The following is a 72089-nucleotide window of genomic DNA, read 5'->3' as shown; positions in this document are numbered from 1 at the left end:
TGGCAACATCAATCGTTAATTTTGTTCATGTGTTAAGTAGATCAACTAAAGCTGGCCCATTTATCAGTCAGCCAAAACTCAACACAAGTAAACGTTGAACGCTTTTGTTTTGATTCACACCTTTCGTACTAGAGAAAGACTGACCTCCAAGCAGTGCGCAAGCATGTATCTTCAGAAGCAATTTTCATTCACAACTGAAATTTGTACATAATGAGCGAACATCGGTTCCACAGACCATAATTAATTGTATAATTTACAATCACGGACTGGTCCCATGTAACTTGACTATCACGCATGTCATGACGGCGACACATTTTGTGGCTTAAAGAAAGACGGTAGAGTACAACACATGTATTTCATTGAGAGTATGAGAAGTAAGGACCCACAGAATCATAATTTGGCCACATGCATCTGCGTGAACAGAAACTAGCCTATAACTGCTCTCATTCTTTGAAGTACATGCCAAATGAGGAAGCATATTTCTATAGCGCTTACAAGCGCATATAATCTGGCTGTCGTCATACCTCGCGTCATATTCATACAGAAAAGCACCGCGAGTATTAGGACACTATATTGGCGCAATAGCAACCCAAGCAACCAACCATTCGTAAAAAAACAAACTTAATAGCACTTTTAATTGCAAGAAAGATTACCAGTTTGTACTTAATTAGCATTAAATAGTCTGTACTTGTATTGTGGTTATTAAATGCATTTTGCTGGCAAAACAAATGAGATTGTGTCTCGTCTGCAATAGAAGGGTTCAAGAACCTGCATACGTCGAAGCTGAGCTTAAAGCAAGGCAACTGAGCAATAAAAACGAATCGTACTCGAGTCGTTCAGTACAAGTATTTCCCCGATAGCACATGGGCTGCCGTCATGACGAATGGGTCGAGCGACACTGCTCCTATGTAAGTCCACTGAGGCTTGCACAGAATTGGTTTACTGATGCAAAATGAATACCTACTCACAAAATAAAGTGAAATGCTTGGGCTTACCTGCTGTCATTAGGAAAACTTGTGAAAAACTTCACAGAACTGGAATTTCCGTTGTTAGATAACTACAGAGCAGCGCAACACATATAATCCCCCCTTTAGCAATCTTCGTTTAATGCTTTTTTGACCCAGTTCCCTGCGTCTGCTGTTCGTTGCACGCCTTATTATGCTTATCTGTCTTATCTTTCCAATCTTCATACTTGGGATGACAACCGAAGGAGATGAGCAAACGTGATTCGGCTTGAGATATCGCTGAGCGAGTGGAAAAGGTGAGCGTAAGTAAGCTGGACGGATGCACGAAGAAACCCACTTCCCACGCTTCGCCCGATTGAGAACTCACCCCCCAAAAACAGAAATAAAAAAAAATAACCTAGGATGTCCGGCTACCGCTTGGAAGGCACATGTTCCTTGAAACCGAAACTAGCATTCGCCTTCCGGGGGTTGGTCAGGCGAAGCCAGTAATTCTTGTTTCTTCGATAGCGTACGGGAGAATCCGAAGTCCCAACTGTCGGGTCATTATGTAGGGCGTGCAGCGCACAACAAGACGGTAGTTGGCGCGGTCTGGTGAGAAGTTGTTTACGAGTGCATCGTTTTGTTGGGAAAACGATCATTCGTCACATAAGTGTCTGCGAGACACGTCGGATTTGCCTTCCAAATACTCGACTAGGCTTTTTAGCCGTGCGTGAGCTCGTTCCTGCTAAACGCAGTCTTCTGCGTTTATTCCCAGGAATGCAGTGTCATCCTTGTCGCCGTTGGTTGGCGCGTCGATGGGGGAGCATGATAGGCAGTTGGCAACACAGTGCTTCCGTCCCGACTTGTAGACGACGGTGATGTCTAATTCCTGGAATCTGGTGCTTCATCGTGCGACGCGTCCTGCAGGGTCCTTTAAGATAAGCATGCGGGTGGTCTCTTGTAACTTTCAAAGGCCTACCATATAGGACAAGGGTGAAATTTTGTGGTAGCCCAAATGATGGCCAGACATTCTTTTTCTGCCTAGAATTATTGGCTTTCGCTTTAGACAGCGACCGCCTACCGTAAGCAGTGGCACTTTAAAATCAGTCTTACCTTTGGACTAGGATGAAGTCGAGGCCTGGGCTACTTGGGTCTGTACGGAATTTGGTCTCGGCCTCTTCATCGAAGTGGGCGCATATTGGCAGTGACTGCCGGCTTCGTTTATGCTCTTCGAACGCTTTGATTTGCGGCACTTCCCATTTGAACTTGACGTCGTACTTTAAGGGATTTGTCCATGGCTAGTCAATGCGTGAAGTATTTGATGAAGCGCCCGTAAGACATCTGCGCACGCCTTTCTTGTCCGCGGGCTGTGGAAATTCAGTGATGGATGATGTCTTCTGTGGATCAGGAAGGACTCCAAATTTGCTAATGATGTGGTCCAGGAACAGAAGCTCACCGTATGCGAAGCGACACTTTTACGGCTTCTAAACGTAACCTGATGACATCATAGTCTCTAGCACTGCCCCAAGGCGCCTAAGGTAACCGTTGAAATTCTCGGCGAAGACAACGACGCCATCCACGTGAACGAGATAGGTTTGTCACTTCAAGCCTGCTAACATCGTATTCATCACGCTCTGGATTGTTGTAGGTGCCGAGCACGCTCATAATGATATGACGAACTCGTCGAAGCAGACCGGTGAGATGAAGGCATTTTTGTCGCGATCCCGGTCGTCGACTTCTATTTTTCAGTAGGCAGCCTTCAGACTCTGTAGAGCCGGTACTTCACATGTACTTACTGTACATACATCCCTGGGAGGGGGGTATACGTCCTTTTTTGTGATCATGTTCCGCCGAAGAAAATTAACGCAGAAACTCCGGGTTCTGATCATTTCCTTCACCAACACTACAGATGTCCGCAGGATTTTCGACGGTTCGACGATGTATTCGCGCAGAATTTCGTCGGCTTGTTCCCTTATACTTTCACATTCTCGTGTCGAAACTCGCTAAGTGCTGTGTAGAAGTGGTCGAGCGCATACTTCTGTTATCCTACGCTTAGCAACTGGTGTTTGTCGAGTCCTCGATGACTTTGAAAAACAGTCTTTGTATTGTCGGAGAAGCTGCTGCTGCTTATTCATGGGGAGGCTCGTATTGGATATCGAAGGCTGCTTGGATAACTATTGCCGTCGAGGTAGGTGTGGCAGAATCTGAAAGGAAAAACGCATTACTGCTTTCAAAAATTTTCTAGGTGCATGCATCGTCGTACACTTGTTGATGCGTTTGAACTCTTGGCTGAAGTGTGTCAGCATCACATTTGCTTTTCATCCGCGCCGTCGAGTGATCCCTCTGGCGACGCAAATTTCGTGGTTTAGCAATAGATGTTGGCCGCCCTCGGCGTCACTTTCTACGTTTGCCAGTGTTTCGGTGCCGACGAAAATAATGATACTTGAGAGAGGTGGGACGCTGCTTTGATCTCCGAGCATACGAAGGTATGATGAGTCAGAGAACTAACTCTCCGACAGTATCGCTTTGTGTTCGGACAGCGTTATCGACTTGGGCGTCAGGCCGGTGATCGTAGCGTGCTGGTTTAGAAAGTCCATGCGGAGAATTACGTCTTGCAAACACTGTTGGACGATAACGAAGGTCACAGCTTAAGTCCTGTCATGCACGGTGATATTTGCCGTGCTGATTGCAGTCAGTGTTATGAGGGGTGCTCCAACTGTCCGGATTCGAGGGCCGTCCCGTGCAGTCTTAGCTTTCTTCAACTGGGAGGCGAAGGGTCTACTTATGAGGGAGTGATCGGCCCCTGTGTCCACAAAAGTGATGACTGCGTGGCCGTAGAAAAGGTTGTCGCGGTCGATTGTTTTTGGTCTTTCATTACGGTTAGATCGCGGCATCAGATCACAGCTGCATCGCGCGGGCCCAGTGATGTTATATCGGGTCGTCGGGTTTTGAACTTGAACTTGAACTTTGAACTTTATTTGTATCTATACAACGTACAGATAGTAGGGGCACAGACAAAAAGCCATAAAATCGGCTTGACTAGGTCTGTGTCCCTTATTGGTTTCTTTGGCATCACGTAGCAATGCGTGCACAAGTACAAGATGAACAATAAAAAATATAAACAATATGTGGATAAATGGGACTATTTATACAAAGTTACTTCGCACTGCGGCGAAAAAATTGACATGAATGCAGATATAGTATTGTCATACAAGTTACGAAAAACACGAACAGGAAAAAAAAAATAAACAAAATGCAGACATTATGAATCCCTTTTCATTTACGGGTAACATTCACAGAAATACAAAACTGAATAGGTCACTGTGCAATTACAGCTTAGAACACGTATACATCAGAACAAAACACAAAGAAAAACACTAAGCATTCACGTGAATGCCAATATGAGTGGCAAGTTTGGCCACCCAATTGAAATGATAATAAGTAGGGTGATTAATGAAAAGAGTTAAGTAGAGATGGTAGTTCATGGCGCAGCATTTGATTCCCGTAGTTAGTTTCATTTAGGTTTCATTCCTTAGCGTCGAAGCTTCGTTCAGGGGCCCTTGTGTCACCTTTACGTCGTTGAGATGGTCTTTTCGGCGTGTTCGAACGTACCGCACTTCCATTGGTTGCTGCTTTTAGTTTTCCGGCGAATACATGTTTACGGACCGGCCACAGGCTGAGCCAGTGTAGGGTCGGCACGGCGGCGACATGTAGCGTCCTAGTGAACGCGATGGAGAAGGACGTCAGTTTATTCACTGAGTAGATTCGACGTAGTTCGCAACCTCACGGGGCCGATCGTGAAGCCGTCGACGCGGTGCGATCGGTACTGCAGACCCTTGCAGTCCCGTTCAGTGGTATGCGCAGCGGCGGTAGACGTGGCCCGCTTCTCCGCTGTGGCAGCAGATTGGGCAGTGGCCGCGGGCACTCCAATGGCCAGTCTTCCTTGGAATACTGCGCAGGGCAACGGGTGGGCATGCTGGCGGTGGCGGTGGTGGACAACGGAACTGTGCCGTTACCGGGCCGTGGTGCGGGCACGGAGGCGTGACGTGACGACAGGCGATGGCGGCGTGGTAGGTAGGTAGGCGGCGTGGCTCATTGCTCATGGCTAAGGATACGGCGGTTCGATAACTCGCACTGAATGCTACATCTCTTCGCGGACGATTTCGAATCTTGAATCCACCTGGGCCTGAGTTGCAGGGAAGTTCTATCGTATCTCTTCGCTCACAACTTGTCCTGTTGTCTCCCGCCAGTCGTCGGAGAAGGGGGCTAGTACTTCTGCAGAGTCTGCTATTGTGCGGAGATTGAATTATCTGGTGCGCATTTCCAGCGCCTTTTCGATCATCCTTGTCTCCGAGAAAAATTTTGCTAAGCTCTTGGGCGGTTTGCGCATCAGTCCTGCAAACAATTGTTTTATGCCCCGCTTGCGAAGACGCACTTTGCCTTTCTCAGATATTTCTGGGTCGACTTGATGGCAACCATGAGTCATCTCTTCAGTAAATACAGTGTCATTCCCGCTAACGAGCTGTACCCTAGCTTGCAATAGAACTTCGGCCCTTTCTGTTCTGACGATGCTTGTTAGTCTTTTGGCACTCGCAGCAGAACAGGTGTCATGTCGTTAACAAGGGCTGTCGATCGGAGAATCAAGGCCTAGCGGACTCTTCCAATTAAAGAGAGACGTGACGCAGTTTGTCTTCAGGGTTCCACTTGTGTGTTCACACTCTTTAGAACGCCTTGAGCCAGATCTCCGGGTCTTCCGAAGGAGTGCCATGTGATATAGACGGCTCCCTGGGTTGATGAAGCATGAGCTCTATTTGCGACAATTGTTTTGTCATCGTGGCTGCTGGGTGGTGCGACTCATTATGCTATGCTGGGTTAGAACTGCGTCCACAGGGGGCATGTTTTGTAGTGTACTTCTTTATGGATGGTCCGGAGTGGCGTTTCTGTTTCCTTCGTGGTTCGGGCGTGGATCACGGGGCTTTGCGGATGCATTAACGAACGAGCATCTTCACCAGATATCACGTTGCAGCGACAGTGAAGAAAACATTTGCAAAACCGGGAATAAAGAACTGAACTCTTTGTTCGACGAACATCTTTATTGCGTGAACTTTCATCTATGCGTTCGGGAAGAAATCGTCCACTTGCAAATCTTTCAAGATAAAACGTAATGAACCACGATTGAAACGTCTGAAGACACACTCACAATATTTAGATAAATGTACTACGCATAATTTCCACGGTGCTTCAATGGTGATCCAGCCAATGCTCCATCTAAAGGAATTTTGGAAAAACAATAAGCAACGATTCGAGGTGTTACGATGGAGTGCACGGCGGAAGGGATGAGTAAAGTGCGATGTTTATCCTATCTGTCCATTGGCACACTCAGTAACAAATGCTCTTATCATCTTTTTCTGTCCTTACAAAGTACAGCCGTTACCGAAAGTCAGAATGTTACCATAGTTTCATAGGAGTGGGCCTGTATACCTATTGGTTTGTCGTCATAAAAGTTGTTTTTTCGAGTTAGTGTTAAAACTATTGCCCTGCCGTAAACTGTCCTTAAAGTGGACCTATTGCGTATATCCAGAAATTCCAAGACGTTCAACCGACATTGCGGTGCGGATAACTGAAAAAAATTTGCTTCCCTGTCAGCGGCTTAAAACAAAGCTGCACACCAGCTGGAAACAATAGCATTCCTGACACAGGATATTTGGGGACATTTGAAAAATACAGCAATTTAAGTAGCCTAAATGACACTTACACACAGGTAGTTTGTTTACACACGGTACGGCGTGGTCTCCGTTATGAACTGTTAAGGGATACTGAAACGATGTTGATCATTTCGAAGAAACGTACGGAGTTCTTAGGGTAGGTCCTTCAGAATATTAGGTGGAAAACTTAAGCGCTCCGCTGAGAATGCGTAAATTGTTATGAGCACTTAAAATGTGCATTGCTACCAATAACAGCGGCACCGCTCTCCAGAGTTTCTAGCCACCCCATCGCTATTGACACGTTTGACAAAGCTGACGCCAATTAGGCCAGCAATTCAATTGGCGGCCCGGATTGCGTCATCGATGATTATTACAACTTTATGGTGAACAAATGTTGTTTGTAATAGTTAGAAGTTCGTTAATATGGCTACAGAACAGCCACCACAGTGAGGCTGCACTGAGGAGGAAGAAGACGACGTCGGCCCCGCTTCATATAGCGTCGCCATCTTGGCCTTTCGTTAGCTTCCCTGTAAATAAATTGTATATAGTATTGGCCTCCAGCTACTCGTAACATTAATTTGGTGGAGGTGGACGTTCCCCGTACCCGTCATGGAGCTTCGCAGCGGTCGCAACGGCAACAGTGCAACTTCGGCTCCGGCCGGCGGCACTTCGTCTACGCAACCGTCTCCGCGTGCAGCCCCGACCTACGTCGCCGTCTCTCCCCCTCGTGATCCTGGTGTTTTCAACGGAGTCGGCAGTCCTGATGTTGACGACTGGTTCCGCTTATACGAACGTGCCAGCATCAGTCACAGGTGGGATCCGACTATTATGCTTCCGAAATTTCATTTCTACCTCGACGGAGCTCCACTAGCATGGTTCAAGACTCACGAAGAGGAGATCTCAAGCTGGGATCTCTTCAAAAAGAACCTACGCGACCTCTTTGGCAATCGGTTCGGTCGCCAAGTCAATGCCAAGAAAGCCCTTGCCACACGTGTACAGACGTCGACCGAGTCCTACGTGTCGTACATTCTCGATGTCTTGGCGCTTCGTGCCAAAGCTGACCCGACCATGTCTGAGGACTATAAGGTTAATCACGTCCTCATAGGCATTGCTGACGACGGCTTTAATTTACTGGTGTTTATAAACGTCGCCAGCATCCATGCGATCTTCAAGGAGTGCCGCCGTCTCGAGCATGCTAAAAGCCGCCGGGTATCCCAGCACATCACGCGACTTCCCAACACAGCTGCTACGTCATCCTGTGACGACCTCTTCCACCAACCGTCACGATGTGACAACTTGACCCGCATCATTCGTCGTGAGGTCGAAGCGGCCCAACCGGCGGCCCCTTCACTCCCGTCACCTGTTCATTCTGCGGTGACAATCTCCTTGACCCAGGCCGTCGTCCGTCAAGAGTTGTCCAACGTCGGCCTGCAATCCATTCGTTCCATACGCTCGGAACCTCTTTCTCCACGCACGTCCCCACCGCGTTCTTCTTACTCCTCTTACGGACAGCGCAACCCCTCCAAATGGCGAACCGTGGACGACAAGCCGATCTGTTTTAACTGCCGACGCATTGGACATGTCGCTCGCCACTGCTCCAGCCGCTGGACTCCTCCGATACACTATTCTCCTGATTACCACCCTCGCCCCTTCTATGCCCGCTCCATCATCTGACCCTGCAACACCTTTGACACGACCCCGCTACTCCCGCTCGCCTTCTCCCTCCCGTCGTCAATCTCGTTCGCCCCCGTCACGTGTTCCTCCTTCTACGACCTACTCGCCGCACCCCCGACCGGAAAACTAGACAGTGCAGCTTCAGGAGGTGAAGCTGCAAAGACGACACTGGCTCAAAATCCTCGCTTCACCAGTCGACCGGCTATTACACCTGTGGGAAGCCGGTGAGGGCCTCCTCAAACGGTGGAAGCGACAGCGGTTAAACCGGAAACTACGTCTACGAATCGAGTATATAACAGAAGAAGCCAGAAATTACGCGAACGAGCTGACGCAGCAAAATTGGGTACAGTTTAGCACCTCGCTCAAGGGTACCCTGAGTACGGCCCAGACGTGGGCCATCCTACGTTGCCTGATAGAGCCCGTCAAAGCGAAATCGACAACAAGTCGGACGCTTCTAGAAATCACTCACAAGTTCTCCGGGAACGATCAGGATCTGATTGGCACCTTAAAAACCAGATACCTGGGTAGCGAACCCATATAACTTGCATTCTAAAATACGAAGGAGAACTAAGACCAGAACTGGACGCTCCAATCACGGAGGAAGAGGTGTATTACACGGCACGAGTCTCACAGCACAACACGGCTCCCGGGGTTGACAAAATCACCGATGCCATGATTAGAAACCTGAGCCTGATGCACATCCTGGACTTGACTGAATACCTAAACGAGGAACTCTGGAGCAAGGGCCACGTACCAAACGACCGTGACCATTCGCAAACCCGGCAAGAAGCCCGCAATCGACGCCCTACGTCCCATCTCGCTGACTTCGTGCCTCGGCAAGCTGTACGAGCGGGTCATCGAAACCTGCCTGCAACATTACATAGAGGAAGGTGGCCTCCTCCCACACACCATGCTTGGCTTCAGACCGGGAATTTCTGTGCAAGATGCTTTCCTAATCCTAAGGGAAGAAGTTCTCAAGGGCATCCCGAAGGAAGGAGAACACCTCCTTCTCGCACTCGACTTAAAAGGGGCCTTCGATAACCTCTCTCAAGAGACCATTCTCAAGGGTCTGAACGACATCAGCTGCGCGGAGCGCATCTGTAGGTACGTGAAATCGTTCCTGACGGGCCGAACGGCAACCGTCGCAATAGGCCAGACTCGATCGGATACGGTCGACGTCCCGAACAAAGGAACGATAGTCTCCCCGATTCTCTTCGACGTCGCAATGGGAGCGCTGACCAAAGACCCGCGGAAGATACCGGACCTAGGTTACACCCTGTACGCAGGCGACATACGCTCTGGGCCAATAAGGGCTCCCTCGCGCGAAAAGAGGCGACCCTTGAGGAGGCCATGGAGAGATTTGCGGCCACGAGCGGGATGCGTTGCGCGACCGAGAAGTCCGAGGTGATCCGTGTGCACGGAGGAGGAATCTACAAGTCCCCCGACCCTATCGACCTCTATGTAGAGGGCCAGAAGATCACAGAAAGCAATAAGACTAGCATTTCGGGTTTTTGGATCCATAAGGAACCTGAAAGCCTCCCACACCATCGAAACCCTAAAGTCTGCCACCAACCAGATCTCGCGGATTATCAAACGAATAACAAGAAGCCGCAAGGGCATGCGAGAAGAGGACACGTTTCGCCACGTCCAGGCTCTGGTGATCTGTAGAGTAACGTACAGCATGCCGTATCACTACCGCTCTTTAAACAAACGCTACCAAGAACATGTCGATGCCATCATCAGAGACGCGTACAAAACGGCCCTGGGTCTCCGTGTCACCACCTCAAACGAGAAGTTAGCGTCCCTCGGGATCCACAACACCTTCGCTGAGCGGTTATAGACCTCAGACTCTGCCCAGGCGGCGATGCGGAAAAACCCGTCACCAGCGGCCCCATCGGAGCCTTGGCGCGAACAGAGTAGTGCAAGGAGAGCTGTCCGCAAGCGAAGGTGCATAGGACATAATGGACCCTTCTCTTTCGTTTGTGTTGAGGCACGGTTTATTAAAAATCGAGGACCTGGAAAGCTTCTTCCGCCCATCCACGCTTCGGAAAGGAAGCTCAGCAGGGCGAAGTACGTGTACAATATAAAATAAAGTCACAGGTGTTATTTCGGCGTGCTGCAACTCGCAAGTACAGAGAGCATCAGGTTTGTCTATAGGCATATCAACATAAAAATCTAAGCATTTCAAAATGGTTCATATTGAATATGTCCTGAACACACATATCTCGTATATCTTTATGTATTTTATCGCAATGTTTTGTCTCGCAATTATTTACAGAGAGTAAATCCTTTCATAGCCTTTTCCAGGGCAGCAAACAGCGTGCGATCGTAGCGAAAGTAAGATTCCTACAGTACCTACGCGCTGCATCTTTCTCGCAGGAGCTACAGCATCGCTCGTAGCTTAATTTGAACTTTTCGCAGACGCTTCCAGCAACAAGCGGGCACAAAAAAATGTAAATAAACGCGACATTTCTTTTCTTTACACACGTGGGTTACTTCGCAATAACTCATCCAGTGCTCCTACACCAACTTTATTGCTCACATTTGCAAAACGCAGTCGAGCAAGCCAGTGTGCTGAGCCACTGGCTCAGCACACTCCGAAGCGTGCTTGTTGTATCGGAGCAGGACATACAAATTAACAAAAGTAGAAATGAGCTCGCGATACAACGATGCTCCAGAACAGGATTTTGAATTCATAAACGAACCAAAATATTTGGTTAAGCTGACCTGTCAAATCTCTCCGTTCCACTTGTTGAGTCAAACGGAGGCGGACGTCTGTTAAAAAGTGGAGGTATGGATGGCACATAAGCAGGATGGTTCGCAACGTTGTTTTTTCTGTTACCAACGAAGTGGCGGCTGCAGATTCTTGAGTTTTCCCTTGGTCACCACGGTCCTCCATCAGGGCTACGCAACACAATTACAGAAGAACAAAATTGTCGCACTTTCTCATGCGAGCCGCTGTGTTGTGGGGAATGCAAGTAATCCGATTACCCAACAGGTTGAACGGCCCGTATCCAGCGCTATCGCCTTTCCCCTTCATACGATCGCGATTGATATCGGCAAAACTGAACGTTGTTATTCCGTCGTTCACGTTCATGGCAATTTAGAACACAACAGTAGCGTCGATTGCGGCGTTTCTTCGTTGCGCGCTGAGCTATCGCGGTTGCCGTCGCTTCTATACCATCAGTCTAATGAATGAGCCAGCAAGCTCTTTATGGCAGTTTGGCGGCGCGTCCGACTAGCGTAGAAATTCATAGGTCTCTGCCTGGGTGTTATATGCGCAAAACACTCGCAATATGGACCAACATCTATCTAAATCGTTGTTTCGCAGTCGCTAGCTGCATAAGCAACTTAGCAAGGAAGTCGGGCGTCGCACTACTCAATTACTGCCTCTTCGCACCGGCAGATGGCGCTACGCGTCTTGCAAAACTCCAGAGTCTGACGTCCATGGACGCGGTTATGGCTTCGCAAAAACCCAGGCTACAGAACACGGTGGCGGGCAGAGCCATTCTCGACCGGACCGGAACGGCAACGGAGCTCTGTGCCTACGATGGGCAACGGCCACTCCCGTCTGAGGACAGAGGCAAGATCAAGGCGAACCCCATAGCAAAGCACATGAGTCATGAACTCCATGAAGGATGACGCAAGGCTCGCGTCGACTGACAGCGCCGACAATTCAAGGGTGAACCGTACGTAATGTACGTGGACTTGGCGGCGTGCCCTGTAGGGGACTTCTTCGCCGTAGTCGCCGTGAACGGGAGAGGCAACTTCTTCACCCTCGCGGCGTCCGTCAGGGCAGAGACCCCAGCTGCGGCTGAGACCATAGCCGCGGCGCTAGTAATAAAGCAACAAGACAGGGTAGGCAGGGACGTTCATGTCGTTGCCGCCTCACAACAGGCCTGCCGTAACTTTACCAATGGACGCAAACAGCTGCTGGCGACTCAGATGCTAGGCTCGAGGCTGCAAGAATACCATCAAATAACGTGGACGCCGGGCCACGCGGGACTGGAAGGGGACAAAAGGGCGATCGCCTTAGCTCGAGCGCTAATTAACCGAGCGGGGCAAAACCAATCGTCTCATCAATCCCCTCACTTTACCTTCGTGCCCGTGCCATCCAATTACTGTGTCCGACTCGATAGTCAGCGACTCAACCGCAGGATTTATCCTGCCTCTCACAGAAAGCTAAGCACTGAAGAGGCAGCTGCTGTCAGACTTATTCAGGCCAACACATTCAAAAACCTACACAGATACAGCAAAATGTACCCACATACATATCGCGTCATCTGCCCTGGTGCGGCGGCACACGCCCTACACTCTTTCACATCTCGTGCGTGTACGGGGCAAACGTCAACACTTAAAGACGCCTAGCACGTCATTTGAGTGGTGGGAGGTAGAGCTGACCGGCGATACACTGGCGGGACAAGAAGCTCTCGTCGAGCAAGCACGTCGAGCAGCCATGGTCAGTGGAGTCCTGGAATGAGGACACCACCCACTCGACCACAACAGCAACGACCTCGATTGTCCAAATAAATGTTTTCTCTCTTGGAACTTGAATGAAAACTGGCAACATTTTAATGAATTCGAAGGTAGGGAAGTTGCTTCAAGAATGTCCTTCAAGAACATAGTTTATTATTCAAGAACTACAAGTAAGCGGCCGTTGCTTGCTAGCTCCGTCTATGATGAAGCAACAGTTGCCTTCACTGCGATCATATTCACGTTCTTGTGCTTCACAACAAAGGGGTCATCACTTTCTTCGCATCGTGGTTACAAAATTGTTGTTTTCATTCTTGAGAAACCCGACTTGAATGGGTGTAAAGACAATGGATTCTGCGGTATTACTAAATCCAGTAGACTGGTTGATGTTCGCAGGCGCAGAAGTAAATTAATTGGCCCAAACCAATTGAAATAACTTGGGTGTTCATATTTAAAACACAGCAGGTAAGAAAGTTTGGCAGCATGCTACACTCCTTGAACACGTGAACACGAAAGCCTGCTGCATACTTTGTAATGCATTAAGTTATACCATCGTAGGGGTCACACTTCTTGCAAGACATAACGAGCCGCAGTGTGAAGTACATGTGTGACACTTTAGTTCAACCTCTCCAACGACGCATGCAATAACTTAATACCCTATCTACAGTTGCAGCATGCTTTTTGCCAGTAAGTGCCACGAATTTGTAACACAAGCTGAATACAGTTACTTTGCATCCTCTGAACTGGGCAAAGCAGCACTGCAGTCGAGCGCCTTGCTCCCGCGGCTTCACTCGTCACATCTCGTTTCTCAGTCGGCGAGCATGCGAGGCCGTAGCGCACTTCTGAGGCCTACCTTTCAATCCGTCAGGCCCGGGGCTAGCGTCCTCCATCGCCGGCAATGTCGCTTCGCATTTGACTGTCGCGACAATTACCAACGCCTCCGCGTGATGTCAGCGACGCAACGCCTATTTTAAGAGCGGAGCTGTTCTAAAGCCTATTCCACATGCAAGCGAAAATGCTCTGTTTCGAGCGGCGGCGGCGGCGGCACTAGCGGCGTGAGCGGCGAGGTTCGGACAAGTTGGAATTTCATCGCGGCGGCAAAGCGGCAGTACCGCTTCCGAACGGCCCGCTTCGCCACGTAACCAGAGGAGGACTGGTGCGGGAAAGTCTGCGCATAGGGCGATGTTTATTTACTTGCTACACGTGGTAGGGGCAACACGCCAAGAGAGCTTTTCAACGAACTGCTGATCACTGAAGTTTCAAAACGGCCACTGCTCTGGAATGTGAAAGACAATTTCCGCAATAGGACGTCTAAGGAGTCCCTTTGGGAAAAAGTAAGGGACGCTTGATGAAACACTTTGACACCGGTAAGCAAAAACAACAGTTGTATTGAACTGCGAAATTGTCAGTGTTGATAAATATTTTTTTAATGTTGCAGACTCTTGAATGGAATGATAGTGCTTGTTCCAAAGTATTTGTTCTCGCTTCTCTAGCGAAATGCTTTTGCTTTAATTATGCAGCCGCGAGAAAAAGAAAGCTGTCATTCCTTTAGATAAGAGGAAGCTTTAGCTCAGGTGCTCCTATCTAAATATATGTAAAAGACAACTCGTTTTTGGCAACCACTGCACCAAATTTGACGAGGTTTGTGACATCTAAAAGAAAAACTTAAAATCTATTGACTGTTTGTTTCGAATTTTTTATTTAAGCGGTCAATTTTTTTATTAAAAATTGGCAAAAAGCGCACATTTTCGGAAAACGAGACTATCAAGTTTACGACTCCGTAACTCAGCAATAAAAAAGGATGGCGCAATTATGTGAATTGCATTTAATAGTACATCTAACGCTGACAAAAGTGATATGTCACACATAATACTCAGAAAATTTAGTAATGTGGAAATACAATATTTGCAGAGTCCTTGTACATATCTTAAAGAAGTCACGTAAGATACAAATTAGCATACCGAATTTCTCCGCTTTCAATGGTCTAATACATGCCGTTTACAGAATCGCGGTATATGCTCTTGATGCAGAGTAATTAATTTGTAAACTTGGTGCCCCTATTCTTTCTTAACTTCCGAGTTTTTGGAAATTCTTGTAACAAAATTAAGGCCCTAAATAGAAATTCCGCTACCAACAGTGACTAGAATTTCTTTCTCTCTCAAATAGAACAAATTTCATTAAAATCGGCCCAGTGGTTATTTTATAAAAGTGTTTCTGCGTTTTAGACGTATTAGAGTAGGCCGCATAGGAGTTGCGCCCAAGCTAAAGCTTCTATGTCACGTTTGCAACTGCGAGTAGAACCGTTCATGTGGGTTTTATTTTATTAGTGTGCTCACAGATGGCAAAATCCGTATGTTCATGCCAAACTTTGACCTTGATATGGGCTCAAAATTATTTATCCCTTCTGTTGATTAACATCATGTGGTATACCGGTCCCCATTTCAATGACTGCATCAGAAATTAGAACAAGGTGGAAAAATCTCAAAGATACTTTTAGAAAGAAAAAGATGAAGCAGACACCAAGAAGAGTGGAGCAGCAGCTGCTATCAAATCAATTTGGCCATATATGCAGCAGCTAGAGTTCCTCAGGGATGCCGTTGAAACTAGACGGTAAGCAACGAGTAATATGCATGTGAAAACGAGTTCACATTTTGTGCACATTCTACGCAGGAGCTACTGCAACCTTGGACCAACTGATCTCTCAGTTGGTCGCACAGATATTCTCGTGGATAACTCAGCGGCTAATGGGAACTTGGCGCCCGACAGTGGTGCAGCTACATGCGGAAGCCCAGTGGGAAACAGTTAGGAGACAGATGCCTCTTTGGACACCCTCGAAGTACTGTTTCAAACCCCAGGCTGTGGAGATGGAAATGAAACGGGGCCTATGACGGCAACCCACATCACAAGCGGTGTCCCATCATCAAGGGTAAATAAACTACAAGAAAGGCGCCACGAACTGGAGAAGACAGATAGGCAGCTGCAATCCGTGCGGAATGCCATTGCTGCTCACAGGCCGATGGAGGCTTCAAGCCATTTTTTGCTGTCACTGAGACCATAAGTTGAAGCAACTTCTGCACACATGCTGATGCATTTAAAGATGGAGCTGCTGAACATTCGTGAGCAGTACAGTGAAGGGAAATACCCAGTGGGCCTTCTTGTGCACCCATTATGCGAAGAAGAATAAGGCATGTTCAGGGTACCTGTTTATTTCCCCATGCCAAACTTGCTTGCTGCACACGCACACACACACATACACACACACCCACACCCACACACGCGCACACACACGCACGCACAAACACACACACGCGCACACACACACACACACACACACACACACACACACACGCGCACACACACACACACACACACACACACACACACACACACACACACACACACACACACACACACACACACACACACACACACACACACACACACACACACACACACACGCGCACACACACACACGCACACACACACACACAGACAAAGAGAGAGAGGTGGCACGGAGCATTGCCTTCAGTGCCGCAGTCCAGCTGATACCCACTGCCATGGCACGGCTGCTTGCGTGCTATTAAAATAGTCCTTGAAAATCTCCCTCGTTGCAGCTACACTGCGACTGTAGTTATGGCCCACCGGAGGCGCCAATTCAAGCATGGCTTGGGTGTCCTTCCCGCCACTGGCCCTCAGTCACGTTACCGTAGCAGTTTTCTGAGTCCGCATAGTTTGGTGCCATGTAAGCTGTATCTTCACTCAGAAAATTGTGCAGCACACATGCAGCCATTACCACATAATCTGCATTCTCGGGGAGCAGGTTAATCACTCGGCGAAAAATGCGAAGCCTCGAGGCCATCACCCCGAATACGTTTTCAATACACCTCCTGAAATAAAAAGAATTTTGATACAAGTACATTGTACTTGTGATCTCGAGAGGTACATCAAATTAGGTGAACAATTTCTGCCGCCAGGCCAGTGATGACACCCACGCCGTGAATCAATGTAGCACTGCAACAAACCTTGCACGACTGAGCCGATAGTTGAATATCCGTTTGCCTTGGTCTAGGCCTCTACCTAGGCAAGGCCAAAGAAAGTCGGGGCGAAGCTGCAACGCTTCGCCCCCTATAAAAACGTGGGGTGCCACCGTTGAAGTCTCTCGTAAGCATTTTGGTGCCGGGAGACCGAGGAGGCCGCGCTCCAAGAATTTCCCTAGCCTTGAGGCTCCGAGTGTTCCGCCATCGCTCTGCCGCCCATAGGCCCCAGGATAAACTTCAGGATAAACTTCAGATTGCTGTAAGCTATAGCCATAAGTACTATAGAGTACGTGCCCTGGAATGAAGAATGGTTAATATTGAGAAAATGGTGATTTACAAACAAAAAAAGGGTCGATGTGTACATTACCTTATAGTTGAAGTATAGGCTGCCTGAATTTGGTGGGGCCTGGATCTGCACGTGTTTCCCATCCACGGCGCCTACACATTGCGGGAAGTTCCATTTTTCAAAATATGCTTCGGCTACCTTCTGCCAATCGGAAGTAGTTGGCACCTGTGCTGGGAACGAAGCAGACATAAAGGCATTTTTAGTGTAAGATGAGCAGCAGTGCAAACCAAAAAGCGGTATGTAAAGAGAAGTGCCATCCTGCAGTTATTTAACGTCCTTGTCTTTAGTTCGTCCTATTCATCTGTAGCATGAACAGACAAGCAGAGCAACCATATACACTTCAATAAAATCTTAATGCCTCAAGCAACAGATCACATACAGCTTATTCTTTCTTTTTGAAAGGGGGGAGGCATGTAAGCTTAGGAACCATTCACTAAACACTCCGAATCAAAGGGTGCATACCACACATATAATTCTGGTATCTTTACAGTATATAACTATATGCACGTTGGTGGGAAGACTGCATGAGCTTGCTCTTGAGCTCTTGTAGCATATGCGATACTTTTTGAGACTTCACACTCTCAACACTATCCGCATGCTTCCTATTTTGTCTTCAGTTTGTATTTAAACAGACGGGTGCCTTTGAATATATTACAATGGACATTCATGATATGCAGTTCTCTCTTTGCTCTCTTGCAATTTGCCCTTCCTCATTGTCATTTACAATGTGCACATAGAGTGGACAGTGTCTAATTTACACGATTCTCATTGCTAAACTGTTCTTAAAAACAAAGCTCTTAGAATATGCAGTGATGATGAATAAGAAATCATTATGTATACGAATTTATCCCTGTAGTGTTTTTGCAATATGTAGGCTACCTACATCACATATGGGGAGAAAAAGACTACTGTAATGTATGGGACCATTTAACATCCCAAAGCGACATTGGCTATGAGGGACGCCGTAGTGAAGGGCTCGGGATTAATTTCGACCGGTTTAATGCGCACTGCCATCGAACAGTACGCGGGCGCCTAGCGTTTCACCTCCATCTAAACGTTCTCTTCTTGCCAACAACATACCTTGAGACAAATGGGCTGAAGAATTTCCCACAACACCTTGCAAGTCTCGCGGATAATAATATCAGCTGTTGAGATGCGCACTCTGAATGCCAGGGCGACATCTTGAATTTGCATCCCCGATGCCATGTACCTGGAAGGAAGCTCAGAAGTAATGTCAGCTTGGCGTACTCGGATCACCGATTTATCAATGAAATGCGGCGACCTATCTGAAAAAAAAATTATAGGGTTTTACGTGCCAAAACACTTTCTGATTATGCGGCACGCCGTAGTGGAGGACTCCGGAAATTTCGACCACCTGGGGGTCTTTAACGTGCACCTAAATCTAAGTACACGGGTACTTGACAGTAACCTTCAGACTGACGCCATATTCCTGGATTTTGCAAAAGCATTTGACACAATTCCTCATAAACGTTTGCTGCTAAAATTGTCTCAGTTAAATTTACACCCCGACGTACTAAAATGGATAGAAGCATTCTTGACTAACCGCTCTCAGTTTGTTCGTGTTAATAACCATTATTCTAGCCGACTCCCCGTAATATCAGGCGTCCCCCAGGGATCCGTCTTGGGACCACTTCTTTTTTTAATTTACATTAACGATCTACCAACGCATGTATTATGTAACATTCGCATGTTTGCAGATGATTGTGTAATCTACCGCAAAGCTACTAACACATCTGACCACACACTCATCCAGAACGATCTCAATAATGTACAAGAATGGTGTAATCGCTGGCTAATGAACCGAAATCCTAACAAATGTAAACTCGTGTCTTTCACTCGCAGCCGTAACCCCCACACATTTACCTATTCCATTGCTGATGTTCCAATAGAATCAGTCCAATCATTCAAATACCTCGGTGTCATCCTATCTTGTGATCTGTCCTGGCGCTTGCACGCTACTAACATCATCTCAGCTGCTAATAGATCACTGGGATTTCTTAGACGACATCTGCGTCATACCCCACAACAAGTAAAAGCGTTAGCCTATAAATCATTTGTAAGATCGAAACTTGAATATGCATCTCCCATCTGGAATCCGCGTCAGATTTATATCATAAATGCACTTGAGGCTGTGCAAAATCGCGCTACTAGGTTCATTCAATCTTCATATTCATACGATATCAGCATTTCATCGATGAAAGCGCAATCTGGCTTGGAAACACTTTCTTTCCGTCGACAGGTTGCCACCCTCTCTCTCTTCCGTTCAATTTTTTTCAGCTCCCTAAATCACCCACCGTACATCACGCCCCCTTCATACATATCTCATCGCACCGGTCATCCGCTTCAAGTTGCACGCGCACGTGCCCGGACCACCACTTTTCAAGCATCATTTTTTATTCGAGCATCAAGGGACTGGAATGGCCTTCCACACGCCATCGCAGCCATTACAAGCCCATCTGCCTTTACTGAAGCTGTTGTCACCCATATATCAAAAATGAACACCTGTTTCTAATGTTTACTTTATTAACCACCCCTTATGTAATACCCCTCTAATGGGGTTTTTAAGGTAATAAAGTGAAGTGAAGTGAAGTGAAGTTTTCGCATTTCGCCCCCATCAAAATGCGGCTGCCGTGCCCAGGATTTGATCCCGCGACCTCGTGCTCAGCAGCCAAACACCATAGCCACTGAGCAACCATGGCGAGTCGACCTACCTGAGAGTCATGGCAAGTCGCGCGCGTGATGGTATAGGTTCCCGCACAACGAAGGGCTTCGTAAGCGGCCCTTCAACGAGCGCATGGAGCTCCTCAAACTTTTTTGCCGACATATTATAGTACTTCTGAAAATACTCCGTGTCGGCGTTCATGAGCAGCGGCATCTGCACGAAAATATTGCAAAGTACCAGCAACACGATAACTATTTCGGTGCAAACACAACTCACCGCGGTGTGGAACTCGGATTCCGCCTTCCGATTCTCCCAGATGGGTGTCACCCACCAACGCCGTGGAACCAGGAGTTCGAGCAAAGCCTTCCGTTTATTTAAAAGGCAGTACTCCTCGAGAAAAAGGAGATGTGTGTAGGTATTGTCATGCGGCGCACATAAATCCAACTCCATCTCAGTCTCCGTCCACACGCCAGCATCCATTATGGCAGAGTACTGAGCCACTCGCGAGGTTGTGCGCCGCATATGCGCATCTTTTTACTAAAACAACGCAAAAGATAAAAAGTAAGCATGATTTAGATACTTAAAGCGCAGGATATGTATGTATAAAATAAACATTCGAGAGGCAGGGACAAAGCAACGCTTATATTGGTAGTCGCGAACTACCGAAACTGGCTGAAGGTCCCGCTTTTTTTGCCAGCAACATTGCTATTCGCAGCGGCGGAAAACGCGCGGCGGCATTGCATGTGAAACAAAACCTCGCCAAAAGCTTCGCAGCGCCGCGCCGCTGCCCGCTCCATTCGCTCAATCGCCTGCATGTGAAACACGCTAAGGTCGAGCATCCGCCGTCTGTTCTCCAGTGTCACGTAGGGGGGCAGGAGGCAAAGCGCGCGCTGGGGGAGGGGAGAAGAGGGGTATATGCGCAGGTGTTTCGCCGGCGCGTGCCCCTTCGCCCCATGGATTCCGCTCGACGTGAGCACCAGCGAGAGCTTGCCCATGAGCGGCAGCGCCAACATCGCGCCAATCCCGAGCTTCGAGATAGATAAGCGCAAGCAAAGGGCCAGCGGAGGGAAGCTGCTAGCGCCGGTGGACGCAAGCCAAACCCCACTTTCAAGAAAAGACAACCGAAGCCAAGCGCAAGCATCGACAAGCTAACCCCCAGCTTCGAGTGTAAGAGGCCGAGCAGCGACGTCGAAGCAGCGAGACTCCTCGCATGGAGGCTGCCAATGGATGGTTCAAAAATGACTTCTTCGACCGTGAGTGCGCCCACAAGGGCATGGCTTGTGATAGACTGCGACGTGATCACGACCTCACGCTACTGTAGCGTGTGCGTAGTTGGGAGCCGAACCTCGAATCTAGCAAAACGACGACAACGAGACAAACGACTTTCACGAAAATCGTTCTAAACACGAGTTCCATCTTGAGAAAACGACCAACAGTTTCGCTGATTTGAGAGGTTTCACTGTGTAAAACTGGCTGTGATGGCGTGTTCCTCGGGTGTGAGTGACTAAACTGAGGCACAGCCTCATTTACTGGAAAGACGAAGTCATTTTTCCCTAAAACAAACCTAATATTCGTTGCAAGAAAAAGAAAAGTCAACACTAAACAGCACACAGAAAGTACATAAAAACAAAAGTACAACTAGCCACGCTAGTCCTCGCGAGAAGTTCAAACGACTCTCGGTCTAGAACAAATAAGGAAAAGCGCAATCATCGAGTCTTATTTACTCGCGCAGTGCATTACCTGCATGCACTGGTACTTGTGTTGACGGCGGTAGTGATGTGGCGGGTAGTAACACACGAGGTACGAGGCCGCACGGTATAGCCAGCCCCGGGCGTCAGAGTCCAAGGCTGTCGGAGCCGAAAGACGACCAAGTGTAACCGCTATAATTGAGCGGCGCGCGTACTGGTTCTTTGGCTCGCGGTTCCGCCGTCGCGCCTCTCACCAGCGTCGCTCCGGGCATCTAGTCACCCCAGGTGACGTCTGTGGTCACGCTAGTCCTGACCAGGAGCTCAGGATTAGCGCCAGGAGCAGGAACGCCGACAGCAGCATGTGCTGCAGATAAGCGCAAGCAAAGCCCTAGCCCTAAGCTCGGCGGATCTCTCCAGGGACAGCGTGCGTCATCCTGGTTCTGTTGAGGCTCTCGGGTTCGGGCCTGGACCCCGACGACCCCGACCTCGACACTAGCGATCTTGGAACCCCCGTCTGCGCGCGATCTCTTCCCCGATCGTTCCAGTCTGTGCCATTCTCTTTTCTCCTTCCTCGTAGCTGTGGTTTCGCGGCCACCACTGATTGGTGGATCCTCTTTCTCCGTCGTCCGGCCATTCATGCTATCGCCTACCAACATCGGCTTCCCTGTCGGCCACTCGATGGTGTTTGGTGCCGCTCCTCCGTAGTATTTTGTCGCTCTCTACTCCCTCATATGAAAGAGTCCCACCCGCGATAAGTCTTAAAACGGGGTACAGAGCGAGGGGTATAACGGGACATGTAAAATAAAGTGATAAAGCGACACCTGTACAATAAACACAGACAGTAAAAAGGGTAGACCAGTTACGCTTGTAGACTACTAAAAAAATCTGCGTCTACATTCTAAGAGCCTTTAATGTGTTCTACTTTAAAAGAGTGCTCTTGTAGGACTAGGCCCTACCGCAGGACCCTACTGTTTAGATCTTTAGAGTGGGATAAATACATCATGGGTTGGTGATCCGTTTGAATTATAAATGGAGTGCCATAAAGAAAAATATGAAATTTCTCGACTGCCCACACTAGTGCCAGGCATTCGCGCTCAATGGCGGAGTACCGAGTTTCACGAAGAACCAGCTGTATACTTGCACAGCTAATAGGGTGTAGTACCCCGTCGTGCGGTTGCATGATCACAGCTCCTATGCCTTTGTCAAACGCATCAGAGCGGAGTAGGAATTCCTTTGTGAGGTCCGCCGCCTTGACGCTAGGTTTAGAAGCCAGCACGCGCTTGACCTCTGCAAACGCGGCTTCTTGTTCCGGGTTCCAAATCGCGCGGTTACATTCTTGTTTCCTAGTCATTTCGACCAATGGCTGCGCCTTCTCGGCGTAGTGTGGGATCATATCTCGGTGGTATCCCGCTAGTCCTAAAAATGACCGTACTTGTTTCTTGGGTTCGCGTTAAGGAGATTTCAAAATCTTCTCTACCATACCTTCCACCGGTCGAATCACTCAACCTCCTAATGTGTGTCCTCAGAAGGTGATGGGCTGGGCTCTAATTTGACACTTTCGGGGCTTAACTGTGAAACCAGCAGCCCGTATTCTGTCGAACAGTTAGTTGTTCGAGCGTCGGAAGGTGTTCGTTCCAGGTAAGAGTGGCAATGAGTACATCGTCTATATAATGTACGACATTGCGAATACCTAATAACAGAGCCGTCATAAGCCATGTGAGAATGACCGTCTTGATACCGAACGGCATGCGGTGAAAATGGTAATGGGTCGACTTTGTCGAAAACGCGGTCTTATCTCGGGAACTTTCTTCCAGTGCCACTTGCCACTATCCTATTGTCAAATCAAGCTTGGAAAAGCACCTTTGTATTCCTACTTCGGCAAACATCATGTCTGTTCTCGGAATGGGTTCGGCGTCCGACACGAGAACGCTGTTTACGCGACGGAAATCGATGCAAGCCCGATAGCTGTTATCCGGTTTCTTAACAAGGATCAGAGTTGAATTGTAAGGGGACTGTGATCGTTCGATCACACCTAATTTGAGCATTTCATTCACCTTTTTTTCAACAACGCCTCGCATGGCGAAAGACAAGGGATATCCAGGTGTTTTGATTGGCTCTGATGTTGTCAGTTCGAGTCGAAATTATAACCACTTTGTTTTCGCAGAAACTTCTGAAAAGATATTCTTATAGAATTCCAGCAATTCTACCTGCAAGTTCTGTGTCTCATTCAATTCCTTTAACTTCTGGACAGCTTCAATATCGGGTCCCTTGGATTGCTGAGGCTGGGAATATGGTTACTCGTTTTCTCTTCTTCGACCACAATAGATATCGACGCTTGGACTCTCTCTAACGCTTTGCGTTCTTGGTAACGTTTCAACATATTGATGCGAAACAACTTCCTGCTGTTGCCAAGGTCCAACAAATAGTCGAAATCGTTCTTCTTTCCCGTGACAACGAAAGGAAACTTCCAGTACATCAACAATATTATGTTTTGTTAAGAGCAGTAGCAATGCTCGCTCCCCAACCTTCATCTGTCACCAGTACGTATCCGTGAGTGGTCTTGGCTTCCTCGTCGAGCTCATCCTTAATCCACATCTCCTTCAGCACGCTCAATGGTGCTCTTGCCTGATGACCATATATCAATTCAACGGATGAGAACCCGAGACTCGTCTGCGGCATCTCTCTGTATGCGAAGAGAAGGGGAGCAAGGTATACGCGCCGTGCACGCCGACGGACGCGCCACTGGTGGCGGCCTTGCGCAGAACACGCGGGAGAGGAGCCTGGCGCGCGCCGTAGTTTGTTGTGTCGTTGATCGTGCTTCTCTGTCTTATTCACGTTTTCAGAGCAAGATGGGCAGCACCATTCGCACGTGTGGGGTGGCCAAAGCTACAGGGAATGTCGAAGAAGAATTGTTCCAGGGTGGGGGGCTCAAATACCGGTGAAAACGTGCTGGCGATACAGTTCTAATCATTCCGGCGAAGCGTCATCAGCGGGAGCAACGGTAGCAAAAATGGATCGCCGCTTCGAAGGGAAATTTCTTGTTCTCATCCTTTCCTTTGCCTCGTCGGTGTTTTTTTCCCCTCGATCATAGTTAGACGCGTGAGCAACGAAGTTCGTCTGCAGTGCAGCATGAGGTTTAAAGGCATTTCGCTAAAGTTCGGAATGCTGTTCGCCGCTTATATTGTTTTCCGCTTATTTACCGCGTTGCGCTAGCTAGGCAGCACGACTGCACGAGCGCATTGCGTTGTATCTTAAACCTACTGAAGTTTGCAAGAACTGAAATTGTTGGTTTCATGTGGCGCGGTAAATCCTCGCATCAGCTGTCGCGCACTTCATGTTTTTACATCTATTTTATGCATGGCTTCGCACATGTTTAACTGTTGCTAGTTGCTCCATGCATAACTCTTGTTGATTCTTTCGAGCTGCGAAGTTTTCAGCCTGCCTTGTTCGTAAAGGGTAGAAATCACGCTGTGTCTTATCGGTATGATACCAAGGAAGTGCTTCTTTAACAGCTTTATTCTTTTCGCCCGAGGGCATCTTAGATATTGCTTGCGTTTTTGGAAATGTGTTTAGAAAATAGGTAGTTCAGGGCGAGAATTGCTAATAGCTGCTGCATATGGTATTTTTGTTCCATTTCTCGCTGAAAAGTTCGCGTCCCGTTTGGGAAGTCATCACACCTCGATGCTGCCTGAGCAAACTTAACACGCCGAGTGATTTGTTTGTTTCACAACGTAGTTTCTTCTTGCATGTGAGTTTTGTACTCAACTGAATTCTTTCTTATACTTACGCAGCAGACGACTAAACCGGGCCTTGCCGCCAGCGCTCATCTACTTTTACTGGCGCTGCTCTGCCTTTAAATAAATCATATGGCACCTCTCTCTAGTTATATAAAAAAGTACTGAAACGCTAGTGAGTCTTTAGCTTTGTACGTTTCCAAGCAGCTCCCTTGGGTAATTTAAAATTGCACAAACTGCAGCGGGAATGGTAGTTCATCGGCGTATGCAGCAGAATTGCATCGGCGGTGAAGCACTAACACGTGCTTTTATTAACCCGTGTGTTTGGTGACTTCGTTGGCTAGCGTACGCGTTTCCATCAATAAATTGGCAATTACTCTTCTTGAGGCGACTTCTACTGCACTTATTCGGCGATGTCGCATGCATTCATCGGCAGAAAAATCACAACGGCATATGCAGAGATTGCACCGTGGGGATTTGTTTGATATAAGTCTGCATAACGACAGGTGTTTATCGTTCAGGTACAGAAGCAGCATTGCGGCAAGGGTAGAATAAAAAGAAAGCCATCGAGAGATCGCATCACTAAATAAAATTTATCGGCTAGTGAACATGAGCTCTACCTCATGTAAATGGGTTTCATGGCGTTGGTCTGCGGGACACACCTTGCACGTATGTGGACCATGTTGTCCCAAACAACGGTAACATCGTGTTCATACCCGCTCGCACAGAGGTCAGCATCTTCCCTACAGCTATCACCACGGAAGAAGCAGCCTGGCACCCGAACAAAGGAGAAATCGCAGCTGCGAACTTCAGCCATCCTTGCTGCAAAGGGTTGTCGTCTGCTACTGCTCCCGCGTGTACTGTTGGAAGCGTCCGCTAGGTGGCTTTCAGTGGCGCCTCTACAGGCGGTGCACGAGGCGTATAGGTCCCACATCTTCGGCTGCTCTTGACTTAGCTTGCAGCATTCCCTTTAGTGTGCGGTTTAACCGTTTTACGAAACCGTTGCACATTAGATGGTAGGGAGCAGAATGGAGGTGTTTGATAGCAAGCATTCCATTCACTTCTTTCATTAAAGAAGACGAAAAACAAGAAGCCTTATCGTACAGGATTTCTCGTGGGAATCCGATCCAGAGAACATTTCCAGTAAACCTTCATATACTGTAGCTAAATCAATAGCCGGTAGTACTACAGCGTAAGGGTACCGCGTGGCGAAGTCAATCAATGTTAAGATATAACGGCTCGCTTTACTAGAAGTTGGCGACAAAGGACCTATGATGTCCACTGCCACTCGCTCGAACGGTGTATCGATGTGCGGCAAGCGACCGACGGGAGCTTTGACTAATTTACCTTTGGGAAACGTCCTTAGGCAGCAGTCGGAAGATCGAACATATCTTTTGATATCTACTTGAACGCCGGGCCAGAGAATCCACCAAGTACTTTCTCTGTAGTCTTCTTAATTTCTCCTTGTCCGGACAATGGATTTTCATGCGCGAGTACCAAAACTTAGGTACGGAGTTTCTTTGGGACCACCGTTTGTTGCACCGTATTCCCGGAACAAAACTGGTAACCACGACGCACGACCCTTTTATCCATGTAAAACGACTGTGCCGTTTATCCCACGCGAAGAAACGTTTTCCCACCTTCTTCCTACAGACTTCTAAACTAGCATCTTGTTCTTTTGGAACACCTGCCTTGATAGTTGAAGTAAGTCCGAGACACTCGTGCACTGCTCCGTCGCAACTTTCGCTCCCACCACAACTGGGTTATGGTGCTCTTATCTATAGACCCTCCTACTTCCAGAGAGCTTGCTGGTGTTGCTAGGAGGCTTCCAGGCTCGGTCGGGATCTTTCGGGTCCTGTTATCTGGTAACATTCCCGACTATTAGATCGTACAGTGGGGTTCTGTAATATTTCACGACGTCAAGACCTAAAAACTTTGGCGAAGAGATTTAAACCTTTGCTTCTGCACTTCAATGGAACTTCTACCAGCGAGCAGCAGTGTTGTCTTGGTGCCGATCACCGCATTATCTGGGAACAGAGACCAGCGTACGACGAGGCTATTGCTGTGCGTGTCACGTTGTACGGATACCGTTTTTACATGGACTTCCCCTGGTAAAACAGGCGACTCGTAGACTCCCGTCGGTTGATTCGGATACACTTCTGTCGCGTCTTCCTTGCGAAATTTCGACTTCATTTCTTGCGTTGAACTTCGACAGGTGAGGAAAGACAAGCCGATGCTTCTTTTGCATTGCCACCTTTCCATTTTCCACACTGTACGTCATGTCCCGTATTTCGACAGTATCCGCAATAGGGCTGGTTGATCCTTACGCGGCAATCTGGTGCTTTGGGTCCTGATTTGCCGCAAAGTATTTGATGCTGGACCTCACCGTTTGACCACCGTCTTTTCCTTTGCTTTCATCTTGTTTCTACCGGAAAACAAGCAGGTTTTATTGTCGCTGGGCTTCCATGAAGCGGTCAGCCGCTTCTCTGATTCTCTCAACCGTCTAGCAGTTCCGCTCCCGAAGAAACAGTGAAAGACGACTATGGCAGTTATTCAAAAGCTGTTCGGCGACTTAGGTCCCGAACCACGTCAAAACATGTACCTCGGACGCTAATCTATACCCATCTATCGAAAAAAAACTGAAAATACTAGTAGCGTACTGCTTGGCTGTCTCATTGTCGTAGGGCTTGCTGCGACGAAAATTTTCTCTATAGACTTCGGCAGTACAACGAAAGTGCTGGAGCAATGCCATTATTACCTTATCGCAGTCCATCGACTCCTCAGGCGACAAGCGGCCAAACACCTTCAACGCTTCCCCATCCATATTCCTGACCTGTGGCGACAGGCTCGAATCTCTTTAGAAAAGCGTCTAAGTCGTCTCGATTCTAATTAAACACTGGAATTAAGTTGTGAGGGTTTACAAAAAATGTACCACTTTCTTTTCCGATTCGCGCGTAGGAGTTGCCAATTCTTTGCAACCTCCTGCCTCGGGTAACTTAAGGCGTAGCTCTAAGCTCTAAGCCTTGCTTGGTTGCCTCGCGCTGCGCGAGCCGTTCTTCACGTGCTTTGGTAGCCTCCTCCTGCGCCCTGTAAACTTTCTCATCTACCCACTTTCTCGATTCCGCGCCCTGCAAATCTATGCGCTCGCCCAACACCGCCAGCTCTGACAAACTGATCGCGGTGACTACACGGTGACGCAAACTGGAACAAGTGGCCTTGTCTTGGCCTGTCACGGACGACAGTTTTGTGATGGCAGGTTCCTGGGGCGTAAGTTTTCAAACTGAGGCACACCCTAAGTTCAGCAAAGACTAAGCCATATTTCCCCCCCCCCCAAAAAAAACTTAATATTTATTGCAAGAAAACGAAAAAGAAGAGAACACTAAAGAGCACAGGGAAAGTACATACAAAACAAAAGTTCAAATAGTCACGCTAGTCCTCGCGAGAATTTCAAGTGACTCTCGGCCTAGAACAAACAAAGAGAAACTCAATAATCGAAAGGCTTATTTACTCGGGCAGTGCGTTGCCAGCATGCACTCATAGTTGCGTTGACAGCGGTAGTGATGTAGCGGGCAGTTGTTCCGCAGTGGCACCTCTCGCCAGCGTCGCTCGGGGCCTCGGGTCACACCCAGGTGTCCTCTACTCTCCGCGCGTCGGCTGAGGACCAACACCAGTAACTCACAATTAGCGCCAGGAGCCGGAACGCCGACAGTAGCAGGTGCAGCAGAAATAGCCGAGCCGTACGCTCGGCAGAACTCTTCAGGGACAGCCACAGTCATCCTGGTTATGTTGAGGCTCTCGAGTTCAAGCCTGGACACCAACGACCGGGACCTAGACACTAGCGATCTTCGAACCCCTGTCTCCAAGCGATCTCTTCCCCGAGCGTTCCAGTCTGTCTCCTTCTGTCTTCTTCTTCCTGGTACCCGTGGTTTCACGCCTACCATTGATTGGCTGATCCCCTTTCTCCCTCGTCCGACCGCTCGTGCTTCCCTGTGATCGTCTTCCTTGTGGGCCACTCGATGGTGTTTGGAGCTGCCGCTCCTCCGCAGTGTTTTGTCGATCTCCACTCACTCATTACACTGACTTTACTTCTTTTTCTGTTTGGTCTTGCCGCTTATTCCACTCTCCACCCGTCGATCACTAAAGTCACGTGGTTGTTTTGCACCACTCGACTAGATGCTGTGTGTTTTTCAAGGCCACTGTGCAACAATTCACTTAGCCTAGGGCTTTAGCCTGAATAACACCGTTCTCCATCGCTATGTTTTTGGGCTGCGAAGCACGAACTCGCGGGATCGAATTCCGCGCGCGGTGGCCGCATTTTGATAGGATCGAAATGCTTAAATACCGGTATACTAAGATTCAGGTGCACGTTAAAGAACCCCTCGTGGTCCAAATTTCCGGCGTGCCTCATTATCAGATCGTCCTTTTAGCACGTAAAACTCCGTTATTTTAATAAAGCCGAGCGTCTGAATAGAAAGGCGTAGATATCGGAGCGGCTGAGTTTGTTTGCGTTAATGTGAACAAATTGCTTCCGTTTCTTGCGGCTTCCCGGCCAATAAATACTTCAAGGTGGCTTTGAGGTAGATCAAGGGCGGAAGTGATGTATTTACTCTGCATGGATCTCGGTTAATCGCCATCGCCGTGATAACAAGCGGTCAAGCGTGTTCCGCAGAATTCAGTTCTGCCACGAATGCTCACGAAGTAGAAAATTTAGCGATAACGTAGAGTAAGCGTTTTTTTTTTCTGTGGTGGAAAAGCTATGCTATTTGTGTTCTCTTGAATCGTGTGTTATTTGGAAGCTTACAATCTGAAGGAATGCGCAGAATTGGGCTGTCATCATCCATAATCAAAATATATTAGCGAGGTAGGTGCCCTCTACACCCTGCTCTTACTTTCAGTGTTTTATTGCCACTTACACACGTCTACAAACGCGCAACTGCTCGGTGAATAATTCAGGTCACGTAGCCTATAATGTAGTGTTCCGAAACGCGTACGTTTTCTAAAATCTACTTGACAGTCATACCGAGAATTTTAGGAAACGTTTTTGTCTCGCTTTTAGAGCGTAGTTCTTAATGGTCCGTCCCTGCGGCGCGCATTGATGGCGGCGGCGTAACCGAGCTACACGTTCACAACAGCGAAAGATAAACGAGCAATCGTGAAGCGTCAGAGTGGAAACGCGAGCAGCGAACAGCGCAGACGAGTGAGAGAGGCCCCTTCAGTGATGTGCGTGCAGGAAATTGATTTCATGCAGACACGCCAGACCGCTAGTTTCGTACTATCCTCTGCTCCCGTCAGCTCTCGCTCGCGTTTGTTTGGTTTGGTCTCGTTCGCGCTTGTTTCAGTTGTCATGGTTTGCGATTGTGTTGTAATCTGATTGTATGTACGATGCGAATTGTGTAGTACTTTCTGGAAGCCAAGCACAACCAGCGATTACACTGGAGCCCCTGCATCATTGGTAGTTTTGCAGATATTTGATACATTCCCCAGGACGGGTGTCAAACTGACAGGAGGTGACAGGGGTAAAAGAATTTTCTTAGAACTCTCACGCCCTGACACCTTCGCACCTCTCCTGGGGAGTGTGGCAAATATGTGAACACTACCAAAGATAATGGGAGTGACCCGGCGAATGCGCCATGAGTAACATCGTTACCAACGAGTAAGCTCTTTATGTTACACCCCTTTTAGGTTTTTTTTCACATTCTACTCAATTTGATAAAAACACCACAAGATTGCTTACGTTTACATCGATCAAGTAAAAGCAGGCGTAACGGGGACCGTGTCAATGACCTGTGCACTGCTACTTATGAGGGGGTGACGAATGCGCCGGGAATAACCTCGTTGCCAACGAGTAAGCTATTTGACCCTTGGCTCTCTCTCTCATGTCTTTTACTTACTTTTTCTCCTCCTTTTTTGAACTGCCTGCTAGGGGGCCAAGCATTGATGGCACGCTTCGCATGGGCTCCTGCATAGTTAAGGAAATTTTCCGAATACTTGCATTTACTCATCGAAACTGTGGCATCTGCGGAACCAGCAAGGGAAGTGGAACCGGAGGATATCACGTTTGTGAGTGGTGCGTGGAACTACCGTCATTTCTTTCCATTTGAAGGTTTCAAGCCACGTAATCCTACACGAGTAAGCGCACGGCCGAGCTCGCGTGATCCGTAGCGCGTGATCCGTGGCCCTTGAGCACCGGTGAGCCACCGCTCGCTCACCTTGAAGGCGACTCGGCGCTGTCAATGATAATCGATGACTAACGTATCCGACATAGCAATAACTGCACGATAACTGAGCCAGGAAATCAGCGTCATTGAGATGCATGTCGAGCCGCCACAAGAGCGGCAACAACTGGAAGCAGAGGGAACGTATGACGACAGCAGCGCAAAGGCGATAAACATCTAGGAAAAATGGCACACATCGGAGGCGGAAAGACGGAGACGACTCAGGAAAGACGACTCAGGCGCCTCTAAAATCCACAGCCGAGGAAGGAGACCAACAATGTGCGCAGCACGCCGAAACAAGAAAACCTACTGCGGGAAACACGTCACAAATAGAAAAGCGAGATTTCCGCCTTTGCCAATGGACGACACGAAGAACATCTGCCAACGGGAGGCAGGATTACAACTCTACAAGTGGGCAATGGTGGCAGTGACGAATGCCAATGGCGAAGCTAGCAATTTTTCCCAAGAAGACTTCTATGACAACATCCGGATTCAAGTGCAACATGTTGAGAATATAATAATTACAAGTGCACCAAAGTTATAGTGTACAAAATGCTCCTCAAGGTCACGAGCATCAAACTCGGACAGTGCGTTTACGAAGTTGAAGCAAATGTCAGAACACCAGACAGCATCAGCAACGGCATGATCTGCAAGAACTCGCCCTGCACGAGCGAAGAACTACTACAAAGGCCACGAGTATCCGCAAGATACACGGTTCTCGCAGCGCGCAGGCTGGGAAGATCTTCAACAACGCTTATCTATTACGATAGACCGCACTCCCATACAACACCATTTATAAATTCTGTGACTACCGCAGGAGACCATACAGAAAATCCGTGCAATACTGCAGAGCCTGCGGACAGGTAGGACACCATCACGATGCCTGCCCGGAACCCCTTACAACTTTTGCTATATATGCGGGATGAAAAATTAACCAGAAGGCCATGACTGTGAACTCCGGTGTAAAATCTGTCAAGAACCCCATGAGAGAGCAGGAAAGGAGTGCCGACATAAACTCAAACCAAATACACCGCCGTACAAGACCGGAGTCCAATGGGAAAAAGATATCCAAGAGCAGCAATGCAGATGCAACTCGAATTCAGGATCTGACTTCCCGGAACTAATCGAATGAAGCAGTAGCTCACTAAACAGTACACGAAGGTTCAGAAGGAACTCCAAATGACGAGGTCGCAAAGCTAACGCCAGATGCCGGTCAACGTCGCGGTCTGGATCACGTACGCCCAACCCACAAAAACGAGTCACGTATGCACTGCAAACATCACTTACATCGCGTACTTAGAGACCCTGCAGGAAAAAACACGAGTACAAGAACCAACGGAAGCCAGCTTGAACTGCGATCAGAACTCCAAAACCAGCAAGCCCTCACTGATATGGTCATACAAAGGTGCAAAGAACAAGTGGAGCCTCATAACCTAAAGCAATGAGAAGCATACCACCTCCCCTTACGGAAGAGCCAATAAAGAAATTTGCTATTGTGGAATTCGAAAGCAGATACAGGAGGCCTTGATCACTTTTGCAAAGGTGATAACATAACAGCTTCAGCAACACATCATCGCGCAGCTGGCCTCTATCCATGGTAACCTCCAAGAGCTCAGCCACTCCATGTCCTATGCCAACCAGAACAACGTAACGAAAGCCACAGCTCAAAAGCTACTCTACAACACCGACACGGCTCGCAAGAAAGCATGTAAACATCTCCACAACGTGGCCAGACCAGAATTCATCACCCGGGCGAAAACAGCGATATCGAACAAGATGGCGAGTAGCACCGAGAAGAGATTTCCAAAACTTACAATGAAGCTGTGGCAATAGAAGTGTGGAACAAACCTCCAGAAACTGGCCAAACAGGAACAACAAGATATCATTGCTATCCAAGAAACTTGTCACAGGACTCTCCGCGTACAGGGTTGTGATACACGCACGGATCACAACGAACAGCTATTTTGACGAAGTAAAATCTCGCCACGCAAGATCACGCAATCCAGGGCACAACCGTAGAACACACTTTAGTGGAAGTGCAACCTGAGAAAAGGATGCACCAAAGTCTGTACGTCCTTCGCTTATGTAGTCCACCCGGAGGTCGAATATGCGACCTTGGAAACTTCATCATGGAAGGCAGCAGCCTCTCTAAAGGCCACTTACTCGTAATAATGGGGGATTTTAATGCCCCATACACACAGCATAGGGTTACCAGAACACGACCAAGAAAGGAGCGTGAGTGAAGAATACGGCATAACAGAATATCCTCACCCTCTGGAATAATCCTAAACTAACGACTCGAATATGCAACAGTGTATCCAGGGACACAAATCGTGATCTTAACTTTACGACAAAAATCTCCATGACTGAATAGACACGACTCGAAGGAAACCTCGGTAGCAATCACCATATCCTGCAGCTTGAAATCCGCCGCCATGAGAACCCGAGCAGAATTGAAACAGAAAGGCTGACGGACTGCAAAACCTTTTAAGAAAATCACACTGAAGAAGAAGCAGACTGAAGAGATCCAACTACAAGGGACACGCCGGCAGTCGACTCTCACCTCCTACATCTTTGGGATGCCAGAAGAGGACTACTGAGGCGGTGGAAGAAGTTGAAAGCATGTCCGCAAATGGAAGAAACGGATCGCCCACATAACAAAGCAAGCAGAAGAATACGGGGATCAACTCAGTAGTCAGAACTGGTATAAGCTGTGCGACCAACGTCAAGGCATGCTCAGTACAAAAATGACCTGGCATATACTGCGTGCCTTTCCAGCTACCACCAAAACCAAGTCCCAACAAATGCGTGACCCCAGGAAAATCATTCACTCCCATCCAGGAAATGAGAAAGAAACTTTGGAAGAAACCAAGCGTAAACATGCAGGGGACAGCGCCCCCAAGGGGACCGATTCCTGACCGTACAAAGGTGAATCAAACCTCACCCTCGACAGACCTTTCACGCTTCCTGAACTCCTTGCCACCCTTGCCAAATAGAACAGTAACACATTGATAGAAAACGACAAGGTGACCAGCAGGATCCTACGAAATCTCCCAGACAAGGTCATAAATCGACTCCTCGACTACACGAATAACTGCTGGAGAAAAGGAAAGCTCCGGGCAGTATGAAAGCACGCAAAAGCCACTATGATGTCATAACCCAACAAGCCACTATAAATCAGCAACCTACGGCCCATCTACCTTACTTCCTGCGCCTGAAAGCTTCTCGAGCACATAGTTCACGGTCGTCTCACTACATATCTCGTAGGCTCGGGACTCATGCCTGACACTATGCTTGGCTTCCGACAGTTCCTCTCAGCACTATATATACTCCTACAGCTAAAGGAATGCCTCTGGGACTACCTTGAACGCCACAAAAACTGATCTGTTGACAATAGATGTAAAAGGAACTTTCGATAATCTGAAGCACTGAAGCTGCGGAATCCGGACCTACCAAGAGGTACCGACTTTCTCAAAGATCGCACGAATTCGGTGGGTTTCGACAACATTCGAAGCGACAAATTCGAAAAGTCCAACAAAGGCAGTTCCCAGCGCTCAGTCATTTCTCGTTTGCTGTTCAATATCGCCATGATTAAGCTCCCGCAACAACTCGATGACATCGAAGGCTCAAACCGTGCAATATACGCGGACGATATAACGTTGCGGGCAAAAGCATCCACAAGCGCCAAACAAACTACCGTCCAAGACACAATTGATCAGATAATACCTCTAAAAATGCGGTCTCCAGTGTGCCTTCGCAAAATCAGAGCTACTCACACTCAAGGCAAGCACCCGGGGAAGACTACCAGCCCACGTCGCCGTAGATCCCAACATCCCACTCAATGGAACTGATACCCCTTAGGTTGGTTCCCATCGCGTCCTTGGCCTCACAATACATAAAGGCGGTTTAGCCAGAGCTGCACTTGCCAAGCTTCAGAAGACCCTAACACAAGTCATTCATCTCGTTAGGCGCATAACCGCCCAAAGAAGAGTACTTCAAAAGCAAGAGACCATTCAAATAACCCAAGCCCTCTTTATAAGCCGCATCACATGTGGCAGTCCGTGTCTACTCCTCAAGAAAGCTGAGAATGAAAAACCCCACATCATCATCAGACAAGCAATCAAGAGCGCAGTTGGACTTCCGAGTACGAACTCAGCCACAACACTCCTCAAACCTGGCTTCTATAACACCTGGGAAGAAATGAGCGAAGCGCACAGAGCCCACCAACTAGAACGCCTTAAGCTGACTCAAACACGCAGAGCAGTAATTTGCATACAGCGAAAAATTCATAGCGGGCTCAGACGCGAAAGCCCCATTACTGTAACTTCCCAGAAACCGTATGTCAGTTGCTCCAATACCTCGCAACATGCATGAAACATACCACAAAGACAGATGACAAGCAAGAGTTTGATCGCTAAGCAAGAAGTGCTTGAATAACCCCAAAATGAGGTATACAGATGCGGTAAAGTACCCAGGTAAAAGAGCCTAAGCGATTAGCGTGACGAAGACTCAAGGAAATGAGGTAGTCATTGTCACCATACCGGCCAGAACTCCCAAAACAGTGGAGGAAATGGCCATTGTCCTTGGCGTCCCCACATGCAAGGACACAGCAATCATCTTGAGCAACTCACAAACCACTCGTAGAAACCTACAAAAAGGCTGAATCTCTGCCGCAGCAGTGAAGATTCGAGAAGATAACAAGACGTCAACAACTCCCCGAAACCTACGTCGCATTGACTCCAGGCCACGGACACCTGGCAGGAAACGAAGCACGACATGATGCCATCCGAGTGCATACCAGCCGGGATTTCCTGCTGCACAGGCTCCGGAAAGCGACGAGAATGGATGACATTCCCATCAACTACGCCATAATATTGCAACACTATCGACCGGAAAGAAGACAATATCCACTACCACATTCAAAATTAAACGAGTAAGAAGCAACCGCCCTCCTCGGACTACAAACGAATACGTATGCCCATGAAATTATCATGGAGTGCACCTCACCAAAATCTCCTGCCTATGCGGATATCGTGATGTACCAAACAACCTACAACACATGCTGCTCGTGTGCACGCACCGCGCGAAAAAGAACCAGTGGGAAGCTTGAGAACCAGTACAAGCTATCGAGGAAACGTGGGAGGCAATGTTAACGGCACGGAGCCTGGAGGATAAGCGAAACCTGGTGGACCGCGCCAAGGCCGCGAGATTAGTCAACGGCTTTCTGGACTGAGAGAACTGCGAACGTAGGGGGAGCAATACTTTCTCATTTTTTCACACAATGAACGTTTATTCCTCCTAATCCTTTACCCCCTTTTCCCCTCCCTTTCTCACCCTGCTTTTTTGTCTTTTCATTCTTGTTGGGTCTTTTTCTCTAACTGCCTAAGTATATAAAGAATTTAGTGGATGGAATGATAGCCTCGCTGTAGTACAATTGGTAGTGCAACGCTCGACGCAGCTTGTGGGTTCGGCTCCCCACGGCAGCGTAACGTTTTGTCCACTTTCATTGTCCTTCATTATTTCCTCATTTCAATTTGAACAACAGCTAATTTTTCCCGTGCTTCCATGGCTTTATTGTCAATGGGCTGTATATGGTCCGAATGACCCAAAATCAAGCTTCTCGTTTTTCCTTGTTCTCTTGTATATATACCGTAACAGGCGCGTTCGTCTCAGTAAAGGGGGTACGGCGTCTGGAAGAGGGCCACTAACACAACAAGGCCGCCACAGCCCGAAAAACCGACAGAGCGAGACACACACGAACGTCAACTTCTTTCTCTGTGCTGGCACAGAACTGGTGCCGAAGGGCTCCGGTACAACACTCCCCGGGTAGAAAAGAGCCAACCTGGCGACCTAGGCAGAAGACAGCACAGGCGGTTCGTACACGCTTCAAGCCATGCGACATGAACTGTTACGTGCCCTCCGAAACGACTGTCGGGAGCTGGCTCAACCGGCTCGATGGCATAGTTTACGGGCGGCGTTTGCTCTAGGACTTTGTAAGGACCGTTATATTTCGACAAGAGCTTGGTAGAAAGGCCGCGAGTGGTGTATGGAACTCATAGCCAAACCAGCATTCCGGGGGAATAGTGGGCAGTAGATGCAGAGGCGTCATGGCGAGATTTTTGACGACACTGGTCTTGCGTGGTAAACGAACGCGTCAGTTGACGGCATTCTTCTGCATAAGCAGCCGCTTCAGAAATAGTTTTCGCTTCAGAAACGTCAGGTCGGTATGGCAGAATTGTTTCAATGCAGTATGGTGGTTCACGTCCATAGAGAAGAAAGGTGAGAAACCAGTGGTAGCTTGGGTGGCAGAGTTATAAGCGTAGGTATAAATGGAAGTACCCAGTGCCATTTAGTGGTATCGTCGGATACGCACATCGCGAGCATGTCGGCAAGGGTACGATTGAAGCGTTCCGTCATGCCGTTAGTTTGAGGACGGTAGGCTGAGGCTGTGCGTAGTACAATCTGACATTCCTTTAGGAGGGCTTTGATGACGTATGAGAGAAACACGCGGCGACGGTCGCTTAGCAATTCACGTGGTGGACCATGTCGCAGAATGACATGATGAAGAAGGAAGTGCGCAACGTCTTTCGCGGTGGCGGTTTGCAGCGCCGGTGTTTCAGCATACCGTGTGAGGTGGTCAAGGGCGACAATGACCCACTGGTGGCCGTCAGGAGTGTTCGGAAGGGGACCGAAAAGATCGACTTAAACGCGGTGAAACGGTGGGGTAGGGCAAGGCAATGGCTGTAGAGGACCGGCGGTGCTGGGTGTCTTGCGGCACTGCCACGTAGGGCATAACCGAACATACGGGTGAACGCAGCGATACGTACCGCGCCAGTAGTACCTTAGGCGAAGACGGGAGTACGTCCTGAATGTGCCAGCGTGGCCACATTGGGGGTCATCGCGCTAAACGCTGCAAATGTCCGACGCAGATGACGAGGAATAAGAAGGAACCAGCTGCGGCCGTCCGTTAATTGCGACTCTACAACAAGCCTTCGCGAACGACAAAGTGTGGAGCTTGACGACGAAGGGTGTGTGAGGGCGAGTCAAGCGAAGATTGAGATATATGGTTAAGCCGCGAAGCGATCCAAGGGTCTTTGCGCTGTTCCGTCGTCATGTCAGTGATGATAAGGGGTGCTGAAACACAGGTGGAAGTGTTTGAGCAGACAGGTTCTAAAGGTAGAGGCAAACCGGAGACGGTGTCAGCGTCCGAGTGTTTTCTTGCAGGGCGATAAATGACACGAATATCACATTCTTGAAGGCGTAAAGTCCAGCGAGCGAGGAGTCCAGTGGGATCTTTCAACAACGATAACCAACACGGGGCATGGTGGTCGGTGACAACGTCAAACTGACGACTGTAAAAGTAAGTACAAAATAACCGATTGCCCAAACATTGGTCAAGCATACCTTTTCAGTTACGGAGTAATTGGACTATGCCTTTGTTAGTGTACGGCTGGCATATGCCACAATATGCTCGTCACAGCCAGGCTTGCGTTGGGCGAGTACGGCACCAAGTCCGATACCACTAGCGTCCATGTGGATTTCAATAGGTGCGGTAGGATCAAAGTGACGCACTATTGGAGGGGATGTGAGGAGTCGGCGAAGCGTTGTAAATGACTCATCACACTCGGGATTCCAAGTCGAGAGGTCAGTGCCGCAGGCAAGAAGCTGCGTCAAGGGGGCGATAATGGAGGCGAAATTGCAGATGAAACGCCGGAAATACGAGCACAAGCCGATGAAGCTACGGAGCTCCTTTAGAGTGGAGGGTTTGGGTTAATTGGCAACCGCACGAAGCTTCGCAGGATCCGGTGAGATGCTTTATTTAGGGACTACGTGGCGCAAGATTGTAAGTTTACGGTGACCAGAATGACATTCTTTCAAGTTTAGCTGTAATCCTGCGGCAGTGAGGCACTCGAGAACTTGTTCAAGACGAGTGATGCGAGAGGAAATAGCTGCAGAAAATACTACTATATCGTCTAGGTAGCACAGACAGGTCTGCCATTTGAATCCTCTGAGAATAGAGCCCATCATCCTCTCGAAAGTTGAAGGTGTGCTGCAAAGGCCGATAGGTATCACAATAAATTCTTATAAACCGTCAGGGGAGACAAAAGCCGTCCTTGGGCGGTTGGATTCAGCCATGGACACTTGCCAGTAGCCCGAGGCAGATCCGGCGGCCAAAAATATTCGGCTCCTTGAAGGCAAACCAGGGCGTCGTCAGTACGCGGTAGCAGGTAGACATCCTTGCGCGTAATCTTTAGTCGGCGGTAGTCGATGCAAAACCTGATCGAACCATCTTTTTTTACGCACCAACACGGCTGGAGAAGCACAGGGAGTGTGGGATTCTTGTGTCACACCAAGTTTCAGCATATCGTAGACAGGTCGCTGATAACGTGGCGTTCGGTCGGTGATACCCGGCAGGGACGCTGGCGCGGTAGAGCATGTTCACCAGTGTCAATACGGTGAACAACAGACGTGCGCCTCAAGGGAGGTTGGTTGACGTCAAAAGACGCACGAAAACGTTTCAAAGCAAACAAGGGCGTCGTCAATACGCGGTAGCAGGTAGACATCCTTACGCGTAATCTTTAGTCGGCGGTAATCGACGCAAACGCTGATTGAACCATCTTTTTTACGCACCAACACGACTGGGGAAGCACAGGGGCTGTGGGATTCTTGAACCATGCCACGTTTCAGGATATCGCCGACGTGGTCGCTGATAACGTGGCGTTCGATCAGTGATACCCGGTCGGTAGCGCATTTCCAATGGCTAGTAGGTATAACGGGGCCTGGTACTTGCGGCGACGACAGACGTTTGCGCGCATGCGCGAGTAAGAACGCGTGTGAGAGAGGAAATTTGGGACTTTTGCACCTTGAATATACGCCTCTGCCTAGGCACTACGAAGGAGTTTCCTAGCACTTGTTATATGCGTATTGTCCGTAGGCGTGCCCGCAGAAGTCGCGGGGCGTGGTAGCGCAGAACTTAGCATCGGAAGTTGGCGGCTCGACGCAATTATATTTATTCAGTCGTGTTTTTTACTAAGTAAAATAACGTGTCATTATTTCGCATTATTGGCGCGACCTCCAGGACACCAAAACGGTAGCGGGGACATAAACGCTCGAACCCAGACTGGTCCATGGGTTGGGGCCGCGGAGGCCAAATCGTGCCAGGGGCTGGTCGCATAAAAAATTGGCTGTCCGCGACAGCGGACAGCCGATCTTATACTTTTCCTTATACTCCCCTCCGTAGCCCTAACCCATGGGCCGCCCTGCTTCCAGCTTTGATCCCCCCGCTACCACTTGGGTGCCCTGGAGATCCTGCATCGCCTGCTTTAATATAAACTCAGGTGCTCACCTGAGGCCTTCGTTTGCCGGTTACATGTGCCCTCCTGGAGCAGTGCTTGTAAAAATGCAATCTATCGTCGCTACTGAAAAAGCGACCCACGACTTATATAACACCATCAGACCCTTGCCCCTTCAGGCACAGCGATCACCAAATGGGGCGTCCGTGCCCACTGCCTCATCACGCGGGCAGCCAGCGGCGGAGCGTGAAACAAACCGGACCGCATTCCACAATGCCGGCATGCCTAGGGGACAAACGCATACAGCACGCGTCAAGAAACCTCCTCCGTCGTGCCTAGGCAGACTCATATATTCAAAGAGCAAAGGCCCCCAGATTTTCTCTCTCTGGCACCCGCTCTTACTCAAGCCTGCGCAGAAACATCTAGCGCCGTGAAAGCGCCACGCCCCACTGTACCTACTAGCAATTGTAAAAACGCTACCCGGTAGGGTCGCTGGGGCGCAGTGGAAGTTGGTCACCAGTGTCAATATGGTGAACAAGCGCAGACGTGCGTCCCAAGGGAGGTTGGTCGGCGTCAAAAGACGCACGAAAACGTTCAAGTAGTTGAACGACTAGGTTGCGCTGGGCTTGAGTGAGGGCGTTATCTCTGCTGCTCGACAAGATGTTTTGGTCAAGTTCGGTGGGTGCAGTGGCAGAAGTGGCTGCATCAAGAGGCAGTAGTGCCACATCAGAAGATGCCTGGCATGGCAAAATGGCATGAAGAGTGTCCACATGGCCGAGGCATTCACCTTGTAATAAAGTTGAAGGCCAAGAAAAGTGGTGGCACGCGTAAACTACTCCGCAACCATCAGCACGTTCGACGACGGCAAACGGAAGTACGGGGTTCCGGTGACGGGCACGATCTCCAGACGGCGTAAAAAAGGCACTTGAATCAGTGATAAAGGCAGAGCGGATGGACACTAAGGCTGCCTAGAACAGAGAAATGACCACTTCGGCATTGACAACCATCTTTAGGAGACGGGCACGTAGGGTCTGCGATTATCGTACTGAGCGGATACAGGGCCAGTTGTGCGCTAGCGCAGTCGACTACAGCCTGATGTTTGGAAAGTGCCAACCTAGGATAGCAATGCGACGCACGCGAGAGGACGACAAATTCGATGACATACGGCACGTCTTCAATCAAAACACGAGCGATGCACGTGGCCAAAGGCTTAACGTGTTGCGAGTTCGCCGTTCGTAATGACAGGTAACGAACCAGTATCGTCACTTTTTGTAGTTTGTGGCACTGTAGTTCACTTGACACAGAAATGGCAGCTCCTGTGTCGACAAGAGCTTTGGTCGCAACACCATCTATAAACACTGCGATTTCATTAGGGGTAAAGTATGAGGCCGTGAAAATTTCGACGATAGCGCAGTTCTAGCCTCAAGAGCTGCGGCTGTTTTCCTTCGGCGGAGAATTGGACCGCCGAAGCACGGGGGAAATGGAGCGGCGGCGAGGTGAAGGGGACCGACGTGAGCTGAAGGTGGCACGACGTGAATAAGAGTCCGAAGCGTCAGCGTGAACATGGCGTTCTGGTCGCTGAGGTGTGCATTCAAAGCGGTGCTCAACGTGACGAAAACACTCTACACGGCGGCTACAGTGCCGTGCAACATGCCCAGCGATAATGCAGGCGCAGTAGACGGGGCGGTTATCCGGAGTACGTCATGGGTTTTTAGCAGGCACGTACCCAAGGGGGGGGGGCCGGGGGGGGGCGGCGCCCCCTCCCGAAATACAGCGGCGTACCCCCCGGCCGTCTCCGCCCATGCCACTAATTATCACACACATTCTTAAAGCGCCGCCAAATCAATCTTGAGACGTGGCAGCTATTCGGTGGTCAAGATTTTGCTGCCTTTTTCAATCCTTTACGAGGGCGGTAGTTATCGGCATCTCCTTGGGTGCATAGGCCAGTCATCTCACCGATTCGGTGCCCGCGCGATTAATTCTCGATGCGTTGAATTGTCACGATCTATTCAACGATCATGCACACCGATCTTGCCTCGTAAGTTCAACCTTCTTTGTTTAGACTGATCCAGGGATGAAGAGGGGATTTGGTTCGTAGTCAGCTGGTCTGTACCCACGAAACACACAAGCAGCTATTTGATGTCTAAAAGATGTCTTGAACGGCTAATTCAAAAGCCTAGTAGCTGTCTTGATCAAGACATTTTGTAGCCATGGAGGTCTAGAGTACATCAGTAAGCCCTGCTAACGTGACGCTAAAAGTTGGCTAATGGACAGCTTGACAAGAACTGAAGACTTTTATTAGACATTCCCTCAAATTTTTGTGGGCAAGCACGAAGTTTGCCCACAGTTACAATTTATTTTAACCGAGGCATGGACATCAGAAAAAAAGTTTATATTGTCGGATAGAGTGATACACAGGTATTTTTTCCAGATGTGAACCATGGGAATAGTGTAGTACAGCCTCATTGGTCAATTAGTGCTTTTTAACTAGACCAATCTATTGAATGCCACCTGTCATAATTACATTGCAAATTAAACAACATCTGTATTGTATGCTGATATCATTTCAATGTTCGCCCACTGACCTAAACAAGAATATCTCTGCATGAAACATGTCATTATTCACAAAACTTCGCCCTGCTCGGTCTTCACCAAATTGGAAGTTTCTAGCAAAGAAAAATTTTGTCAGTGATGCTGCAGTCCTGACAAAAATTACATCCTGGTTTTAGCTTCAGGGGTCACAATAGCCTTACACCAGTATACGAAACAGAACACTGTGCTGCAATGAACTGTTAAGAAATAAAGGATAGTACACATCTGGAAAAACACTCTGCGAACCACTCTAACTAGCAATACAAATATTTTTTCTGATGTCCATGCTTCATTTAAAAGTAAATTAACTTACTCTGTGGGTGCCTCTTGTAAGGTAACGCCACATGCTTGGACAGCATCATGCAGAAATAATGGTGCGTTCTTCGGCATACCATCCATTAGTGAATTCCTTGTACGTTGCATGTTACAGGAACTGAAAGATAAATCATATTATGCTGTTATTTTTTTTCATAAACTGTATGATGAGCTTTTCATGCATAAAAGGTGATTGCAAGCGAAAATGCAGCAAGGCATCAACTTCACACCATGTCGCATACTCATACTTTATTACCTAATAAATTAGAAAAGATGCAGAAAGTGCAATTAACAAGAGGGACAAATAGCAGCAAAGGTGATCATGGATAAATCTTGAAGATGATTGCCGCCGCTGCCAGAGTAGGCCAGCCTTCGTAGGAAAGCACTGGCTGCCCACAAAAGCTTGCTGTCACAGGCCACGCGTGACGGTTCTTGTAAACATAGGCAAGAAATACCTGCACAAAAGAGGACAAAAAGGCGAGGCAGAAAACGGGAATATTGAAACAGGAACTTCAATTAGCAATATGTGCTAAGTAAGAAATATGGCTCACATTAAAAATAAATTTAGGCACTCCTTTCTCCTAAAATATGGGTATCTCAAGGTATATATGTGATGATGTCTAAGGTGACTAGTATATTTCCTGGCATATAGTCATTAAATTGCGTAGCAGAGTCAAAGTTGGCCTTTAAATTATTATAGAGTGTTTTGTGGCTAAAAAGCCACTTATCAACCTGTCAAACAAGTCTGAGAAGCTTCCTGCAAAATATAATCCGTTTAAAACAGTAATCCACACTGCAGCTAAATCATGTACTAACTTCAAAGGTAAACAGCGTGTTATATTGTTGAACTAAAAGCAAGTTTGGCATTTTGCACTGCCTAGCTGTTGCCTTTCTTTCAAACTTAAACATGACACAGTACAGAGTAAGCAGGTAGCATGCAAAGGAGGACTGGTGATAAAGTAGTGCTCCAAAGCAACACTCCTAGCTGGATCAATCAATTTTGTTGATATATTTTCATGTGACCCGAATTGGCTTAGGGCAATACCTCACAAAAATGATGCATCACCTTGGATGATGCATCACACAAAATTGAAAGTATCTAATGATGTGGTCGAACGTTAACATTGCCCACTGTCTTGGAAGTGTTAACATGCTGCTTGCACGAGAAAGTGCAAAGTGATTCGTATAGGTAGCAAATTCATCAGTGCATCTATAGCCTCAGGTAATTCTGAGCGTCTATGTTGACTCGCAATTGAGAAGCCACTGCACACAAAAAGGTGTATTCAAGTAATGGTCCATGCTGAATAGTTGCCCACCTAGTGAAAAGGCAAATGTGGCAGGCTAACGGGCTAGGGCAAATAGATTGCTAAATTTTGATAATACCTCCAATGATACTGTTGAAATAGGTGATAAAAAACAGCACAGTTAAAATTACAGTTATGACAAAATTTTAAAAGTACCTCTGCAAACTGCTGGAACCCTCAGAATCATGCCTGTTCTACACGCACATTTGTTGCAGCGCAATCTATATCTCAGACGCAGGCACCTCCACACATCACTTTGTGATCTGCGAAAAACAGGTGAGGCGTGCAGACAGGACACAAGAGTAGAGAAGCGGACAACACAAACGATACGAACGGCGTTCGTGTCGTCCACTTCTCTACTCTTGTGTCCTGTCTGCACACCTCACCTCTTTTTTTGCATAATGAATCCTTACCAACTAGCTCAGCTTTCTGTCGTTCTAAACTTTGTGATCTCCTTACAATAAGGTTAAAAAACTGTCTGGCACAAGCTACCTGATGTGATTCATTTTGCAAGCGCCAGCCAAGCGCTGACGGTGGTAGAGCGAAATTTAAGTTTGTCCTTGTATGGAAGCCTCGGCCCATGTTTTATCAATTCTAGCGGCAAAGCACACCTTTTACAGCACACATAAATCTTAAATTAGACTGCTTGCTGATGCTGTACAGTAAATTTCTGTAAAGAAATGAAATCACACAAAAGCATTTAGAATACTGAACTAATGAAATACTGGCTTGAATACATTTGCGCAATAGGGAAGCAAAGTGTAATGTACACTGTTGTAGCAAATTTTTACTCATGTATGTAAAACTTGAATGACACAACAGAGTTAATGTTTGAGTTCATACACAGCAATGACTACCTACAGGTAAATTCTGTAAGTCTTAGGGAAACTAATTATTAGTAGAACTGTGTATGTACGCTGGTACTGAGAAAGTGGTTGTAATAGTGGCAGCTTATAATAGGCCAGTGCGAAAAAATGCCCGCTTGTGAGACACCAACTAGCTATTTTAACACGACGCGCTCCCTGGCCCTAACCCATATATAAGGCGCTGGGAGGACCAGAGAGGGTACAGTACATTGGGTTACACTGATCACGATGACGTCCCGTCATCCAGCTAGCGCCAAGGTACAAGAAGGATGTCCAGCCTGTATAGAGTGAAAGGAACAAAATAAGAGAGCAACAAGTCAGTTCAAAGGCAGATTTGCAATTACAAATAAGGTGACCCCAGTCACAGTCATTCATTAATAAATGCCAAGCTGTCGTGATTTCTCTCCCAGATGGAGCACCTACTAGGCTAAAGGATTTGCTGCTTATTTAGAACAAAAAAAGTGAAATTTTTACAACAGCAGACGATTTAATTTGGAGTTGTATAGATGAAGTAAACATTGCTGTTATATTCTTGTTTTGCTATAAAGTGAGAAAGCTACAAACTGCACAGTCACTGACACACACGCGCCCACACGCAACGCTGTAACCCATTCAAGAACAAAATGACACATAGGGCGCGTTCAATCTGGTTCAGGATCATAGCCAGCGCGTCGTCTTCGGATACACTCCCTTTGGTTTATTCGTGCTACGTTAACCACAAAGACTAACAAGCAGCGCAAAGTTGTGACAGGTGTGGCGGAAGTCGTGAAGCGCGGTAGTGCTGAACTGCTGAACACAAGCAGAACCCTCGTATAAAAGTAAAGATGACGAAAACCCGCAGGGAAGAAGAGCCTGTCCATCAAGAATTGTCGCGGGTAACACCTAAACATGTTAACATTGTTGACGAAAAACGAAGTGGATTGTATTTCACTTACCGAAAAAAGTGTTACCGAACGTGCGACGTACAAAGACGCACCGTGACACGAACGCTGATCCTGCCATTGTGGTAGTAAGCCTTCGGCGAAAACACGATACAGCCAATGTCAGAAAGCACTGATGCAATACTAACGGCAAACAGCATGATCACAGCTAAATGACTCTAGTTAATATCCAGTATAAATGTACAGAACGGCTTCGAATGGCGCACAACTGGCATACCGAACCCACGACCGAATTATTGCGGGCGGCATTGGCCATTTTTCTCAAACTTCCTGCCGCCCAGTGTTTCCAGCACAGAATGAGCTGTCTGAAAAATTTGGAGCTTGCCTACTTGACGGCCGCCGAAGTGATCGCAGCGCGGTGGCTCTGTGACACCGCTGTGCAACACCGGCGTTTCGCTCCTGCTGCTGTCATACTTGCTGCGCGAGCAAATCTTGGATTCCAGGCGTCGTGTGCGTGCCCGATATGGAAAACAATAACACGCCCTTGATTGTTGAAGTTCTGGTGTGAAATTATGTAACATTAAAGCCAATTAACTTATGTTGCTTCCAGTGATCGAGTTCGATTTGTCTGTGGCGTCTTTTATTCGCTAACGCCGACGGCCGACGGTAACCGCACTTTTAACACGTCGTTTGGCATTTTATGCACTTTTAGACGAAAAGATTTAGAAAAGTTCTTGAGTTAGACATTCTGAATGTGTTTACAAAAATAGAATCTAGTGACACCAGTAGTGGGTTTTGCCGCAGCTAGAATATAAACTAGCATATTGCAAGCGCTGAGGTTGTGTTTAGAAGAAATTCAATTTTCAGTCTTATCGTAGATCAAGATGTCTATAGCTGTTTGCAGTCGTTGCAAGAAGTTTTTAAAAGGTTCTGTGTTTCGTGGGTATGCTTGTAGAACGTGTTGCGGCCGTAGAAAACGCCAATTGCGTTTAATTTTTTATTTTGCTTCATTATTTCCTTGAGTGACGGCTCACGGCAATGGTTGCAGATCCCCTGAAACCATATACCCTCATCTGTACACATTATATGACGTAATCAACATACGATCTAATAATAATAATAAACTGACTTGAGTTGATATGGTTTAGATAAGGTGGGAAATAAAATAATGCGAAACAGCAGTGCGAAACTCTGCAATAACGGTTAAACCCATAACCATTATGACTGCCACCCATTACGCCTGGTTTTTCCTTAATTGTACAACACTTTTCGTGCAACATTGGCAACTGGAAACAAGACTCGCAAGATGAGAAATTAAGCAAGCTACTGAGGGAGAGAGCCAGGGCAACAGCCAAACAGGAAGGAAAAGCGAAAGCAACAAATTTAACCATTGTCCGTGAAAATATTTATGGATCAATAATTGAAAAATTATAGGTCCATTAGCTTACTCCCAGTATAAAAAATATTCACCAAGATAATTTGCATTAGAATAAAGGCAACACTCGACTTCAGCCAACTAAAGGAACAGGCTGGCTTCACGAAGGGATACGCTACAATGGATTACATCCAGGTCATTAAGCAGGTAATCGAGAAATCTGCAGAGTACAATCAGCCTCTCTATATGGCTTTCATAGATCACGAAAAGGCATTTGATTCAGTAGAGGTACCTGCTGCCATAGAGGCGTTAAGTAATCAAGAAGTACAGACCGGTTACGTAAATATATTGGAAAATATCTAGATATTCCACGGTGACCTTAATTCTACACAAGAAAAGTAGGAAGATACCTATAAAGAAAGGGCTCAGACAAGGGGACACAATCTCTCCTATGCTATTCGCTGCGTGTTTGGAAGAAGTATTCAAGCTATTAAACTGAGAACGCTTAGTAGTAAGGATCGACGGCGAATACCTCAGCAACCTTCGGTTTGCGGATGACATTGTCCCGTTCAACAACACTTCACAACAACAAATGATTGAGGACCTTAACAAAGGGAGTGTACGAGTCGGGTTGAAGATTAATATGCAGAAGACAAAGATAACGATGAATAGCCCAGCAAGAGAAGAATTCAGGATCGCCAGTCAACCTCTATAGTCTGTGAAGGAGCACGCTTACCTAGGTCAATTAATCACAGGCAACCGTGATCATGAGAAGCAAATACATAGAATGAATATGGGTTGGATCGCACACGGCAGACATTGTCACCTTCTGACTGGAAGCTTACCATTATCGTGGAAAAGGAAGATGTACAATCACTGCATTTTACCCGTGCTAACATATGGGGCAGAGATTTGGCGACTGACAAAGAAGCTCGAGAACAAGTTAAGGACTGCGTAAAGAGCAATGAAACGAATAATGCTAGGCATAACGTTGAGACAAAGATGGCGGTTTGGATCGGCGAGTAAACGGGTATAGCCGATATTCTAGTTCACATTAAGAGAAAAAAATGGAGCTGGGCAGGTCATGTAATGCGCACGTTAGATAACTGTTGGACCATTAGGGTGACAGAATGCCAAGAGAACGAAGCGCAGTAGAGGACGGGAGTAGACTAGGTGGGGCGATGAAATTAGGATATTCGCGGGCACTAGTTGGAATCCGTTGGCGCAGGACAGGGGTAATTGGAGATCGGAGGGAAATGCCTTCGTCATGCAGTGATCATAAAAATCGGTTGATGATGATGATGATATTTTTATTTAAGAAGGAAGCAGAGAAGATGCCACTGGAAGGGTAGAATAATTCCGTGTGTTTTGAATGACGCTTACATAGTTATCAGTCGAGCCGTCCGATGTAGCCACTTCTCTGCTGTGCAAATGTGGGTGTTTTTATAACTTTTCACGGTGGCCGCACTACATCTAGAACCGCAGCGTCCTGAGCTCTACGAGGTTGTACGGGACTGGCGGCCACGCAACCGTGACGCAGCTTCCCATATAGCTGCGCGAGTCGGTTTTGGCATTGAACTTGGTAGAGCAGTAAACGAGGGATCCAAAAGAACTGTGATTGTTCCGCAATATTTCTCTATAAATCTTCCTAAGCTAATGAAAAAAAAACGCTACTAGAAATCTTTTCTTTTACGCTTTCGCTTCTGTACTTGCTCTTGGCAGTGTTCTTCCTGTGCTTCTTTTATTCGTGAGTCCATTTGATGTTCGTTGTTTTCCAAGTAAAGGATAGGTGTATCTCACAGGCTTACCTATGATATACATCTTATTTCATTTAACTTTTGCGGGTTTATGCGTCTTTATGGCGAATGGTGGGCATTATTCACAGTTTTAGTGGTAAAGGTACACCCTCCCTCATTTGCGTAGAAAAGTAACATTGGGTAGCCCCTCCCCCCTCCGAAAAGAAATCCTGGGTACGTGCCTGGTATTTAGCATGGGTACGCCATGGGTTCTTCCTGCGCTTCTTTCATTCGTGAGTCCATTTGATGTAGTTCGTTGTTTTCCAAGTAAAGGAGAGGTGTATCTCACAGGCTTACCTATCATATTCATCTTATTTCATTTAACTTTTGCGGGTTTATGCGTCTTTATGGCGAATGGTGGGAATTATTCACAGTTTTAGTGGCAAAGGTACCCCCTCCCTCATTTGCGTAGAAAAGTAACATTGGGTAGGCCCCGCCCCCTTCCGAAAAAAAATCCTGGGTACGTGGCTGGTTTTTAGCATGGGCACGCCATGGGTTTTTAGTTTGAGGGCAGCGCGTAAGACGATACGCGAATCTGGTTTTACTCTGAACAAAGAAAATTGCATCTTTGGTGCCCAAGAAGTCGAGTTTCTTAGAGACATAATCACAAGGGAAGGACTTAAACCACACCGCATAGCATGCTACACATTGATACAATGGCCTGCCCAGCTGCATTTTTTTTCTCTTAATGTCAGTTAGAATATCGGCTGTCTCCGTTTGCGGTCTCATCCACACGGCCCTCTTCTTTTCACTTAAAGTGACGCCTATTATTTTCACTCCCTCTCTCTTTTCGTGGTCCTTAACTTGTTCTATAGCTTGTTTGTCAACCTCCAAGTTTCTGCCCCTTATGTTAGCACCGGTAGAATGCGCTGATTGTACACCTTTCTCTGCAATGACAGTGGTAAACTCCCAGTCTGGATCTGGCAATGGCGACCGTAACCATCCCGACTGATTTTTATTCTTCTGTAAATTTCGCTTTCTAAGTACTATCGATACATATTAAGATGAATAAGTTTCGAAATGAATGAGCCTTGTCAGGCAGTGTCAAGAGCCTTAGCATTATCATGAAAAATACAGTTAGTTTCAATTCCAGGTTCGGAATTAGAAAAGAGGTCATTGGTAAATGATAGCAGCTGTGCTTCACAAAAAGCATTTGCCGAAAGCCATGCTGACAACTGCTAAAGAAACTAATGGATTCAAGAAAATCTTTGAGATATGAACATAATATATGATCCCACACTTTAACAGAAATGCAGGTTAAAGAGAAAGAAAAGACAGCTGCTTCTTCATTAAACGCTCCATAACCGCGTTTTAGCAGAAATACCTGCGCGACATCGCTAGGGACGGAGTAGGGCCGGCACCTGTATCGTGTGGACGAATCAGAGGTGAGGACTAGATGCAGCATCGAAATTGTGAACTTTCACGACTGCCACCTCTTTCGACAAGTGTTCACGCGAAGCCGAACAGCGCGTTGTCACTATAAGAAACGGCTATTGCTTTGAACGTCGTTCTACAAGCTACGACATAATCGGATACGTTTCGCCAGACATTGGCAGACCCACTTGCGCATGTTAGGCACTCGTGTACAGAGCGTGAGACGAGCATTTCATACATCGGTTCAGCGCTACTAACGCGACCGGCTCTATTGACTAGAACATATTTGCGGGCCAGTGGGCGCGCTGCGAATACCCTGAATATCCACTCATATAAGCACACGCCTCACCAAAACTCAGGAACCGGACATGCGCCATACTCGACCAACTTCGCGCATCCACTTCGTATTCTCCCCACTTGGTGTGCTTACATGCCCAGTCAATCGCGGTAATGCGTTCTGTTGATCATTTGTTTACCGCTTCGTACCCACTCAAACCACTCTCTTAGACCTACCGCACTACACATATCCAGAAAGGTCACCACAATTTGCGTGTTGTCATCTGCAAGCACTGAAGGTGGTGAAAAATCTTCATATCAGTGCGATGGTTCAGCACATTCGTCGGACGCGAATGATGAGCACGATGAGATTTCGTGAGTACAATGGTTCTCAAGTGAATATGTACGGACGATCCCAGCGATGCAAGGGAGACACGTGCCGTGCGGCAACTTGGCAGTGTCGGAATGACAGGCGAAAACACTCCTAGCAAGCTCATAGGTTTCAACAACGTACAACGTACGTTTCAACAACTGTACAAAGGAACGTGCACAGTCGCCGCTAACGACGCCATATATAATTTTCCCAATGGTTGTCCTCCGTCACGTAAGGAAAATGAGCAAATTGGCTGTGGCAATTATGCAACTTGGATGGTGGTAAAAATGCCTTTTATCGTTAAATTGTGACCGAGTATAAGTTCGAGCAAACTTGCAATGCTCTGTTTAAAGAGGGGATTTCTAAGGAATGCGACGAACACGGCTCACACATTATTGGCATAACAATAATACCGACGGTCGGGGTGCAGTCAAGCGATTCAAGTCGCCGGCTTCGCTACTGCTGTTTCCACGCGTTCCCTAGTGAATACGTAATTACCCTATGCGCGCATAGGGTTAAACAGCCTCCAGAGAGGCGAAGTCCATTTGGTTGCAACATCTAAATATAAGCGAAGATGCGCTACTGTCACCTCGGTGTTCTAGCCATGGCGGCATTCTGCTTTCCGCCGCAGGCATGGCAATTGTATGCATTGTTGCGACTTTGAAGTGGTCCCGTAGCGCTCGTCCCCCGTTTTGTGACAGAGCGTCGCCAGCTCTTTAGTCGGTAGCCAAGACTCCGAGTCAGGCGTCGGTAAGAATAACAAAAGGGACTTTACGCGACTGTTCCCGCACGGCGACGCCCGGAAAGACTCCAACTCGTAACACACCTCATTCCACTCGAGAGCGGCACTCGGCTCACGGTGGTTCGGTGGATCCGGTTCTCCAGGCGGCAGCGTCGGGGCTTATAAAGCCCCGAGAAACGGTTGTCACTCAAACGGCCCAATACAAAGCCAGCACTTGACGGCCGTCCGAGAGATCCAACCAGCGACTGCGCTGACCAGCCGCTTCAAGTTTGCTTCGTGCGGTGACCTCCAGGGGAAAGGGAAACCGGCGCCGGGCTGTCTAGCAATTTGCTGCACGTTTGGCCAAGTAGCTCGCCGATGCTCCTCCACAGGACGCCACTGCCTGGCGACGCAGCATCTTGACTTTTCAAGGGAGCGTTAGGGCGCTGTGCCTTTCGGCGCAGCCCCGGGTTTGTCCAAAGGGCGTTCGCAGGATAAATTATGTATCTTGTAGATTCGGATTCCGGGCTGGTTGTACAGGCACAACAGCATGCTGAATGCAAGCGCACTATAGCGTTGGTGTCTCTAGCGTTAGTATCCTCTGGTCTGAGTAATGCACGTCAAACTAACGCTATATGATATTTCACAGGGCGCTGGCACCGCCAATTTCCCGTCGATCTCGTCTAGTGTACCGTCGAGGCGTGACGCCTGCGGCGCACTGGCGGTGCTCATGACTCCAGCGTTGTGAGACGCCCGTTGTCTGCTAGTGTAGCTAGCAGGGTGTTGTTTCTTCTGCTGTGCGACAAATGCCTTGTATGCTGCGTCACACCCGCAGCTAGTTCCAGCACTGTCCGAACAGTTTTAAGCGCCACGCTAAGCCTCCCTGTTTCTGTCAAGGCGATCGTCCTTCACGCGACGCTGTCAAACTTTCTTTTATATTTAGACAGTTCGCTACGACAGATTAAATCGTCTGACCATAATGCAACTCTCCAGTCAGTAAAACTTTCGTCGGAAGAGCACAAGCACTCTAAAAGTCATTTTTATTTCAGATAACGTTGAGTAAGAAGACAAATGCCCTCTTGCTTAAGTGGAAGCCTGGCCATCATGATTATGATGAGAGTTGGTTTATCAATATGCTCAAGGAGTACACGTACCTTGAAGAAGGCAAGATAGCGAGTGTGGCAACTGAGCTCCGGGCAGCGATGGACGAACGTGAGTGCTCGTTTCCAGAGTACATTGCGGTGTTGAATGCGGCTCTTTGAATATATATCAGCGAAATGACATCCTCGCGTGGAATTTCAGATTGCTGTCATGTCATTAGCAACGTACGCCGTTTCAACTTTATCACTAATCACTTCTAGGGCTTGATTAGGTTGTAGATGTGGTGCACATACGTTTATCATACAGAGTGTCCCACGTACACTACAAGAAGGCCCACACCCTCAAGTTCCTTTCCTTGTTGCACTATTCACGCTTTTACCATTAGGGCCTTACAAGAATTTATAGAGGCCGACAACGGAGCTCTAACTAGACGTGTTATGAGAAAAGACGTAGCTAAAAACTGTGTAATGGTCCTGACAGCATTGGTACATAGAAATGTCCGAGAAGAAAATTTCACAGGGAGGGATATGAAACTCTCCTATCGGGTATTTCTATGCGCCCAAGGCTGTCAGAATGATTACGTAGTCTTCAATTACGTCTTTTCTCATCGCACGTCTAGTTTAAGCTCTGTTGTCGTACTCTATAAATTCTTGTAGCGCCCTAACGATAAGGGTGTTTCCAGAGCGACAAGAAAACACCCTTAAGTCTGTAAATATTTTTTTACAGTGTAGCTTGAGCCAAACATTAAAAGTATGAACATGCCGTGTAGCCAGACAGAACCAAGGGAAAGTCCATGGGCGTGGCTTGGAGATACTCAGGCTATCATTTTTTCATTCCGCCTAATTACACAATGACCATAATTAAATGTTTAGTTTTTAAATAATGGAATTTGACGAAAAGGGTGAACGAGAACATTGTAGAGCAACTTTAAAAACTTGCCATCTAGGTTTTTATTCCTCGATACGTGCTGCACCGGGTGTTTCAGCGATCAGATTAAAAAAAAATTTAAATATCTTGTGTGGCAAATTGCACGACTCCACCACATGAGCTGGTCTACTCGAAGAGGTGGACATTACTTGCACCAAAATTAAAATGCATTATCGACTAACTAAAAAGTCAGTATTTAGGTTTTCGACTCATTACATATGGCTCATATTGAAATTTACGAAGTCTAACCGGGGACTTCGGAAGGCGGATACACTTCGAAGGGATTTTCACGGCGACAACTGTTTCGAGATACAAATTTCCCTCTTTGCTGAACAATGCATAGGCGTACCAGTTACTTTTGTGCTCCAATGCATGAAACGATGTTTTATTAAGAAAATAAGTGCAACGACACTACCCTTCTAGTGCAAGTTTGGTGGCGCATATCTGTTACGTGATGTCATCCACGCAATTATTTTAAAATGGACATGACTTGCAGTCTCACCTGCAAGAATTTGTGAATGGCAATATGTGCCATAAGTTAATTAGCCAGAAACTCATTTAGGGAATGTTTGGTAATTAGTCTGTTATATATTTCAATGTTTCATGCATGTCGGCCTCTTCGAGTAAATCAGGTCATGAACTGGAATTCTGCTATCTGCCATAGCCAAATTAAAAAAAAAATTAAAGTGTTCGCTTAGGCACATTATATGAATGTGTTCCTCCAAGCATGACAGAAGCCCCTGGATACAGGGAAAATTGCCGCGCGACTGGCCACTCGCGGCACCTTGCATGTATTCGTGGGCTTCTCTCATGCTTGGAAAAATACGTTTATGTAGGACACATTGAGCAATACAAATCTGGATTGCAAGTTTTTCATGTTGCTGTATACAACTTTCTCATTTAATTTTTCATGAAATATAATATTTCAGAAGTTAATTATTTATTAGGACTAAATGTGCACTTATGCGGAATGCAATATATAGTCTGAGTATCTCCAAGACGCTGCCAACAAAATTATCTTGGTTCTGTCCAGCTACGTGACATTTGCATATTTTTAATGTTATGCTGAAATTACAGGGGACATCCCGTGGAAGGGCCTCCAAAGCTGCTTTTATATTTTGCGAGATGTCCCAGAGATGGTAGCAATACCGAAGCCAGTGAAGATGAAAAAAAAAGTATTCCACAGTACTGCGTCCTTTGCTTGCCAAAGCTGTAGTTCTTTCATAAGTGCGGGAACCAGCTTTGGTGGAAATTAGTTTTGTAACGTCTAATACATGTATATTGCGGTGCTAAAACGTGTTCGAAGAATTTTCTGTGCACGCGATGCACGCTGAAAAAAGATAGTTCTCCCATGCTTCGCCTTAGCAACGCAAACCATGCTGGTTGAAAAAGGGCCGCATATGGCTGCGTTGACCCTTGAAGAAACATTACCGTGCGGGGCGAGCTTCTGGTTGCAATTTTATCCAGGCACTGCCTACAGTTACAAACGCACCATGTTTTATAAATGGCACAATGCCGTGTTCCAGCAAGCTGATTGCAGCGACATGATAACTCACAAAAATAATTATGTCCCTAGAGTAGTCTCGCAACGGAAGCCAGCATTCTACTCAACTATTCTGATGCTTCAATATTCGCTTAGGATATCAAGGTCATGAACCTTTCACAAGTTTTATGCGGGACATTACATGAGCTCCTCGTAAGGTCTCACAAGGCCATTTTGAATTTTTTTATTCACCTTAAGAAATCAATTTTCCGCTTACAAATCCGGTAAATAATGCTAGAACCTTAAAGTAGACCCTTATAAAGTCTCGAATACTGGTAAATTCTGAGCATATTGTAACGGGTCAACGAAGAGTGATGCCATTCAGGAGGTGACCTGACCTGTAGAGGTGGAATCGGTCTCGGCCGCCATCTTGTTTATGCATTGTTGTCTCTCGTGTAACTATTCTAAATACACTTTATACGTAACTTTTGCAACGTGACAGATTGGTGGAGGTGCGGGATACCCACGAGAAACAGAGCTCCGCAGTGGTCGTCACCTCGGACAGGACAACATGTCCGACGAAACAGGACCCGACATGACGCGGCCCATATCAAGAGCCAATCAGTCTATGGGCAAATCTCCGTAGATCACATAGATCGTGAGAAAACTGCCTTCAACACCGGGCCGCATCTATCAATTCAAAGTTACGCCGTTCGGCCTTTGTAATGCTCTGGCAACCTTCGAAAGTATGTTGGAATCCTTACTTCGCGGCTATACATGATTCACGTGTCTGTGTTGTATAGATGATATCATAGTCTTTTCAGCAATTTTCCCGAGTCACCTAACGCATCTATAGGCTATTCCTACAGTTTTCGGACGCACCGGCCTGCATTTGAACTCATACAAGTGCCTCTTAGGACGTCGTGAAATTACCGTTCTTGGTCATCTTGTCAGTGTCGCTGGCATTCAACTCGACCCTAACAAGATTAGCGATGTTCAGAACTTTCCTATTCCGGTGGCATGCCCACCCTAATACATGTGACCTGGGAGTGAAGTAAGCGCCCTCATAGGCCAAATAGCAATGACACAATGGAGCAGTGGAAGGCACAGTTCACTCGTTCCGACTTGGCAGGATAAAAGTCCTTAATTAGCCAGGTCAGGTAGGCGGCAGAGGCCAGTGGGGCCCTGGACTAGGGGGCTCCGCTCACCCCTCCTAAAAATCTCCTCCTGTTAAATAAAGTTTCTACGTATATATATTCCTGTTCCCTCTTCCACTGAAGACATAAATAGCTTTGTGGGGATATGCTCATATTTCCGTCGTTTTATCAAGAATTTGGCCGAAACCGCTCGCATACTCACGGACTTGAGAGAGACGTTGCTTTCACATGGGGTCATGCTCAAAACAAGGTCTTCTCCGCCCTCGTACGCTTCCTCACGGCTCCTACATTTCTGGCTCATTATGATCCATCTGCCGCCAGTGAAGTTCACATGGCTGCCAGTGGCTATGGAATTGGGGCTGTACTTGTGTTCAATGGCAGTGTAACGCAGAACTCGTAATTGCATACGCCAGCTGCCTCCTGTCACCCGCGAAGAGGAATTTTCAAATACCGAACGAGATTGCCTGGCGTTAGTTTGGGCAGTTTCCAAATTGTGAGTGAGTGAGAAAACTTTTATTGTCCGTAATGGGTGACACCGGAGCTCCGGTACCGCTCGTAGGCGTCCAGGGAGCCCGATGTCACCCTAAGGGGCAGGTGTTAGTAGACGAAGCGGTTTGCCGCTTCGACTGCCAGACGGACAATGTTGACCTGTGCGGCCGGGTCTTCGCTATAAAGCGCGGTCTCCCATGCTTCTTCGTCCTTAAATAAATTATATCCCGGGGAGTAGCTGCACTCCCATAGGATATGTCTTAGAGTTCCTATTTTATTGCAGAATCTGTAGAATTGGTCCTCCGGATTTCCCGCTTGCGTGAGGTATCTCCATCTGGGAGACATGTGGTTCTTGGCTTGCAAGCGGCGCCCGGTGACTGCCTCTGTGGACGTGAGGGACCTATCCGGGAGTGGATATTTCCGACGTCCCAATCTGTAGTGCTCTGTGACCTCGTGGTAGGTTGCGAGCGTCTCGACCTTAAAGTTAGGTTGAGGCTGCCGTCCCCCCCGGATAATGAGCGCTCGGGCGAGGGCATTGGCGGTTTCGTTTCCTGGTATGTTGGAGCGTTTCCTGGTATGTTGGAGCGGGGGCCCAGGTTATGGTGATCCCTCCGTCTATATTACCTTTTACCCGCCGTGGTTGCTCAGTGGCTATGGTGTTGGGCTGCTGAGCACGAGGTCGCGGGATCGAATCCCGGCCAGGGCGGCCGCATTTCGATGGGGGCGAAATGCGAAAACACCCGTGTGCTTAGATTTAGGTGCACGTTAAAGAACCCCAGGTGGTCAAAATTTCCGGAGTCCTCCACTACGGCGTGCCTCATAATCAGAAAGTGGTTTTGGCACGTAAAACCCCAAATATTATTATATTACCTTTCGATATTATGCTGTACGCGTAGTCTGATATTTTACCTTTGCAGAAATTCCTTACTGCCGATTTGCTGTCGCTAACGATCACCCCCGCATCCGTACTAACGCACGCTAGGGCGATGGCTGCTTCCTCCGCTGCCGTGGCGTCTACTCCGCTTGTATATATCGCGCCCTGTTCTACTCCGGTCCCATCGACTACCACTGAGACGGAACTTCCGTCTACGCCAAGGGCGGCGTCTGTGAAGGCAACCGTCTCGGGTGGCATTCTGCTTAGCTTTGTTGCCAAGTGTTTGGCTCTGTGCTGGCGTCTTTCCTGATCGTGTTGTGGGTGCATGTTCTTAGGTATCGGTGCGACCGTGAGAGCTTTCCTAATTTTCGACTCAATGTGGATCGTCTGGCATTTGGCTCCTCTGTTGGCTTGCAGTCCTACCCAGTTTAGAATCTACTGTCCTGTCTGGGTTAGACTCAGGCGTTCGAGTTGTGCCGTTCTCGTAGCTTCCACTAACTCCTGCCATGTGTTATGCACCCCCATTCCCTCTAGTGCTTCAGTTGAGGTCGAGATTGGTAGTCCCAGTGCCCGTTTCGTGCATTTCCTTATTATGAAGTCTAACTTGTTTCTTTCTACTTTTTTATAGTTAAGGAATGGGGTTGAGTAGCAGATCCGACTCAAGATGAAGGCCTGGACCAGCCTTAACTTGTTCTTCTCCTTTAGCCCTCTGCCTCTGACAGAGATTCTTGTAATGATGCTTACCACTTGGTTTGCGTGCGTGCCTAGCTTAGCTATAGTCGTGTGGTTGCTTCCTGTTTTGCTTATGAGCATGCCCAGAATTCGGATCTCATCTACTTGCGGAATTTCTTTCCCGTCTAAGTCTATCGAGATTTTGGAAGGAGATGCGTTGTCTGTCCTCTTCCTGGGCCTGATGATCAGTAGTTACGACTTCGTCGGGGAGCAGCTCAGCCCTTTACTTTTGGCATGTAAGTCTATGATGTCGGCTGCCCGCTGGCATAGAGTTTCCTACAAGAATTACTAGAGGGAACTCTGGCGCTAGTGTCTACGGGAGCTGCAATGGAAGCGGTTGTCCCAGCATGGCAATTATGGGAAGTACATGGATTTGCCTAAACTTCGTCCTTTTGGCTTAAAACGCGGCTCTGTGACTTCGTAAACTCGTCATTTTCAACAGTGTATTGCGTAATAAATAATTAAATAAACATCATTAAAATTGCCCGACGGCAGGATTGGAACATAGGGACTATAGCACAGAAGACTGACATTGAAACGATTAAGCCACGGACGCATGTATCAACAAGCGAATGAAACGCCCTTATGAATTTATCACACGCATGCCAGTGCCTTGAGACGCTTGGCGCGTTTCGATTTGGCCACCTGCACAAGCTCAATCGTTGCAATTAATAGCAATTGTACGCGTTCCCGGCGTCTTCTGCACTTCGAAGAATATAGATTGCGCTGAAATATACGACAACAAGATTTATACAGCGTAATATACAAAGCCACAAGAACGTCAGAATCCACAAGCACGAAGATCAGACAAATCCATGTACTTCCTATCATTCCCTTGGTAGGACTACGACTGCAGCGCCAGAGTTCCCTCTAGTAATTTTTGTAGGAAACTCTATGCCCGCTGGAGCCTTTCTTCGATAGACGCATCGCTGCCCTCATTGAGCCAAACGTTGACATCGTCTGCGTATACGCTCGTCTTTAGTCCTTCGATCCTTCCTAACTTGCCCGGGAGGTCTTTCATAACTAAATTAAATAGGACGGGGGATAGGATGGCTTCTTGCGGGGTGCCCCTGTTTCCTAATTTAATCTCTTCTGATCTGAGGCTCTGCATATGCAGGGTCGCTGCTCTGTCCTTGAGAAAAGATTTTACGTAGGCGACGGTCCTCTTCCCAACGTTAAGATCTGACAGGCCGCCGAGGATGGCCGAGTGGCTGACATTATCAAACGCTTTGGTTAAGTCTATGCCAAATATTGCTCTCGTATCTTTGGTCTTTCGTTTGTCTATAATATCGTGTTGTAGTCTTAGCATGGTATCTTGAGCGCTAAGGTGCGGTTTGAAACCTACCATCTCGTGAGGCCAGATGCTGCTTTCTTCCGCGAATCGAGTTAGTCGCGTCTGAATTACCTTCTCCGTTAATTTGCCTAGACACGAGGTCAGTGAAATTGGCCTGAGATTTTCGATACCCGGGATTTTGCCCTTCTTGTGGATTAAAATGATGTTGGCGTGTTTCCAGTCTTTAGGGACTTCCCCTGATTCCCACACTTTGTTCAGATAAGCTGTAAGGTGAACTATAGAGTCGTCGTCTAAGTTCCTTAGCATACCGTAGGTAATCTTGTCTGGGCCAGGGGCTTTGTTCCTTTTGAAGCCAAAGAGCGGGGCTTTGACCTCTGCTACTAGAATTGGTTCGTCCAATAGCGGATTCTCCGCTCCCTGATATTCTTTCTCCGCTGCCGGGCATGCGGGACCTATATAAATTTTTTTAAGTCGGTACATGAGCTCTTCATCGGTTCCGTCAAATTTGTATCTCGCCTTGACTTGCTCTATGTTGGCGTGGGTTTTGGTGTTAGTGGGGTCTATGAGGTTGCGCAGCATCTGCCACGTGTTGGGACGGCTCACATTCTTTTCTAGCTCGTCGCATTTTTGATCCCACCTTTTCTCTTCTAGTTTGAAGGCGTAGCTCTCTATTTCTTTATTGTGCTCGGCTATTTTCTTCCTTAAGTTCCGGTTCCATTTCTGGCGCTTTAGCTTATTCTCGAGGGTTGTTTTTCGATTCCACATATCTCTAAGCTTGTTTGTCTAATCTGAATGGGAGCTCATCTCCCTCTACCGTTTCGGTGGCCTGTTTCACGTGTGAGACGACGGTTGAGGTCCACTCTGTTATGCCTCTGATCTCGCCTAAGTCTGCTGTTGATCTAATATCCCTGAATTTATCTCAGTCAGTTGCGGTGGCCTGCTCTGGCTTATGTACGGGCACCCCTAGTTTCCTATCAATTTATATTTCGATTATAAAGTGATCGCTGCCGAGGTTTTTGCCCGTGTTCTTCCACGATGTTTTGCCCACCCTGTGCCCTAGTGTTAGGTCAGGTGTTGTGTCACATCAGATGGTGTTAAGCTGGAACCGCATGGCGCGTTTTTCGCGAGCGAAAAACGCGACGCGCGGCAAACGCCCGCGTTGCCGCCGACGCGCGAGCACCCGTACGAAAAAAAGAAGCGGCGCTGTCGCGCCGCGTTTTCTGTGTTGCCAGACAGCATAACTCTCAACGATATGCATTGTGTCTGTTACCGCATATATAATATGTCCTTACACTTACAGAAAACTACAATAAAAATAACCTTAGTGTAATTGGACAGGGACATTTTTTTTTCCGAAGTGTATTTATCAAGCTTAATTTCAAGCAGCAATATTGTGTGCGAAACTGCGACTATGTACCTTCCGCATGCTGAGAGGCCGCTGCTTGTTTACAACTTCACATATATAAAGGAGTGTCAGCCGCTTACTACTGAGCAGAAGAGGCGATTACTACTATTAAGAGGGACGCTGATACTGAAGCAAGAAAAAATCGGGTTAGGAGGTCTATGTGGGTGCGGCCTGCATGGTTGAGAAGCGAGCGAGTACCATACTCAAGTAATATTACTTCAAATTGTCTTGCCAGAATTTGCGATGAGACGCGACGCTTCTCCACTTCAGTTATTAGGGCCTTGTTGAAGGTTGCTTTGTCCATTTTAGGTGAACACGATGCGCGAACGAAATCACGGTAGCACGTGTTTTCTTTGACGCGCGCGCCAGTTCTGCCGAGGAAAAAAAAAATGCGCCAAGGAGGTTCCGTCGAGATGCGCAGAGAGCAGGGCCATCTGGTGGCGAAAAAAACAAAACAAAATGTCACGTGACCAAATGCCACGTGACTTACCTGAACTCTGATTGGCGGACGCGCCGCGCGACGCGTTTTTTTTCTACTCCGAGCAGCAGCACGCTGCGGCGCGATTTCGTGACGGATCATGCTGGGCACGAATGACGCGCGCGTCCCACCATCCGCGCGTCAATCGCGCCTGAAATCGCGCCATGCGGTTCCGCCTTAATACGAGTAGGGGGCACGATTTTGCTGCCCTCAGCGCTTTCTTAAATGTGGCCTCGAACTGTGCCTTCTTGTGACGAGGGGGGCTGTATGCGTTAAGGACAAATATGCTACCACTATTCTTTTTGCCGGTAAGGATTTCTATGAGTACGGCCTCCAATTCATCCGTACTCGCATCGTGTTCAATTACCGCTGTTATTCTTAACTAGGGTGGCTACTCTAGATCTTTCCCCTCTTCCGTTGTCGAATGTGCGGTACCGTTCCGTTGTCGAATGTGCTGGGGGTTTGCCTGTTTCTTGTAACGCCACGGCAGGCGGAGGCTCTCCTTGATTTAGAATGTGCTGTTGCAGCAACGCCTTTTTTTTTTGAAACCCCTACAGTTCCACTGCCAAATTATAGTTCCAGTCCTGGCCATGATGAGGAAGAGAACGGGGCTTCCGGGCTGGAGGGAGGCTCGGGATCGGGATTAGCTCGTTCTTTGCCTCCTAGCACGGTCAGAAGCGCGTCCATATGATTTGATATAGCCTGAATTTTCTTATCTATGATAACGCTAAGCTTGGTTAGCATGCTTTCCTCGTGTTCCTTGAGGCGCGCCTCTAGTTCATCTTCGTTAATCTTTCTGTTCATCTTTTTTCTTCTCTCGGGTGGATGCGTCTCGTGCCCCTCTGCCTTCCTTTTTGCTATGCCTACCGTATCTACCGCCATGCTGCCCTCGCCTTGCGTCTCGGGGGCCGCTACTCTCTGGACTGGGGTAAGCGGCCTTGATGGCGCCGCCTGCGTAGCTCGCACTGTTTGGTTCGTTAGCTGCCCTACTTGCTCTTTGAGTTGGTTTATTGTTTCTGTTAGGGTTTTGATTATTTCTCTTAGCTGGCGATTTTCCTCATCTCTCTTTTCAATTTCTTTCTTAAATAAATTGGCCTGGTGCCTCCAATTCTGGCGTTCTACCTTGGGAGACCACGCTTGCGAAGCTGACAGGCATACCAGAGTGGGCCCTCTTGTCCCCTGGTTTCTGGAGGCCTGGCCAGTGGGTCTGGTCGTCCCTGCACACTAAACAATTTCTCACCCATAAGGGTGTAAATTAGCTTGTCCCCAGACAAACACCCTTTGCCACCTATTGGGTGCTTAAAAAAGGGTGCTAGGAAAGGGTGCAGAGGCTAGCACCCTTAAGGAAGGGTGCACAGCATAAAATTTTAAAGGGTGTAGTGGTCGCACCCTTATTGAAGCGTCATATTTTACCATAACACCCTATGAAATGGGTGCTGGAAGGGTGTTCTACATTGATTCACCCGAGCAGCAAAAGCCGAGGATTGATGCACGACAGCAAATGTGATCACAAACATAGAATGCTCTACTCCACAGACAATGCCGTGTGCAGGCCGCATGCTAGCAACTGATATGTAGACAAAGCAGCATATATATATATATATATATATATATATATATATATGCATCTTTCCCACCTATGGATGCCACCTGTCACACATTGCATAAGTGTTCTATAGCTATACCTATTTCTGGACCACAACGCACATCAATCCAAGGACCCGTATACCAGCACATATCCATGCCATGCATAATGAAAAATTTAATCAGGAAAGCAATGCATGGGAACCATTGCTTTCCAAGGAAACATACGACTGTTGAACCGCAACAATCATATATTACCCTCGCAACAAAGGCAAATAATATACACAACACAGCACCTGGTGATCTTTTGCCCACTTGAGACATGCGTCGCACAGGTTTGTTTTTATACATATGAGAGTGCGGGATAGTTTTGGTATCAAACTAAATTTATTAAGAACATCAGTAATTAATGCAACACGAATACTTATGAACAATAGAAATAGAACAACAGAACAATTGAACAATAGAAAGCAGGTCGACGCTATATTTTTAGATTACTCGAAGGCTTTCGATCTGGTCGTATATAACGAATTAAAAAAACTGATGGAAATGAATATAAATTATGACATTATGTGGATCCGCTATCTTACAGATCGGACACAATACGCTGATATAAATGGTAACAAATCTAACCAATTAAACATGACCTCAGGCGTTCCACGGGGATCCGTTTTAGGACTTCTTTTTCTAGCTTACATAAATGATATTGCTCACCACATAAATAACGACATAACCATCCCGTTATTTGCAGGCGAGTGTTTATTATATCGTGAAATCAATAACTAAAACGATCAGGCGTCACTTAGTCAAGCCCTTAAAGCTGTAGAAGTCTGGGTCATAAGAAGTAAAATGAAAATTAACGAATCTAAATCAGTCCTGCTCAGTTAAAAACAAAACAAAGCATGTTATTGAGTGTAATTATGACATGAACTCAACAATTCGAACTGAAGCCGAAACGATAAAATACCTAGGTTTAACAATTTCGGAAGACTTAAGTTAGAAATCACACGTAAACAGAACTTGTGGAGCTGCAAAAAAAAGTTATGCTTCCTTCGCCGAAAGTTGAAGCTAGCAACCACACCCGTCAAACTACTTGCATATGTAACTTACATTAGACCGACGTTAGAGTATGCCAGTGTCATTTGGGATCCGTTTCAATCAGGATTAATAAATCGCATTAAGATACAGAAAAAATCTGCAAGCTTCATTCTTTCCCGGTATTATCGCATTGACTATTTCCGAAATGCTTCGGTTACTTGACTTGCCTCCACTGGCTCAATGGCGGAAGTTGGCTAGACTTAATTTTTTTTATCAAACGTTACCACTTTGTTATCAAAAGTTTGTTACCACTTCAATATTGTTACGGCCAAGACGGCCAACAGCACAGTCAACATGGCTCACTTTTGGTGACCTTGTTCAAGAACTTTGTAGCCACTACTCTAAGGGCACTCAATGTGAGCCCAAGGAAAAGGCACTCCAACACGACAAGAGTGTTGAACAGCTTGCGGTCGTACTGGATATTGAAGAGCCAGTAAGCAGACAAGACAGCTACCAGCCCCTCCTCCCCATTTTTCACTGCAAGCAACTTCTCGCGGTCCACCTTGAAATGGAGAAGGTCAGCCTCTACGTCTGCTCCAGAAAATACCATGCAAGGGGTTGCAGGAATGATCTGGTCATGTAGTGGCAAGAAAAAATATTGCATCATTACCAATAGACCATGAATAGTACATTGTCACCTCTTCATACTTAGTCAACCTTTATGAAGCTTTCTGCAGGTTATACATCATTTCAACGCAATACAAATAATGTTAACAATACAAATGGCTAGTCTGACATTTCTGCATGCAATTTTGGTTTATGCCCGACGCAAATTTTGGGACCACGCCCAGAATTGCCCCCTCTTCTTGAGATGGCAGCTTTATTTTAAAATAAATATGTTGCACAGAATTTGCTGAGGCCAATTCCCACCTAATTTAAACATTGATAAAAACTAAAACAGCGCACTTCTCTGGCCAGCTGTTTTGTGCATGCCATTTTAAGATTCCACTTTCACAAAAAAGTGAGTGCATTACAAGGCAGAAGCAAAAATTGCGTGGGTAATACTTCAGGTGACAACACTTGAAACAAGCTACAGGTAAACACAGAAAAAAAATATTGTTAGCTCTTCTATGGCAAAAGATTATTCTAAATAGCATGATATCAGTGCCAACCAAGCCCAGCACTAATTTTACTGTTAAGGTTCCAGACCTAGTACAGCACTGGCATTAGGAGGCACTGACATGAGTATAAGGACAGCACTGATTTCTCGTGTTTTTGTTTGGGAAATTTACAATCAACTGCGCCTCGACTCTAACTGCAACAATACTAGCCAAGGATATACAATGCGTGTTGTGTTTTGGAATACTTATGGTACTTCTACTTTGATAAACATTCTCACTCCGAGAAAGCCCGTCGTTATTATGAGGAAAGAGGAGTTAAGTCCGAACAGAATCTCTGGGATACAGTCACACCTGCAACAAAGTTCAGTATGATGCGAATTCATAAAATTTACTGCCAGACCTGCAGCGCGTATGATGTGCACAATTTCAGGCGCAGCAATTTTCTTTGCCACTGCGGACAATATAAACGTGGGAGCCGCGAACATACCAGTGAGCTATATGTGTTACTGACATTGGCGCCGTCGTTCTGATCCAATCGAGCATACGCATTGAAACAGAACCTAGACGTCATGGCAGCGCTGATCCCAAGGTTCACAACCAGGTGAACACAGCCAAACGCCAGTGACTACAATTGTAAACAAGCCATCAAATCACATATGCATTGCATCTGGTGGCTCAGCATTTCTTGGTTTCGTTACGTGGTCATTGGCTTTGGACTTTAATTCAGATGGGAGAAAGCTTCGTGTTCAACCATCTTTCTATAAGGTGCTTCGGTTTTCTTGACAATCTTTGTTCTTCCTCCTCCCAAGTGCAGAGTTCTAGGCTATAGACATGTATTAGGCCGACTTCTCTGCCTTCCCATTCAATAAATCTCTCTTTAAAACATGATTACGGGCAAAACCAATATTATTATGCGACCCTGTGAGACTACCTAAAATTCTAATGTGACACTCAAACACACTTACAGATCGAAGGAAATTCCAAGGCCATTTTCATGATCTTCACTGCCACTGGCCACCCTAACGCTCGCTGCAATGTGCTGCAAGAAAAAAAAATAGCATAGTTGCACGTTGCACTGGAGGCGCAATGCTAAAGAGACAGTGGAGCTGATGGGAACCTACCTCACAATTATCGATAAGGTATCAATTCGGTATTGAGTGGCCATCGATTGGCCTATACGATGCATTGCCATGCTTACCGGGGTACTACCAAGCCCTTCTTAAATTTACGGTATATTGATCGATTATCGATTAGGTATCGACTGGGTATTGTTTGACTATCGATTATAAATTGCTTAATTATGATTGAAACAATTACCACTACCTTACCTGGGCTTACAAATGAACCAACTGCGTAACCAAGCTCCAACTGGATTAAGCTCAGTTTAGCGAAATCGGCAACGCTGTGCTAGTTTTTTGTTCGCATGTGAAACGCTCGGCTTAAATAGCTCCACTGTTAAAATAAATAGCCGACACATGAATTCGTAACTAAGCTGTGAATTTGCAGAACACATGACTACCAAATCCAAATACCTCAGTCGATGTTGACGCACATTGCTGCTCACTGTCCACTTGTGGGCGCAGTAAAATTTTCGATAAGTCTGGGATAGCGTCCTCAGGAGAGAGATCCACATACTCATCGAACGTCTTGTCCAGTATCTGAAAGCGGTAAAGCACAACTGGTTTTTATATCCTGCAGAGACCTGAGGAATCTCTATGCACGACAAGGCTGTAAACTGCTTCCATTGCGTCATGTGCAGCAAACCACTGTAAATGTGCAACAGTGGACTGTTGTTTTCGGATTAGAAAACAGTCTAGCAATGTGCCCCTCGATTTGCTGTTATATGAGCGAAATGCACTAATAAGCATTTGCTTGGCGAGCGATCCTCCACAACGCACTTAAAATGAATCGGCACAGTGACTGAGGCGCTCGTACAGGGCATGACACGCATCACACCTTAGAGCGCGCTATCATGCAGCTCACACGAAATTTTTTAGCCTTTAGTTGCTGACATGCACAATGCTATTTCTTTTACTGCTATGCATCACAGTCACTGCAAATGTAATTCCATGTATATGGCGGACAGTGGTGCAGTGGCGATGACAGGCTGCACGCGCGCGCGCGATAAGACTGAGCAAGGGGAGCAGCTGTACGGCAAAGGGCAAGCGTGTACGGTCTGAGGGCGCCCGACTGACTAGTCGCACTATGTATAAGCGGCGCGTCCAGGCGACAAGGCAAATTTTGGGAGTCGAAAACTAAGCCGCGACATAAGAGACATGGACAACAATGCTCGTTGCTGGTCGCCGTCGCACTAAAGCACATAACGAGTTTGGCGATACGCGGCTTCGCTGAAAAAATGCGATCGACCGTCGCGACGAGAAAAGCACCCCGCAAAGAAAAAGGCGCACCGCCAGTTCTGCAGCGCTACCGCGCCCGTGCGAGAATTATGTAGCGCGAACGAGTATTATACTTACAGTTTATTGCTACGCGATGTAAACACTACTCGGATTCAAACATGTCGCGAAAAGCCTCCCTCATCATAATCGTCAGTACTTCCGCACAACGCTACCTTAGCAGGTGCAGTTAGAATCAAACAAGGGAACACGTGCACTTGCCTGAAACGAGCTCGACGTCAGGTCGACTTTGCCGCCGAGAACCGGGCACGCGCAAATTGCTTCTTTGAGAGCGTTGAACTTGCCATCCGCAAAAACATATGTCCTTGCCGCACCAAGGTGGGGCACACTAACTATGCAGCAGGGCATCGCAAGCAAATTTACATACACAGTACCCCTGGCACTTGCAAACAACAGGCAGTCAAACATGGAACCAACGCAGCAATGAGAGCAGTGAGAATTACGCGGCAATCCGCACAATGTAACCATGGCAGAACAAGAGACAGTTGCGAAATTCGTCATTACAGCATGTCGCAGAAATGGCATAGTCTAAATAAACTTCACACTATTTAAAAACAGATATTTTGCGCCGACTAGTAGCAACAACAGTGCACAGCCATGCTAATTTTTGCCTTGTGCTTTATTAAATGCAGTGCAGGAAGTTGCCCATAGATGGCGCAACAATTAGGTATTGAAAAATTTACGGACAGTTTTTTGGAGCGGTTTGCGTTTGGCTTTTGCGTTTTTACTAAAAGAATGAGAGCCTGAAGCTTCACCTTTGTTGCCAGCAATGGTATCAAACCTGACCATGTTCAGCACCTACTGCAGTGCGTGCAAAGATAACAATCGCTGCAGTGTAGCAATCAAAAGCAAAAAGAAACTCATAATCACTAAGTAATATTATTATTCGAAAACACGTAATAATAAATTATTGGCAATAGTCTAACTCTAAAAGCAGAAGACCCGCCATTAGTTGTTACTGCTCTGTCGCAAAGTCTGTGTTCTGTTTGCTCTCCTTTTTGTTTTTATTTATACTGTGTTGATGTTCTGGAATGGCGCACACGGGTTGGGGCATTGTGCTCGGTCTGTGTTGTCGCTGTTTGAAGGCCCAAACGGCGCAGGCAAGCTAGGAAATCACGGCATAACTGTGAACGGAAACCTGGTAAAGGGATCTGTTTTGATTTCCACTGGTGGCAATTTGTCTAGCCATAGAATTGGAGGCTTCAAATGCGCATTCAGCCAAGAAAGAATTTGTAGGCACTGCATGGCTCTGGGGAACGAAAGTTACTACAAGCATTTAGAAGGCGATTTTGTGCTTCGCTCGCCGAAAGTGCACAAACACCACTTGAGTATGTTGAGTGCAGGGCTGCCGACTCTGTCATTGTATGGGGTCAAGGAGCTATGTGCTCTTTTGTGCCCCGGCTTTGATCCGACGCTACACCTTCCACCCTTATAAAGCATGACCTGCTTGAAGGAGTCATACCATTTGCACTGCGGCATATAATCTTTTCATTAATTGAACAACGATTCTTTTCACGTGGTGATTTGAACAAAAGCATTGTCAGAATGGATTTATGATCCTCATGATATTGGCAGCAAACCAGAGCCCATTTCTAAGCCATATCTTCTAGGAAAAGGTGTTTTGAAGGGGTCGGCAACAGAAGTATTTTGCCTATTTCGAAACCTAACCTTCTTTGTTGGGGATAGCATCCCTTCAGAAAATGCAGTTTAGCAGCTTTACCTACCTCTCCGAGAAATTGTTGACATTGTAATGAATCATAAAACTCCAGTTGCACATATTGCCTATTTTCCAAAAAAGATTCATTTCTTTTGTCTTGACTTCTGAAAAGCTATCCGCTTCGTTTGCTGATCACATGGTCCACAAAATTTTGTTCCCTACTGTACACCCTTATCAGCACATCAGCACCCATTAGTTATTGCACCATTCTCGAACCCCCGTTTACACCCTTCCGCTAAATGCACCCTTTGCGGCCTGCTCGTAGGGTGCTCCCGCCGAAATAGGGTGCTGGAAGGGTGCGCAGTAGGGTGTAAATCTGTTGAACACCCTTTTTTCCACCCTTAAGGGTGAGAAATTGTTTAGTGTGTGGGCGGCGGCCTGGATGCACTTCTGTCCCTGGACTCGGATCGTTGCTTTTTCGCAGCAGGCGGTAGCGTGACCCTCGTTGTCGGCCTGCTTCTGCCTGCGGTCGCTCCTCTCTTTTCTTGTTCGGCCCTGGCCTCGGCCCGGGCCGCGTCGCGTTGTTTAACCCAGTGGGGCTTCCTGTAGAGTTCCCTGCAAAAGCTACCCGTGGCTGCGTCATGCTTGGGCCGGAGCGGCAGTGCGTGCTGCTACGCCGTTGCGTTCCCTCAGCGTTTCTCTCTTCTGCAGGCGTCTCCGCCGACGCTGCAGCCGCTGCCCGTGGTTCCATCGTGCTTGAGCCGGTGCAGCAGCTATGCGAGTTGCTGCGCCGTTGCGTTCCCTAGGCGCTAGGCTTAGGTGGCGGCGTCGCCGCCTCGAAAATTCAAACGCTTGCAGAGAGTACAGAAGTGGTCCACCGTGGTGACGGCGGTAGTTCCGTGATCCTCTGGTGTTCTCGGTTCTTTTCGTTCTTGAATTTTCACTTTAGGGCTAAAACTTCTGAAGATATGGACATTTACTTTGGAGCTCGGTGTGAAGGCGGCTTCTCTACATCGCGCCCCCTAGCGTCCCCCCTTGCCAAATTCAGCACCTACTTGTAGGCCACACATTTTCCTTGGCTGCCTATCACCAAACCTTGTGCTGACTCTCCTCACTTAAAGACCCTACTGGACGATTGGGTAGATGGGCGCTGCGGCTCCAAGAATATTATTTGCTGATTTATACAAGTCAGGCCATTCGCACAAGGACGCCAACTGCCTCTCCCATCATGCTGTCGGCAGTCCTGAATATGATGCGCCTGACGCCGACTATTGCGTCCAGGCCATTTCTGAGCTGCACGACATCCGCACTGAACAATGGTGTGATGACTGCTTACGTGTTCTCAGTTCTCACTTCTCTCAGTTCTCGTCTCAGTTCGGGACATTCGGAGCCCACACTGCGCATGTTCGTACTCCGCGAGGATGTTCTCTATCGTCGCAGTTTACGCCCTGAAGGACCAGTATTGTTACTCATTTTACCCGCCATCTCCGGACATCAATTCCAGAGCAGTTGCATGCTGCCCCTACTGCAGACCACCGCGGCGTTTCGCGTACTTACGACTTCGTACGGGGCCGCTTCTACTGGCCAGACATGTACTGCTCTGTACACCGCTACGTTGCAGCCTGCGCGCTCTGTGAGCGCTGCAAGAAAACTGCCGTGCTGCCCACTGG

General features: G+C 47.4%; 1 pseudogene; it reads right to left on the bottom strand.

Annotated features, from left to right (window-relative positions):
• Nucleotides 1-16321: 16321 nt before the first annotated feature.
• LOC142570710 (uncharacterized) lies at nt 16322-69110 on the bottom strand (annotated as a pseudogene).
• Nucleotides 69111-72089: the final 2979 nt, after the last annotated feature.

This window comes from Dermacentor variabilis, chromosome 2 (genome assembly GCF_050947875.1).
Source record: "Dermacentor variabilis isolate Ectoservices chromosome 2, ASM5094787v1, whole genome shotgun sequence".
Lineage (NCBI taxonomy): Eukaryota > Metazoa > Arthropoda > Arachnida > Ixodida > Ixodidae > Dermacentor > Dermacentor variabilis.
The sequence above is the reverse complement of the archived record's forward strand: the minus strand, read 5'-3'. Positions and strand labels throughout refer to the sequence as shown.